The 57768-nt window shown below is 43.4% G+C and overlaps 2 protein-coding genes across 2 annotated transcripts; one reads left to right on the top strand and one right to left on the bottom strand.

Annotated features, from left to right (window-relative positions):
- Positions 1-1551: 1551 nt before the first annotated feature.
- On the top strand, positions 1552-10590 carry LOC104837745 (chromosome unknown open reading frame, human C8orf37). Its single transcript, XM_010577083.1, has 7 exons — positions 1552-1635; positions 4072-4142; positions 4657-4722; positions 5538-5633; positions 7303-7434; positions 8790-9031; positions 9121-10590. The coding sequence occupies exons 1-6, from the start codon at positions 1561-1563 to the stop codon at positions 8983-8985; spliced, it is 636 nt and encodes a 211-aa protein (XP_010575385.1). The 5' UTR covers positions 1552-1560; the 3' UTR covers positions 8986-9031; positions 9121-10590.
- A 29227-nt stretch (positions 10591-39817) lies between these two features.
- On the bottom strand, positions 39818-55779 carry PLEKHF2 (pleckstrin homology domain containing, family F (with FYVE domain) member 2). Its single transcript, XM_010577085.1, has 2 exons — positions 55709-55779; positions 39818-43146 (listed from the first exon to the last, which is right to left on the bottom strand). The coding sequence occupies exon 2, from the start codon at positions 43130-43132 to the stop codon at positions 42383-42385; it is 750 nt and encodes a 249-aa protein (XP_010575387.1). The 5' UTR covers positions 43133-43146; positions 55709-55779; the 3' UTR covers positions 39818-42382.
- Positions 55780-57768: the final 1989 nt, after the last annotated feature.

The following is a 57768-nucleotide window of genomic DNA, read 5'->3' on the forward strand; positions in this document are numbered from 1 at the left end:
GAGGAGCAGGGGGAGGGGCCGGCGGCAGCGGCAGCGGTGGCGAAGGAGGGCAGGTTAGCGGTCCCGCGTGGGTCCCGGCGCCCTCACGCACCTCCCCGCCGAGCGGACGGCGGCTGGCGTGGCGCGCAGCCCACGCCTCCCCCGGCCTGTGGGGCGGGAGGGGGTCGGCGTCCGGCGAGACCCCTCCGGAGCCGAAAATACCGAGGTTCGGGAGCCGAAACACTGGCCGGCGGTCAACGAGTATCTCCTGTAGTACTTACTTTTAAACACCAAGTCGTCTGCCAGCGAGCTGAGTTAACTTCGGACAGTCTTTGTTGGGAGTATCCCAACCTCGGATTAAATATGGCGTTAAAAGCTGCACCAAGCTGTTTGTGAGTTAGGCTCAGGGATTACTTAGCTCTATAACTGACCAAGTGATATATATAAAATATCTATAAATCCTGTGATTTAGAGTAGGAAGAACTTTAGCGATAGTATTATCAAACATTTTATTCTGTTGATACTTCAGTCATTTATGTATTCTGTTAACCATATCTTCTACACTAAGTGCTTAACTTACACTCCACACTTTCACGTATCTACCTCAAATTTCACAATTTTGAAAATGCTGGCCTGAATACTGACAGGTTTGGTTGTGACAGGGTCACTGCTGACCGTACTGCCAAGCGGTCTGCCACACCGCTGCGGGCCCTCAGGTTTCCATCCTGGCCCTCACTGGTATCTCAGACTCCCGTTGGAAGGTCTGTGGACCAGAGGGGCTTTGCCAAATATCTCCACAGGTGGGCTGCTGAGCGCTTACCCAACAGGCATTTCAGAGTCCCAGGCAAGGATCTTGAAGACCCAAATGACTAATGCAAGACCAATAAGCCTGCTGCCTTTGGCCACATCACAGGACTTCCCCATTGTTTGCATAATGGTTAGATAAGCACTTAAATTTAGTCAGTCTAGTTATAATATTTCTAAAAATCACACAGTTTTTTTCTTTCTCGGGAGTAGATTTGTTCTTGATTGGTTGATGTAGTAGTACTACAGGCCTCTTTCTCTGACAAAGAGCTAGCAAACAGCAGATGAGTGACAAGACTCCTCACTTGAGTGAAAGCAAAGTGCAGGTGATCTCTCTAAATGCATACAGTTTGGCAGGAATTCCTTCAGAACCCCTGCAGTTGTATAGCATAAGGAGAGAACTCTCCCTGACCTTTCCATATTCCTGCTGCTGAAGATTAATGTGAAAAATCAGGGCTGCCCAATTTACTGCTCAGTAAGTGCAGCATGGGTTATGTTGTCATCGTTTTATTCAGGGTTGGAAGTGGCTGGAAATAAAAGAAGCAAGCAAAAATAAGGCCTATGATGGGACACTTCAACAGGGAGTGAAAGGCGTCATCCTGCAGTTTACATCTGTCCAGTCATGATTTGGATGGCCTACCTTAGATACTACAGAAATACTAGAGGAAAAAGGCTGTAACTAATTTTATGTTTTAACTTACTTACAGTTAGAACTGCTCTGGTCATGCTACGAAATGAAAGTTGATTTGTTTGTTTTTCAGATCAGCTAAACTGTTAATGAGTGCTGAAGAAAATATAGACGACATTATTGATGAAATCTGTAATGACAGCAGCTTTACCAAAACACCTCTGGTGAGTAGGAGTCTGGAGAAATGCAGAACAGATGAGGTTCAGCGATGGAAAGAAAAGCACCATAAACTAAAACTGTTTTAAAGCAAAAAATTAACTAAAACAAGCTGTAGGATGAACTTGGAAAATAAAGCAGGAAGGAAAATGCAACAGTCCTATAGTGAGGAACAGGAGAGTTACAAAGAGGTGGTCTTACCCAAGCAGTAACAGGCGATTAAAGGAAATGCTCAAGATAGAGCATAGCATCAGATACCACAGAATTACAGAATGGTTGAGGTTGGAAGAGACCTCTGGAGGTCATCTCATCCAACCACCTGCTCAAGCAGGTCTACCTAGAGCTGGTTGCCCAGGACTGTGTCCAGACAGCTTTTGAATATCTCCAAGGATGGAGATTCTACAGCCTAAGTAATCTGTTCCAGTGTCTGACCACCCTCACAAGAAATAAAGAAGTTTTTTCATATGTTTAACCGGAATTTCTTGTATTTCAATTTGTGGCCATTGCCTCTCCTCCTGTCAGTGGGCCTCACTGAGAAGAGTCTGGCTACATCTTCTTTGTTTTTCCCTGTCATGTATTTTTACACATTGATAAGATTTTCCTAACCCTTGTCTTCTCCAGGCTAAAGAATTCCAGCTCTCTACAAATACAGCCTCTACCTGTATGTCAGATGGTCTAAGTCCGTAATCACCATTATGTCCATGTCTCTTTTGTGCTGGGCACAGAACTCCAGACATGTCTGTGAGGCCACATCGGGAGTATTGTGTCCAGTTCTGGGCTCCCCAGTACACGAGAGAGGTGGAGCTACTGGAGAGCCTCCAGCAAAGGGCTGTGGAGATGATACAGAGACTGGGGTATCTTTCATATGAGGAGAGGCTGGGAGAGCTGGGACTGTTCAGCCTGGAGAAGAGAAGGCTCCAGGGGTATCTTGTCAATGTGTGTAAATACCTGATGGGTGGAGTAAAGAAGGGGCCAGACTCTCTTCCATAGTACCTAGTGACAGGACGAGAGGCAATGGGCACAAACTGAAAGACATGAAATTCCATCTGTATACAAGAAAACACTTTTTTTACTGCGAGGGTGGTCAAACACTGGCACAGGCTGCCCAGAGAGGTTGTGGAGTCTCTGTGGAGATTTTCAAAACTGAACTAGACACAGTCCTGGGCAAGCTGCTGAAGCTGACCCTGCTTTGAGCAGGGGCGGTGGCCTAGGTGATCGCAAGAGGTCCCTTGCAATCAAAATGGTTCTGTGATTCTGTCTCACCAGTACTGAGTAGAGACCAAGGATCACCTCCCTTGACCTGCTGGCAACGTCCCTCCTAATGTAGCCCAGGATGCTGTTGGCCTTCTGTGCTGCAAGGGCACACTGCTGGCTCATGGTCAATTTATCACTGACTGAATTTCCCACGACCTTCTCTGCAAAGCTGCTTTCCAGCTGGTCAGCCCTCAGCGTGTTCTGGTGCATGAGGGTTATTCCTCCCCAGGGGCGGGAATTTGCATTTCCTCTTAGCTGAACTTCAAGAGATTCCTCTCAGCCCGTTTCTGCAGTCTGTTGAAGTCCCTCTGAATGGCAATGCAGTCATCTGGCATGCCAACCACTGCTCCCCATTTTGTATCATCTGCAAATTACTTCTGTTGTTTGACAGCAGGAGATGGTGATGAAGCTGCAAATTTGCATTGTTAAGACATTCAGAGTGACAGAAGGCCTTGAAAATAGATATTCATTTAGGTATCATCAGTGGAAAATTGTATTATTTATACTTCATAACCCCCTGTGCAGATGCTCTTATTTTCATGAGTGATGTTGGTTTTGCTTTGGTTGTCTTTGATTTCTTACAGAATGGCTAAGTCTGAACCAACAAAAAACACTTGTATACCACAATACGTATGTCTGAGTGAGAGAGAACTACATCAGTAAATTTCCATAATTTTATCATTTTATATTCCTAGGACTTCCCATTTAGGATCTAGAATTCAAGTATTCTAGAAGTCAAATAACGTGGTTTATGTGCAGCAAATAACAAACTTTTCAAAGGCACTTTATCTTTTTGAATAACGTAGGTCCTTGATGTGTTTTCAGTAAAACAAAAGCTCAAAAAACCTGAGGGAGAAGGTTACTAAATTAAACTGTTTTTAAAAGCAAAATTATTAAAAAGCAGGCGTGAAATTCTAAGTCTTGATTGTAAAGTCAAAGTGATCGTGTGGTGTTGAATTCCTTCATACAGAGCTGGGAACTCAGTATGGGAAGAGAAGCCTCGTTCCTCATTTAACTGTTACTTCAGCAGCTCTTGTCTCAGAGTGTCACAGAAAGATAAGCAATACAATTCCCAAATTCTTAGTCCCCTTCTGTGACTGAGATTTTCTGGCTCCTGCTTATTAAGTAAAACAGAATATTGTTACCTTGCTGTAATGCTGCCTTTTATTCTTTGATTGCTTTTTAAATAGAAATTGAAGTCTAACTCTGCAAGTCTCAGACCTGAAAGCAATAGTGCTGTTGTACAGGCTCATAGGAAAAGGTAAGTAAAAAATGTTTATGTTGAACACAGCTTGATTACAGCTTGTTGTCAGTCTAATAATATTGCTACTGTTCAATCTGTGTTGACATTAACTAAGAAAGAAACTGAGTACTCAGAGAAGTATTGTTTTTGAAGAAAAAGATAAACAGAAAGATGATTTTGAAGAATTACTAATGTGCTTTCATGTGTCAAAATTATTTGTTATAAATTTATTAATTGTTTAAGCTATTGAACAACAGCTTCCTTTGACTTGTGGACATATACATTTATCAAATGCTGCAATATATAGTCCCATATGTATTTGGTATAGAGAGTGGTTGTTGTAGAGTTTTTCTTTGAACACCTTGGTAATGGAATTTTTAAAATTCTGTAGTTTGTAAGCATTTGGATGCTTTGCCTATATTTAATAAATATTATTTTAGAAATACCATACTGTTAAACTAGGAGAAGCATTGTACTACTTTCTCAAAAATGTTTCGCTATAATTTAATATTTTTTAATGAAATCTATATAGATGCTGTCCAGTGTACCTGGGTGGAAGCTCTTCACCATATGGCATAGGAACGAATATTTCAAAAAGGTAGGAAATGTGAAAAAAAAATTCTACTTGTTTTATCATTATTTTTATTCACAACTGTGTTTCTGTGGCGGTACAGTGTTCTGCATTTGAACTGGACAGGACAGCCCTATATTCATCTCAACATATGTCTGCCTGAAACTGCAGTTGAAGTCGGCTGGTCCCTTCCAGTCCTTTGGTATTGACCACTAGATCTTTTGTTCATTTGAGGAGTTGAAAGATGTGTGCAAATGAGACACGAGACTCCAAAAATCAGTAACAGGTAGTTAAGAAAATTGCTGCTGTAGAGTATTGTTATTTTTCCCTGCCTCTCTTCATCTTTCTGTGTGATGCTGAGTATGTGACTTAAATCAGCGGACTGGTTTAAATCATCCCAGAGCCTGAAATGAAAATAGTCAGAGTGCTTTGCAACTGCAGCTGAACTTAGTAGGAGAGGTACTTTAAAGATTTATCCCTAGTATCCTGTAGAATGTTATTGCTTTTCCTTGTGGGATTTTTTGTAGTAATTATGCGTTTGATGCATATTTGGATGCTGGTCAGGTGCCATACCAGTGAGGAAGACTAAAGAGAATATATCAAGAGAATATCAGTTTATTTCATGTGTTCTGTGAGGTTAGGAACCTGTAAAAATAATACCTGATCACATAAGTTAAAACACATACCATGATGAATGTGCCAGAGATGTCAAAAAATTAAGATTAGAGGGTAACCTTGCTTCTAGTATTTCTGAGTGAGCGCTGTACTTTAAAACAGTTATGATCTGCATAGCCTCTCTGATTGTAATAAGCTCTTGGAGCTTTCTGTTCTTTTTTGGCCAGAACGTGTGATCAACTACGTTGTACTGCTTGCGACTTCCGTGTGTCACTTTTCAATGACTACATCTGGGATCAGTCCTGTGATTATCTTTTTTTCAGGTATGTCTGAGGTGGATTTGGTATTAGTATTGTGTTGTTGTGCTTTGGGGCTTGATATGAATGGAAAAGATGAAAAGTCCTGAGCACTCCTGTGTTACTTAAAAAGGAGCATGTGTGCAACCTGTTCAGGGATTGGGTGGGAAAGTCTGCAGGGAGAGGGATGCAACATCTCCCATAATCGTGCCTTTCCATTTCTTCCCCCGTCACTCTACCTCTGTGCTTTTTAGAAAGAATTCAAGTTTCATGGATCAAAAGGCAACTTTACTGCTGAAATGAGCAGACAATCTGTGTGATGGGTTGACCTCTGGTGTGCCATTGCGGGATGCCTACAAAATGAATGCAGATTTTTCAGCATGTACTTCTCACCGTACCTTCAGTCATACAAACTGTGATTGTTTCAAATCAGATTTTGGTTTTTTACCCAGTACTGTAGTAGGCATGCTCCTAATACAGACATCAAATTGGAATGCCTCAGGTTTTAGTAGTCTCTGTATGTGCCCGTTAACTGTTGGAGGTAGTGGAATTGTTCAGAGTATGTGCTTGGCCACTAGGGGCTGGACAGCTGGAGATGAACAGTAGTGGGTACATCATCTCCTTTTCTATTATTTTTCCTGTATTACATGTTAGGTTTTTCCTGTATTTTCCTTCCAGTTTCAAAATTTGTATTTCTCTTTGAATGCAAATCTTATTTTCCCATTACTTAAAGCAGCATTAAAAATATAGTGCTGCACTAGTCTCCTGAGATGAGTTTGGTAACTGGAAAGGTTAAATAAAAATATGATCCTTTTATTTACTCAAAGTCAAAATTATTCTGCTTCTGAGTTCTTGAAATTAATATTAAAAAAAAAAAGAAATGAAAGGCATTAGTATCAGATAGTTGTAACATTGATTAAAATCTGTAATCTTTAGCAAGATATTTAGCTATTTATTTTGACCAATCTGAAGTTTAAAAAAACAAAGTTGAAGATTAAACATTTGCCTTCCATGAACAGGTGTCTGACCTCTTTTTCTAAAAAGTCTTCCTTTGATGTTTGTTTTGGGTTTTCTTTATTTAGCTGGACTTGTTAATGTTGTTTCTGAGCAACTGAGTGGTCAGTAATTGATGGCCAGGAGGAGGTCATGAGAGCAGGGATAGTTAAAATGCTAAATCTGTTGTGCTTGATGCTTGCATAGGAATTACTTGTGGTTTGATGTACGTTCTTCCCTCTTAAGGCCATTTCATTTCAGTCACTTTAACAACCATCCTGAATAACAGTTCCTGATGAAAATTTTATCTGTTGTTGTACCCATTCTGCATAGGGGTTTTTACAGTAAGTTTGATAAGATAAATACATTTTTGGATAATTTCTTAACACGACAATTAACTCTATCTAGTTTTCTTCCCAACTCTTTCTCTGGAGCTCACACAGGGTCTCTAAACCCGACTGAGGACATTGTTTACAAAAATTTCAATCTCCAGTTGATCTGAGAATACAGCAAGTACACACTGAGACTGCTCTCAGGAAAGGATTATGTTCAAAACAGAATTTAAACACATCCCTAAATTCATTCATGACAATGGTACTCAGAAATGTTCTGAAGAGCTTTTCTGAATTGAAATGGCCTTAGGAATCTTTTTTCTTTAAAAAAAAAAATGCGTGATCCTAAACTGAACTCACTTGATTGGCAGGAATAACATGCCTGAGCTCAGTAAACTAAGAGCAAAGATGATAAAGAAGAAAGGAGCACGAGCGTATGCTTGTCAGTGCAGCTGGAGATCCATTGATGAATTAACTGACCTCCAAACAGACCAGCAGCTTCGGTGGGTTTGTGGTAAACATGCAGAATGAAGTCCTTTTGTGCGTGGTACCTACTTGTGTGGAAACAGGTCATAAACTCAATTTGTGTCCCCCACAGTTTTCTGAGAACAGATGGAAACCTGAATACTTATATCTAGAAATAGATTATAACACCCAGACTTCAACCTGAAAACTTTTTTTCAATTTATCTGTCTTGCTAGTAATGTTGGGAGTTGAATTATTAGAAGAAACAATCAGTTTGGAGGCTTTCTAGATGCTAAATGAGGTTAAAGCTTATACTCAGTAGTGTTAAGAAAGGAAGAGGAAATTGACAGATTTAGGCATGGGGCAAAGCACCTTGAGACTGTTCCTCATATCTAGCAGAGCGCCTTATTTCCCATGTTTGCAGAATCTTGGACTCAAAATGGTGGGTTGGGATGCAGCCATGACACACAAGCATATGAATTTCTGCACAGAAATTAATACTGCTGTTCTGCTTTGCTCATAGCTGTTAATGAGCAAGTGGTTGTAGATCTCTTAAAAAATTACTGCAAGATCAGCTCTCACCTCGAAGGTTTCAGCACACCCCAAAACTTTACTTTCTTTTAGCCACCAGTAGCCAAAAACTGCAGGTGCTGGAAATTTCCATCCAGTTCCTACTGCTTTCTTCAAAGCACTTTCTGCTGACTAAAGACTTTTACCACAGTGAATTTCTTGGACTTCCCTTCAGCCTTCACTGCAAGAGGCGAACAAGTTATTGTGCAATTATTAAATACGGTGCAATTTTAAAGAGATTCTGAAGAGTGTATAACTCTTTATCAATATTTTCAAGGGAAAAAAGGCTTAGGCTTTTGAGTGAGAAAATATATATCCCCACTGACATTCAAATTTGGATTTTTTTCAGTTTCACTTAGCTCTCACTTCAGCTTCACTTCAAAATACTATGTATTCAGAAAGTGTAACTGTCCTGTTTCAACACACTCCCTTCCCCCAGTAACATCATAAAACTACCTCCAGTATCATGTTACTTGGTGAATTGTCTTGATTACAGTTAATGTCACTATAGTTTATGAGCTCTTTCTTTTCATTCTGTATAAATAACACAGGAGATGGATATGGGTTTTGGGTGGGCAGAGAGGAAAGAAAGGATTACCAGTCCTGGCAATTACTAAATTGAAAAGTGTCTCAAAATGGGAAGTCTGTCAGTATTTTTGCTACGCACTATGTGATACTGTACAGATAAATGCAAAATTACTTTTGTGCAATTCTAGCTATACAAAGCCATTTCTTTTTTTGTGAAGTTTTGCTCATGGCCCTAATCTGTACATTTGTTCTTTTTCTGAGCTTTTCCAAAACAATTGCATGATCTTTCTTATAGAGGTCATCTCTTGAACCTGTTGCTTTGTCTGTACCCCTCTGAAAGAGCAGATCTCAGTAGTGACCAGAGGCACAATGTACTCTGCATCCTACTCACCTTCCCCCTCCATGAGTGTTTTTTTAGAACCTGCAGAGGACCAGCAGTGTGCCTGGGAGGCGGGGCAGTGCTTTACATACACAGTGCTTCAGTGCTCTAGAGTGCATGTTCCAGTGCCACATGCGGCCTTGCTAGTAGGTTCAGAGGTGAGTTGGCTTTGGAGAGGTACTACTTGGCATAATGGTATAGACATATTTAAGGTCATGTATTGTTTTCAATGCAATTGGTGTTTCAGGCTGAAGTTTCAACTGCTAGAGTCTAAAACTGCAGGTTCAGGAGACAGAGAGACCCAGAGACCAGCTGATTAATACTCAGTCAGCTACTGGAAGAGGTCTGCTTGTCTTTCTGTCCTTTGTGAAGAGATAGCCCCTGTGTGGACTGTAAGCAGTGTTCCTGGGTTTTCTTCAGGTGGGCCTGAGCGATTTCCAGTCCCAGAGAACATCAGTGCTAATGGTAAGAGAAGAACCCAGCAGTAGTATGTAATTTATTAACAAGCTCTAGAGAAGAAGAAACCTACTTTCCATTCTTCTTGAAGAAGAATGCATTTCAAAAAGTGCTGAGTTGCCTTAGCTTGCCTGTTCCAAGGCCATTTGAAACTGATGACCAAGTAGCCCCGCAGGATGCTCTTTTGGCCTGCATTTGCACTGGAACTTGTGCCACAATGTAGGGAAAAAGTTGGGCTTGCAACTTGTGAGCAGGAAATGGGGAAATCCTAACACCCATCTCAGTTCATGAGTCTTACATGACTTGGAAAAGGAGCGTGTCCCCTGTACCCCGTTTTAAACAAACTAATAGAAATAGTCACCCTCTCTGGAACAGTTTGCACTACCAAGTGTGTGGAGCAAATCATGCAGAAACAAAAGTTCAAGACATCCGTTCTAGTGATTTTTACGACAAAAATACAGCCTGCAGCACTTCAAAAGCGGAGGCTAGGAAGGAATTGAGACAAAAGGACTAAGAGTGTAGGAGAAGTAAAAAGGATTAGCACCAATATCTGTTGACAACATTAGTCAGCATTTCTCCGAGGTCACCTCATCCCTCAGTCTTCTGTTAGCCTGGAGAGTTGTAGAAAGAGAGTTCTTCTGGGTGGAGATTGTTGTCAGGTGATTGTATCACTAACGCCACTAAGACTGCACTCCAAGCACTGAAAATGTTAGGAGATAATCTTTATTAGTAAATGTGTGTGAAAACCTGAGCATTCCCCTGAAATCATCATGCTTATTCAAGTATAGTTACTTGTTTCTAGCCTTGGTCAGAATGGTGGGATATGACAGCTCTTTGTCCAAGTGAAGTTTTAAACAGGTGCAGAAATAGTGCTTATTGTATTGGTTTTCATTACAGAATTTAGCATATTTCTAGATCTGATAATAGTTACTATGTCATTAAATATAATTATTTTGTTGGAAAAAGGAGTGGTATTAAGTATTTGATTTCCCTTCCTTTACTTTCTTCAGTTACATGTTACAAACCACTCCAAAGTCCTCAATGAAAAGAATGTAAAGAAAGGTAAAATTAGAGCTTGAATGTTCATTTGAGGAAGGTATTGTAAGATTGCACAAGGTTTTCAAGATGTAGCCCAGACCCTAAGTGATATTTCCGTGTCAGTTATCTGAGATAGCAGGGACTATGTAAAGAATTTTGTTTAAGAATGCCATTCAGCTGTTGTCAAACGGAAGTACTGGAGAACAGTTTTGCTATGTATAAATGTGACCATTGTTTTCCTCCATTTTTTTTCTTTGGAAGTAATAATACCATTTCTGTTTGTGAAACGGGCAAGGTGAAAACTTGAGACTTTCATTTTGTTTGGGTGATATGCTTGGAAATTTTTTATTCTGCAGCAGATCCCTCAACAAAACAAAACCAATGAAGGATGACAAAATGAGAATCCACACAAAAGCATTCACTTGGAAATGTAGTCAGTGGTTTAGTGTCATACCAACTTTTCTAAATCTGTGTTCCTGCAGTACTTCTGGATAGGAATCCAATTCAGATGTATATAGTACATTCTTATAGCTTTTCTTTATCAAATTTTAATGTGCTGTTCTGACCATATCTCACTTGTTTTACCTGCAAACTATGGAGGGTGTCCAACCCAGTTGCTGAGTATAGCTCAGTAGAGTAATTATTAAGGATCTTGCCCTGCCATAAAATTTAACTTACAGCATCACACATTGCAAGCTCTGCACTGTATAAAATTGAACAAAGATATTTTTTTTCTGAGCACCCATTTCAGTTTTGTACTGAAGGTATTCTGCAAATGCTAGGCACTGGAAGCTGCCACTTGCTGAAAGACTGCTCACTTCTCTTGTTTCCTGACATGGGAGTCTTTGGGTCATGTAACCAGCACATGTGGTAGTCAAACAATAGGAGAGGGACTGTGCTGGGAGCTGCGTAGGCAAATTTTTCTTCCTGCCAGGCTCTTTTTGTACAAGACCTGACCAGTTTTGTCTGCTGTGTGACATCTGATAACCGCAGACAGGCCACCCTGTAGGGGGTGGAGTAAAGGAGCATCAGGTGCTGCTCATTTGCAAGGCCCACATATGATTCCTGGGATGTGGCATATGTGCTTCAAGGAACGCATTTTTCAAATGTTGATACTTCAATAAAATGAAAAGTTGGAACAAATCTGAATTGTGTGTTGTGTAAATGCTATTGTGTTGTTCCAAAGAGAAGCCTTATAAATGTTATGTAGGACCATGTTTTCTCTGTCAGAAGGGTTATGAAATGCCCTTAGTACAAAAACACTGTCCAGCTTATAAGAAACCATAAGTCCTGTTGTGTGTGTTTTCTCACATCGATGGGGATGCAGCAAATACCTGAAAATTAAATGAGCTTTAACATTCTTTACCAGATAACATGAGGAGAGCACATTAAATTATAGAGAGCTCGTAAAGGTGGCTGCATTTACCACATTTCTTGGATGTTTACCTAGGATAAAAGGTGGAGCCAGCTGCTGTGGAAGGGGGCATATAGCTAACTTCTTGCAGAGTAGGATGCTGGTACCTTTGTGTATCAGTCAAGGCAGGTTTTCACTAGCATCACACTGGTCACTTAAAAGAGGGAGATCAATCAAGGAATCACAGCATTTGCTGTCCCCTGGATCTCGCTGTAGAAAACCATTCTTAGTACCAGGAAGAAGTTGCTCTACATATGGGAGTTGGAACAAATGGTGTTTCTCCATCATGGAGAAATGCTGCGTGGCATACGTTAGAGTAACAGACATAAATATTTCCTATACTCCATTCTGAATTTGGACTCTAGGCGTTGGTGCTGTTCAGGCAATAATTACTTCCCAGACTTAGTGGGCAGTGTGGACTCTGTGAGAACACACAGAAAACACCCGCTGCCTCAGGAGTACTCCTGACTTACCTTATTTACTACTTGCAGTGTCACAGTGCACCGTTAGAAGGTAGTGACCATGTACGTTTAATTCATATTGACAACTTTTCTGTTGGGTTAGATGTGCTTTAAAAGTATGCAATTTGGGGTAAAATGGGATTATACAATCTAGTCTGTAGAGGGCAGAGCAACACCGCTGAGTGTTAAAGTTCAGCTTCTGCTTCACTAATACAAGCTCATACTTCTTTTTTTTCTAGAATAATGAAGATTTACATTCAACCAACCGAGGCTGCTTGCATTTGTCTCCTACTAGTGTGATTATAAGTGGGGTAGCCAGATCTGAGGCAACTCCACTTTATTTTTGTGTGACTTCATCCAAATGGTCCTGAAGTGGTCCTTGACCAGTACTAAAGCAGATGATTAACTTTTTTAGCTCTCAGCTAAAGAAGCATAAAAAAACCCCTGTGTCTCTGTGTGTGTATGTAGGTATATGTATGTATATGTTTATCCTCTAATAACATCAGTAGAAAAACTAAATTGCCTCAGGATTTACCTTTCACCCTGCCCAAATTAATTTTCCCTGAAAAGGTTGTTAAGTAATTTTGGCAAGTAGAGGTTGTGTACATTAGGATCTTCTAATGTTCAATACAAAAATTATATGGCACATCACCCAAGGTATGAAAAGATGGCAGATCTTTAAAAGGAAATAGTAAAAGGCCAAGATTTAGAAATACCAAAAAATTGTTTCTGTCTATGTAGGAAAGCAATGTAGACCAGAGATGCTGCAGAGCAAGCAGTCTGAGAAATGGCAGTGAGAACCGTCTGAAGACCTGCATCCAGCAGTTCATCGGCCATGAGCCATGGCTAAGGTTTTGGTGAAGTCTCACTCTCTGAACTCTCTTCTGGTTCTTTGGGAATCCAGTAAGTGGGAATGCGCAAAGCAGATTTATAGTGGATGGAAGTAAACATGATCTCCGATAACCGGTGAAGTTGTGTCTATTTCTATAGAAGCGATAAGGTGCTTTTAACTAGAAGCACAAACACATCTAAACCATGAAACTAGAGTTTGCTTATTTTACTGGTAAAAGAGGGAGTATCATCTAAATTTAGCCTAGTTACACCGTAGGTGAGTGATCTCTGTAACACTTCATTTTTATTTACTTACTTCCTTCTAATAGGAGAAATAGTTGAACACAAAGTTTAGTAGAGAAAATAGGAACAAGCAAGGCTGAGTAGCACAGTGTGAGAGGTTGCCTATTAGAAAAGTTTCATGAAAACATTTTTTCAGGCAAGAAATAAGCCATTGGTTTTTGTTTGCTTCTAAACTAGAGAAGACACACCTAAGTGAAAGAAACAAAAATAGCATGCTGCAGGGACAAGTTGAAATGCCCACAATTTGCCAAAAGCAAGGACAAAACTTCATGTGGCAGGTGTCCTTTCTAGGAGTCTTTTAGAATTGCAATTCCAGGGGCTGGTCCAGAAGGTGGGGGTAAATCCACCCCCCCATACACTGCCCTTCCGTCACTTCCATCTTAGGAACCTGAGCTGCATAGGGAAGCGAAGTGCAGGAGTGTCTTCAACCTCAGAGAGTACCTGCTTGCTTCCAAATGAGGATGCAGTGGAACACGTGAGCTGAGTATGGTTCATTTGGGTTTGGGTTTTTTCCTCTAAAATTTGTGAGAAGGGTTTCCTGCAGTATTTTGAAACTTGTTTCCTGGTGATAGGTTTTAGATACAAGAGCTAAGATGATAATCAGACGTTATATTTAGATATTATAGCCAGATATTATATTTAGTTATAAGAGCTAAGATATTCAGGACTGCTAAAATCATCTTAGCCAGTGGTTTATAGCTGTTATTCAAATACAAGCAAATGATCTTGAAGCTTTTCATGACAGTTTAGTGAAACTGAAACCCTCACAGCCTCAGAGCTTATGCTAAAGAATTGGGAGGCAAAGAGGAGGAAGACATTTTCATACTGGTCAAACAAACACACAGTATTCTAGCTCCAAGTACCTTAAATACATCTATTTAAAAATGTGGTTGTCTACAGAGGGGAAAAAAATGTTAACTAGCTTTTGAATGGTGGTAAGATATTTTATAAAGTATCCATAAAATTTTTCAGTCTCTTATTTAAAGGCAAGTAATATGGTCTTGCTCTAAGACAATGCAATGTATGTGATTGATAGTAATGAAATACAGTGAGCATACATCTTTCAGATGCATGCAAAGAAGTGCAAAGAAGCTTTGGGATAGTCAGCAATCTGACAGTGCTCGGAAGCCCACGTCCTGACTGCCCCGATGTAAACAGCATTCACAGGAAGGGGGAAGCAGCTACCAGAGACAGGAAGGTTGAATTTAGCATCAAACTCCTTATCTAGGGCAGAGTGGGCTGCTCAGGATGCAGATGAGAAAAAGTGTATAAATTGCTACAGCAGGCTGTGATAGCTGCCTGGCCGTAACACCCTTCCTGGGAAGACCATTCACATCGATGTAGTCAGGGTACAATCTTGCGCATGCAGATGGGTTTAGGAAGAGATTATATCCTGGGGCCAGTTATCCAAAAAACTGCTTACCATGGTGTATTACGGTCTCATTCATTCTCAGTTACTGTCACTTGCAGAAACAGATTGATCTGCATGCTAAAGTAAGAGGGTGTGTGTCTTTTAAAAATAAAAAGTTTATCATAGTAAGAATTATTATTAGTCTTACTAGCCCTAAAGAAATATAAGCCCTTCCTGAATCCTAATACACACTGCAATATCTGGTTCAATTTTTAGACTACAGGTTTTATATCAGAGCTGGCACAGCTCTGGTTCCAGCGCTTTAGGGATAAAAGCTGTTGCAGCATTGTTTTACTGCTTTGAATCAGTGAGGCATCTTGTTTACAAGTGGAAGATAAACAGCTTCAAAACATTCTTTGCAGTGTAATCGGTTGCTCATTAACATATGATGCCAAGTTTCCTTTTGATTTCTGTGTATATCTTGGGAAATCCATCCGCCCTGAGCCAACAGTGCAGCAGGGCACCATTCAATCAATACATGCTCCTCAGTGGCTGAAATGAAGAGTTAACACAAAATTGTAGCATCCTCTGCACTGATTTTTCTATGAATGATGACTCTTATTTCTCCCCTCTTCCCCAAAGTATACTGCAAAATTATTTCAGATTTTCTCAAAACTTTATTCAAGCTAAGATTGAGAGCTGGAAACACTTTAAAGCAGTCTTTTAGTTGCATCTTCCCACATATGTCTGAAACACCACTTTTCTTTTCTTTTTTTCCATGCTAGACATATATTTAGTTCAATTCCAGTGAGGAGGGCTGGAAACAATTAAACTATGAAAAAGGAGAGTGGTACAAAAGAGTCTTACCCGTGTCCTGGAGAGCAATAAAATATATCTGTCCTGGGTAATTGCAAAGAGAACATTCTGGATTTGAACTGCTAAAACAAGTTAAGCCAAGAAGATATTGGGGTCCATCTGTTCTGCAAACTGAATGTGGGTACTGCACATCACCGGTCTCCTGAGCACAGGAGGATACAGTGACGCAGCCGTCAGCAGTCTTAGCGCCCAGAGTATCCAGCCAGGTGCTTCACACCAGGGTTGCTAGTGTAAGCTAAAATCCTTAGTCACTCTGTTTTTGCAAAAGATTTTTTTTCCCCATGGTATATTGGAAATCCCTCCTAAAACCTGGAGAGCATTACTTCTTTATAAAGAATATGTTTGTAAAGTGGATAATTTCCAGATGTCAAATCGTTTCTCAGGCCTTGCAGTAACAATTCACTACTTGGGGTTCTCGGCCAGGGCTGGGCACGTGGTTACCTTGGGTATTTTCAGGATCCATGGTAAGGCAAATGGCACCTTTAAATAGGGGAAAAACAAACAGCCTAATAGGCACTTCACAGCAGAGAGCACCTCATCAGGTTTGTCCCAACACATTCTCACATCATTGTTCTATAGGGTAACAGGCCATAAAAGAACGAAGCAGCTACTTTCCTTTTCTGTCAGATGTTGCAAGTTACTCATATTTCCTGTTCTGCTATTTAAAGGACTAAGGGCAGAAAATGGGAGTTCATTAACTTGTCTGAAATGAAATATTTTCCTGTCTTTCTACAGCCACGGTCAAATGAATGACATAAACACAGGCCTGGAAGGCATCTCCGAGGAGCAGGTAGTGCCTTCTGCCCTGAGACAGGACTAGCCCTACTGGAAGCTCAGGCTGAACCCAGGTGCAAGTTGCCACCAGAAATCTGCCTCCCATCTGCAGGGGGCTGGATATAGTATATGTCAAAGAAAAAGAGACCGCGAGTTTCCATGCTGGCTGTCCAGCAAGTCCCAGGAGGGACAGGAGGAACACCCCTCTCTCCCTGCTGCCTGATGGTTTGGGCTGTATTTTAGCCAAGAACAGAAGTGCGTGGGAGAACGCGGGAGAATTTCAATAAGCTAACACCAGTGGCATTTAGGCACTTAGTGGTATTTTTGACAGTCTTCCCTTAACTGAGCACATTCACACTTGAACCACTTAAAAATAAAACAGTGCTTCCCACACTTTTTTTCATTCCTGTTGGCTGTTGTTTTCTTTACAGACTTGAAAGTATGCTTATTCATCCTTCAGAAAAAAATCTCATCTTGGTTTGGACAGCCTGGGAAAAGCTCAGGGCACGCTTGCAATGCAAACTTTGAGGAAGTAAATTTAGTTTCTCAATGAGTTTAACCAATTCAGCTGTCATGTCTGACAACCATCCTTATAAACTTCTGATGGAGAAAGAGCTTGCTGCTCTGGGATGTGCAGTCTAGTGTTGCGGGCCCTAATGTAGCTTTGAGTCCCAGGAGGTCACAGGCCACATCTAAGAGGCCCAAGAAGGGTAACTAAGAAAAGCAAGCCTGTTGTCAGCAGCCTTAAATTTGCTGTGCTGGAGACTGTACTGCTGGGGGAAAAAAAATGTAAGGGTTTGCAGATTGAAAGAAAGGTCTGAGAGCAAGGCCACAAGCTGGGCAGCAGCAGCTGTTGTGTTTTTTCAAAATACAGAGGCAAATTCTTCCTGAAATGCAAAGACGTTTGCAGGAAAATCTTTTCACTCTAATATATTCTGACTCAGCACCAGTACGTAAACTATAGACCATGAACATACTTGTGTACAAACATCCTCATGTGAGCTGCTGCCATCCGGGTAGGTGTGGGTGAGCACTGAGGAGCCTGCTCACTGGAAAAGCACACCTGAGGAGCTCCCCTTGCTCTGCTCATTATACTCTAGGAAGTTTTGATGTATGGCACCAACCCATCCTGCCAACTACTGGGCTCCCGTTTTTTTCTTTCATGCACCTTAAATGCAAGGAAAGGGGCTCCCAGCAGGCCTCCTCGGTGGTTGCTGCCAAAAGAGTAGCAACGGCTTTGAAAGGGGAAGGACATGGAGGATGCTGCCAGGGAGATGAAAGCCTTTCCACACCTCCTCCTCCCCTAAATTCCACACAGGTAGCAGGGATTTCGGGCTCTACCTTGTAAGAAGAAGGAGTTTGTCAAGCCACGAGTGCGCTGAGCCTGGGGAAGGCAGATGTCAGCAGCTGTAGGCAGGGGAAGAGGAGAGGGAGGAGGCAGGCTGCACTTTTTTAAAAGTTCAGGGAGTTCAGGCAATGAGTAGTCACATGCATCGCTTACTTTTTAAAATCTCTCCACAAACTGCTAGCCATTAAAAAAAAAATTAAAGATCACACCTCTTAATGAGGAAAGTAAAAAAAAGATAAAGAATGTAAGAATTAGAATCAGCTACAGCCACAGCCTTAAATCAGTGTAAATAAAACATGGTCATGACCCAGAGATTTTTACATCTTATAGCCTTGAGAAATTATCTTCATTTAATTCATAAATCAACATTATGCAAACAGCATCAGGGACTTAATAGTTCTGAGAGGAGTTGATGCTAAAATAAGGTATGCAGGCCCTGAAACCCCTCCCAGCAGGACAGCCTGAGGTGTGGTTGTATAATGGGGATAAGTACAGTACCTCTTTGGAGCATTAACCTGAATTAAAGGATGAAACGGCTGGGTGGCTGGGCAAGGATCAAGCGACACTCCTGGTCACTGCTGGGGCCTTGATAAGTATTAGAAAAATTGCAAGACCATCATTTAAATACGGAAACTCTCCCTAAGGAGCACAGTAGTTTTCTTGCAAGGGCTTCCTTCTCCCTGCAGGACCAGGCCAGTTCTCAGGGCAGCCACAGCTGGGGAGGAGGGGGGTTCAAGGAGGGGTTTGGCATCCCCAACCCATCATGTCTGCGCCCAGTGCTTGGAGGGCATGGCTCCAGGCTGGCCCTGCTTACCCTGCAGGCTGCAGTGGCTCTCCACAGAGCTGAGCAGTGCTTTCCAGGGACGGCAGCTGGATGAAGCATTAGGGACTGATGCAAAACCAGTTTATTGTGTCTATTATGCAGCTGCGTTGGGAGTTACGTACCTAAATCCCTCTGCATCACGGTGGGGGGATGGTCCCCGCACAATGCTGCTTGCTGTCAGTAATCCTCTCAACTCGCTGCTCAAAATACAGCATGTGGCAGTTGCTGCCGTGCCATGGAAAAAAAAACCATGGTGTGCACCAAAGTCACGTAGAGCCTGATCTTCATCTGGGGTCAGGCCATGTAAACCAGGGCAATGCCTGCTGCAGCTGGTCTGTCCCGCTGGAGGCATTCCTTCCTTTGGAGCAGAGGCAAGCCCACACACCGACGGGAGGCACGGCTTTAAATCCCGAGCCCTTCCATGGGATTATTCCAGATTTTCCTTGGGGAGCTAAAATCTGAATTTAGCCAATAGCATGTACACAAATGCCATTTGTTTGAGTTAAGTCCACTGGCTTTGCTTCGGTTTGAGATACCTCCAAGGAACAAACCTCTCCACATGCTTTGCAGCTTGAAAATGGATTTTAAGATGCTACTGCCTCTGCAGGACCTGTAACAAACTATGTCCTTGCAGAACTGCCTTGTGTCTGGCAAACAGCACAAATTTAACCCTCTCATCTCTGTGATAACATACTAGATAGGCTTACTGCAAGGGATGCCCACCGGGGTAGTATTAGCCTTCAGTAAAGGGAAGGCTGGTCCCTATGTAAACACATGATATTCTGGAGTTAAGAGAAGAACAACAGTCAAAGGTCTTGCCCACTAGATGAGGCTTTTGAGGCTCCCAAGTGTTGGCTCATTCTTTTTCCTTACTGCACTAGCAGCCCCTGGTCTGCCAGCTTTCCTCTGCTGCTGACGTTAATGCAGCTCCATGGTTTTGTTGTGGTGACTTTCATGCTTATAAATTCTTGATGGGATGAGCAGGGCTGGAGCACACATATCCCCTTAACCATCACCACTGCTAGCTTCTGGGGGCTTCTGCTCTCAAAACTAGCTCCCAGAATTGCAACAGAATAAGGCAGAGTCAAATGATGTTAAGATGTAAATGCACACTGAAAAAATCTTCCTTTGCCACTGATTAAAGGCAACATGAAGACATTTGGCTGATGTATTCCCCTAAACTGATCATGCGTCTGAGCACTAAAACATCCTATAACTAGGCAAAGCAAGCTGGCTCTAGGACAGCTTCCCACCAGGACCAGTTTAACATGTGCTGGGGAACAAGTGATTGTGCCTTCTCTTGGTTTAGAGAGTAGTGGTTACATCAAACCACCTGGGATGATTTTGCATCATCCCTTTCAGCTCTGTCTAGAGTTAGGAAGCCAGAAATAAGAACAGTCATCCAGACTTTAATACTCTCCTAAGAAAACTTGTTTAAGAGTGATATCTCAGGAGCTTATCTAAATGTGGAATTGCATTAATTCAATGGAAACTATTAAACTAATTGAAGCTTTTGGAAAACGCTGTGCATGTACTCCCGCTTGCATTTTAACCAGGTGTCTTTCATACCTGCCTCCAGCATCGCTTGCTCCAGTGGTTTTCAGTGTGTGCTTCCTCCACCTTCAGACAGGTCACAAAAAATAACTGAGAAAAGCAGTCTGGCAGCAGGTTTGAATTCCTCTGAGGTAAGCACTGGAAAGTATCTAGGCAAATGACAAATTTTAAAAGATCAAAAAAACACGGGCTTCTTTAGTTATATAAATGTACATGTAGCTAAAGCCTGGGGATGAAACCCACCGCTCCCTCAGACAACGATGCCTCGGGAGCGACCTGGCCAGCTGTACTGCAGCACGGAGCAGAGGTCTTGCAGCAGGGCGCTCGGTGGAGACTGAATAGCTGCAAAGTGGGATCCCACCCTGTCACTTTTTTTCCCCATGCTGGGTGCTTCAAAAATAAAAAATCACAGCCACTCACTGCCTCATCTCTGCTAAGCCCAGTGCTGCTCAGGTCCGCTGTGATTTCCAGTGCCTTGGTAGCCAGCTGCAAACCTGGTCCTTGCTCTTGGACAACCAACCCCCAGCACACAAAAGGCACTACGTGGCACTGCCCTTCCCGTTGTCCCCAGCCAACAGACATGCTCCTACACGTAGGACTGCAGACATGTCCCCACACCACTGTGGTTTGGCATTACAGGTTGTCCTCAACCTCGCTGGCAGGTGGCAAGTTGAACCAAGCTGGCTCTTTGGGGGACATTTTGCATGTGTGATTTCTGTCCAGTACTTCCCACAGCTAAAATACAAAACATTGAGGCTGAAGGGTTTAGAGCCTGTGTCCATGCTAAAATTCACTGATTGTTTTACAGAATTATTACTGTATGAAAGTGTACACTTCAGGTCCCCTCTAAGGCAAATTCTGTGGTAGTGACACATGGTGGGAAGGAGAAAGGCTTAGCAGGGCTTCATCCCTTTTCGTTCTTGAAACCACATTTTCAAATTGTAGAAATCATATCGTGCATCTGATCAGATCCCAGACTGGCAGAACCATTCCCAACAGAGCTGTTCTCCTTAAAGTGTTTAACATTTAGAAATAAATAGAGATACACTATTGATAACTTCTGCCCACTGAAATGTCCATTCACTTACTGTACACTCACCACTTCTTCAATTTGACAGTTTTTTTAGGAACTGGTTTTGCAGAGGCAAGAAAGTAGCATAAATAATCAAGTAGACTTTCATTGTCTTTACCTGCTTGTAAATCAGTGATGTTTAACTACCTGTTTAACAACCATCACTCCTAGATACATCAGTCATAGCTGAACCATTTGATGTGCTTAAATGTAGCCAAGGAATATGGGAAATATAGAGGGAAAAATCTATCAGGAAATAGAAATGTGGGGTGTTTGTGTATGTATATGTCCTTTTACTAAAATTGTATTTAGATATCTCATAAAACAGAGTCTGGAGCAAGGAGCTCCCCTATTCCTGCAGTTCTTTTACATTCATTTAAAGCATCGTTCATTTAAAATGCAATAGGATCACCTCTATAATAGCAACTATCGACCTGCAGATGCTTCCTCTGGTCAGTGAAAAGTGCCTGAAGCTCACAAACTTTTCTCTTGCCATCAGAGCAGGTGGGCATTAAGGCAGGTGAGAGGCTGCTTATTTGACACAGAAATAATCTATCAGCAGCTGTGCCATCACTACCACCCCAATTTCACCCACAGGCACTTGGTGGGGAGAAACAAGAGCTGCTGCAATGAGGAAAGGTGACACTGAGGAGCACAGAGCATAACTAGCAGCCAAGTAGTAGACAGGAGACTGAATATAACTGACAAAGAAGCTTGAGGAAGTAGCACATAGCAAAGAAGAGCTGAAGTATGCGTGGGAAGCGCAGGACCGATCCACCTTTCCAGAGGAAACACAGGGAGGGATGGGGGCAGATATTTGTGCAAAGGAAATCGCAGGGGACAGTGACAGATGCAGCACTGCAAAGGGTGACATAAATGCCTTCGGAGAGGACCGCCGCGCCAGCAGCACTGGCCAGAAGAGAAGCTGCTTCATGTCCATAGCGGCAGTTCAGGGGGAGTGGGTGAAACGCTGAAGCATTGACCCTCGGGTGGGGAATGGCTGTTGCACAGTACCTCCTCACCACGCTCAGGTCTCTCAGCCCTCGGCCAACACATCCCTCTCGTGCTGGGCAGGACTCTCCATTTATAGCGTCGGGCTTTGACCTTCTTACTACACTTCCTCTCATTTTTTAACTACCACAGCACAGGGCATCAGCAGTAAGGTCTGCAGGACTATCAGCCCTCACTCAGGAGGGAGAAGAGGAGACATGAGGACTTGTTTGTGTACCGCATGCTGTTTCCTCCTGCATTAGATGGATATTTCTATATCAGTGGCTATCAGAAACTGGGAAGAGGTGTTAGCAACTGATAGCATAGCTGCTTTTCTCCAGCTCCCTGAAAGAACTTAGGTACAGGAAGGGAAAATAAGCCAAGTTAGGCACCTATTTCCAAAGCCCCCCTCAGAGCCCCCTTCCCTCACCCCAGCAGCTGGAGACACACTGTGAGCAAAGAGCACTACCGCAGCGCATGTAGGATTATGGGCATCGCACAAGTCCAGAGGTGCTTCCTTCCCACATCCCAGCCATTGAGAGGACTGAGCTACCTCCCGTTGTTGCTTGTGGAGCTGCAGAAGCGCAATGCACAAGCTCCTTCTATCCCACCAAACAGGGTAAAAAAGATACTTTTAAATGTTGCAATTTTAAATTTGCAGAAATTTCTTTTCCTTGTAAACAAAGTAGGGAGGATGCATGATCATTCCTATGATCAGTGCCAGCTAAATGCCCCCCTTGTCCTTTTCTCCTCTGTGGGGCCCCAGAAGTGATGCTGTTCCTCTTGGCACTTGTGTGCACCTCTCCTGCTCTTGGTCCTGGGCTCAACAGCTGTCTCCAAACAGTGAATTTTCCATGAATCTTGTAGCCATATGGCCTGTGCAGAGGGTGTCATGGTTTAAACCCAGCCAGCAACTAAGGACCATGCAGCTGCTCACTCACGCCTCCTCCCCACCCAGTGGGATAGGGAAGAGAATCAGAAGGAAAAAGGTAAAACTCATGGGTTGAGATAAGAACAGTTTAATAGACCAGAAAGGAAGAAATTAATTACGATAACAATAACAAAATTACAGTACTAATAAAAGGATTGGAATATACAAAACAAGTGCAGAATGTTCACCACTTGCCAACCAATGCCCAGTTGGCTCCCGAGCAGTTTCCCCCCAGACGAACTCCCCCCAGTTTACTGGGCATGACATCACATGGTGTGGAATACCCCTCTGGCTGGTTTGGGTCAGCTGCCCTGGCTGTGTCCCCTCCCAACTTCTTGTGCCCCTCCAGCCTTCTTGCTGGCTGAGCATGAGAAGCTGAAAAATCCTTGACTTTAGACTAAACACTACTTAGCAACAACTGAAAAGGTCAGTGTGTTATCAACATTCTTCTCATACTCAATCCAAGACAACACTACACCAACTAGTAGAAAATAATTAACTCTATCCCAGCTGAAACCAGGACAGAGGGGTCCTCACTGAATTTGACCACAAGCAACGGGGCACTCGGAGCAGAAAGCCGCCTTAGGACACAGTGGGATGCATGGCCCATGGCATGCTCTGCCCACCACAGCTTGCTTAGGCTTTGACACTGCGGCAACTTTGGAAACAGCAACTTTACTAACATGCTGGATGAATTATGTACAGGTTTGAGCTGTTTCTGATTCCCACTAGGAATACTTAGCTTGCAGAAGAAAAGCTCAGGTACTGCAGGAATGAGAAAAGCCAAAAACCCTAAGAAGCTATGGATCTTTGTTCATGACTTGGTGCTCTACGCTACATGGAGATCCCATCCCTGCTAAAAGCAAAAATGGGATGATCAAAAATGTGAGGTGATCAAAAATGTGAGATGAGTATCCCACTAGAAGAGAAAAAAAAGCCAGAGCCTGGACCTTAAATCCCCATGTGTGGCTCTGCCAGGAATGCCATGGCACTGCCAAACACCGGGAGCAGCAGGCAATACCCTTGCCTGCATAACACTGTTTTCATTGCTGTTTTTTTTAATTTAATCAAAACCTAAGCTCTGTTGTGAAACATCACACTGCTGAAAAACACCCTCTAGTCCCACAGGGTGTTCATAACCAGGCAGGTGGGTGTAAAATGGCACCTGGCACTCTGGGGCCTGAAGCCCCCTTCTCCGGTAGACGCTGCCTGCCTGCCGGACCGAAACCACCCCCAGACGAGGTGCCACAGAACTGGGGAAAACCACCTGCTGGGCTGGATCAGGCCCCGCTTCTGGCCGGGCATGCTCATCAATGCCTCTTTCAGAGCAGCAAGTTTAGCACAAGACACCTGAGCAAAGATCCTCACATTTCCAGGCTGTTTGCATGTTCCAGGGTTTCCAGCTGTTGCTCCCTTGCCTCCACAGGTGCCCCCAGTTTGGCAGCACCCCCCTTCACACACCACAGAAGCCAGACCCACACCTTTACCCAAACTTTAGAGTGATTTTGAAGCAAGTTTAGCCTCACGGGTACTGACTGTGCCGGTCCTTGATGCTTCAGCTGCTCCGATCTGCTTAGAGATACGAGCACTGCTTTTTTTCATCAGGGAAACAGCTGTAGCAAAAGAAAAATTATCTTTCCTTTGCTTTTCTTCCTCTCCCAAGAAGACTTTCAAAACACAGAGTTTCTGTGGCTTCAGCCTCAAACCTTTCTGAGGTATCTTTTGACCACAGCTTCTGCAAATGGCTTGTGTGCACCACGGGTACTTGGCAGGGTTGCTCTTAAAGAGCTATGGAATTTATTTTTCTTGTGCTAATGTGTCTTGGAGGGGGGGTAACGCTGGGGAGGAAGGTCTGCGTGTTTGGAGAAAAGCGTAAAATCAGATATGCATTTGACACATGTCCAAATTGAGTTCAGTCCAGAGAAGCCTGTATCCGTACAGGCCAAGATGGGGGACCTTATCTTCCCCACTGGAGAAACTCATTTGGAAAGGGGCAGGAGATGCCCGTGAGGGGCAGGAGACTGGGGCCAGCTGCTGATCCCCATGGCATGAGTTTAACAACCCGTTTTTCTGTAAGCACCGTAAAAGACCAAAGACTGAGATACACACTTGCTGTGCAGCTGCACAGGTAATGCAAGCTCAGGGGGGCTCACAGGAGTGCCACCAGGCAGTGTCCACCTGAGGCTCAGCACCTGGGGACGGGACGGAACCAGGAGCTAGCACAGGCACTGTGCAGCTCCTCACCCCAAAGTGCCTGGAGGAAGGTGTCATGGGCTGGCCCCATGGCACCATGCAACCACCTGGGCAGCTCCAGCTCTCAGCCAGCCCCCATGTCACACACGCCCGGCTCGATGGCCGCAATATTTAAAATTACCACCACCTTCATGCTGAGACCACGGGATCTTCCCTGACAGCCAGCAGCGTCCCCTGCATTTGTAGGTCTGGCTGAACGTGAGCTCCATGAAGCATGCGCCATGCCAATTAGTGCTAATCACTGTTTACTCCCTGCATCCCTTCCCATCTGCCCACTTGCAGCAAGTTAAAATAAATGAATAATATTTAAATGAATAGTGCATTTGTGATTCCTAGTAATTTCCCTTAAAGTAGTTATGACAAGCGCATTAACTGGTACTAATTCATCATGCTGCTTGTAATTTGGCCCGGATTCAGACGGGAGAACCTGTTTTCATAGCAGCTAATAAATGGTGGTTTATTGCTGCCCTACCAGGTGTCCCGTAGCTGCAGCCTCCTTCCCAACACAGGAGCCATGAACGTCTGCTTCTCTTGGCACATGCTTCTCGTTAGAGAGGCGATACTTTACAAATAGGCCAGGCTGGTTATGAGTCAGCCCTAACCACCACAAACAATCTTTCTCTTTCATCAAGGGAAAACCGGGTGGAGCAAACATCTACCCATCGGTTCCACCTAACGCCACGCAGCTCAGGTGCATTAAATAGCACCTGAAGCCCAGGGATGTGTTCATAGGCCTTGCCCTAAAACTCAGTGCAGGCTTAGGAAACCAACTTATACCGTAACCTTGCTTATGCATGATGCTTACAGATGTTTCAGGTTACGAAGGTGCCCTTGCTCCTGTGGCTCCCACTGAGACCGAACCTGCGGTGGGGACTGGCCCAGCAGCACCACAGGCTCCCACCCAGTCCCAGGAGTTGATGGCAAAATGAGGAGCCAAGGGAAAAGGGCTGCAAGATGTTGGCAGGATCCCCACGTCCACACAGGCAGTTAGGCTCTGCGTTTACCCCACCTCAGCAAGGCAGGAATAAAATTAAAACCTGGCTTATGAAGGCTGCGTGGGCTCTACTGACTCATGCTGGGATGTCAGATAACGGGGCTCGCCTTGTTAGCCAGAGAAATGGCAAGGCTGGGAGAGGAAGCCAGGGCTGAGATTTCCATCCCGGTCTTGCCAGCACACCCAAATGCTGGAAGGGAAGGTGCTTGCCCAGCAACCAAGCGGGAACCACTTACAAGGATGGCAAGGGGATTTGCTCGTCAATAAGCCCCTGTAATTTGAAAGGGTTTGTCCTGGTGCAGGTGAGAACAGAGGGCACATACCCCTAAGGGATGCGGGAGAGCTTGCCAAGTCCCTTCTTATGGCTAAAGATGCTAAGCTTCTGCTAAAACCATCAGTTAATAATAGCTAATAGGAAAAGAAAGAGAATTGGGTTTGATGGTCCCGCTCAAGGTCATATCAAGACCTGATCAGTGGTGCGATACCCTAGGGTTGCTAGTAGCATCGTGGAAAGCTGCAGTGTGTTTGCCTTGGGTCTGCCTCTGTCACCGCACAGCAGCACCGTCCCTGTCCCATGAGGTGCTGGAGCATCCCTATCCTACCCCTCCGCTCACAGCATCCAACTGTGCTTCATGCTTTGATATCAAGCTGCCAGGCTAGGACAAAAGCAGTTCAGCTGGGAGCAGGAGGCATCACAAGGTCTTTGGGTTAGGTCTGGCTCTCCTTCCCCCCAGGAACGGTCTCATCGATGTCAAGTGCTTCTGGCTGTTGTAAGTGAGAAGCAAGTCCTGGTCCATCCGCTTTTGTTCACTGATGACGATGCAGTGCCCGTGCAGCAACGGTGAATCTTGTGGGTGCCCAGCCACGGGCTCAAAATTACAAAAGCCTCATGGCTGCATGACCACAGCAGCAAGCCCAATCCTCCCCGTGTGCAGTTGGGTGAGGAGCCGCCACTGCCAACGGGCAGCACCTGGGGACTGTCCCAGAGGAGCTGCTGTTCGCAGCAGTGCTGGTTCTTTGCTCTCTAGCATTTCGGAAGATGCGCCATGAAAGAAGGTGTTACTTTTTCAATCCAGGCTGGTTTTACTCACTCAATACTCCTTGCGATTTCAGGAAGATTGCAACCAGGCATAGGATTGTGGGGGCATTACAATACACATGTACCTTTGCCTCGTAAAAGGACAGTCGCTCCAGGGCCTCAAGCAGTTATTTTGCTTGGTATGTCCCTCCTCAAAACCTGGTCAAGCAGCTGTGCAGAACAGGCTGTGGACACTTAGAGGGGTGCTGCAAGTTTACTTGGTATTTATCCAGACACCAGCTTGCCCTTGATCAGTGATCAGTCACTTAACGCTGAGGCTAAGTCAGGCCTGAATGTTAGAAACTGCATTTTCATCCCCTACATGTTTTGCCACACCATCAGAAACCATGTCTTTATTTAAAAAAAAAAAAACACAAAAGCAAACCACAAACACGACTGATATGTTTTAAAGCGGGTGGGGATGGTTTATCACACGCTAATGCAGACTCAGATTCTTTCTCCAAGATGCAGCTAATTTCACATTAATTATACTTGGGCATCTCCCCCCTTTCCCAGGCACAGGTCTCATCTAAAGTCCAATTGTCTCTGTTAGCAGCACAGAGCAAGGCTAGGGTTGGCCTTATGCTGAGGGGTGAGAAGGGGCGTTTCATAGTCTGAAAGGCTACAGAAACCAAAAGCATTGTGCATTTTCTACCACATCACCCTCATTTTCTGCTGTAAACTCTGGAGAGACCTCACCCCTGCAACCTCTTCTGTAAGCCAAGTTTTTGCAGCAGATAGCTTGCTTGGCCAAATGACTAATCAGCACTTTATCCCTGCAGGTAACAGCAGGAAGGCAACCCTGTACCTCTCCGAGGGACAGGCAGTGTTTGCTCACCTCTCCGCCACCCTCCATCCTCCACAGTTGGGCTGTGCCCATTAGTAGCTCCGTGCTCCCAGCAGCCCCACCGCCCAGCTATCTCCCTCTCCCCATCCCCCCAACCAGCAAAGGGCCGGTTGTGAGCAGCAGCTCCTGGTCCAAGGATGGCCAGACACTAGCACACACCCCAAAGTCATACATGATGAAGGGCTAAAAACACCCGTCTCACCTTAGCAAGGGGGTGCCCATTGGGGTGATGGAGTAGGAGGGGTGATGTGGGGTGCAGGGATCCACATCCAAGCTGCCAGCTGCCCATGTGGTTACAAGAAGAGCTGGAAAGTGCACATTCTTATTGGTTTTCAAATAGATCCCAGAAAATCTGTTTCACTCAGGATGTTTAAGTGGTTTTTAAGCTGTCTGGAGGGAAAAGGGCTGCTCGAAATAGGGGTTTTGACTTTTGATATGAGCCATGCTGGTGCTGGGCTCCGCTCAAGGTACATGATGGGATCGGCACGGGAAGGAGACACACTCACGCTTGGGCAGACCCTCGTGCCAGGCAGCGCCCAGAGCAGTAGGCCCATAGCCAGTCCCCAAATACCAAACAGGGACCGGGGCTTGCAGAATCCAGCCCTGGCTCCTGCTGGAGCTGGGGATACCATGCCGTGCCCAAGCACCTGCAGTCAGAGCAGAGACCAGCAGTGCTGGCAGGCAGGGACAGGGCAGGGACCGTGTTGGCACCATTACTAATTTTTACATTATCACTTTCTACAAAACTACAGCTTTGTATCCTCCTGCCCAGGGAGAGACTGCCCCACCAAGAGAAACGTCCAGAGTTGTCCCAGACCAGACTGACCATATCTCAAATCCTGGTTCTTCTTTTTTTATTAACCCATTTTACCTTCTTGTTCTCTAATCTATCTTCCCTTCCTCTTTCTTATCTCACTTCCAGGTCTTTCTCTCCTTTTTTTCCCTTTGCAGCCCCTTCCCTGGCTGCCCCCTCCTCCTCTTTTGCAGCATTGCAGGGAAAACCATCACCCCTAAACATGGCTGCCGGTACTTGGCAGTGCAGATGATGGCCTCATGTGCTTCCCCTGTAGCTCTTACCTTGCAGGCTCACAGCTCTTCCCTGTCTGCATCCAAGTGGGCAGCAGTTGAAGAAACTTTCTGAACCTTGGCAGGAGCCCACACAGTGCCTCCAGCAGCAATCACACCACCAGCAGCCGCCTAAAAAGGAGATGCTGGGTTTACCCAGGCCAGCCCCAGCCCTCCACTGCCAGAGCTTCGGTAATGAAAGACACTCCAAAATTATTAAGCAAGAAGAGGGGCCTGCCCTGCTTAAAGGGTTTGTACTTTTAGGCCGTTACTCCATTAGCCACAGAGGCCAAGGGCAGGGATTGACCCCAGCAGGAGAACTGGAGGAGAGGAGAGTGGAGATGCACCCAAGGTGACAGTATCAGGCTTTGGAAAGGGTGTCAAAGCCATTAGCTACACTGTGGCTTCACCAGGAAAGATAGCAAAGCTGCCAAATAAAAGAGAAGATAAACAGCAGGAGCAGGGTAGCACCTTGCACGGAGTTGCCATCTCTCAAGAATTCAAAGATCACAAGTCAACACTTAAAGAGCAAGAATTTACATATAATACACTCGGGCTCTTTATTTCTCCTTTGGATTGGAAGCCTTTAGGGTTCTGTTTCACTCTTCCTCCCAAACCACTTGCTGCATAATGAAACCTGACATTTTGATGTACTTCATGTTCCTCCGGGGAGGTGGAGCTTTAGAAAAACACCAAATATATCAAGAGCCGGCAGCACCGCTTTCATTGCCCTCTGCAGCCAGCTGCGATGCTAATAGGCAGCAAGAGGGTTCCTCTGCTGCAGGCTGCCGGAGCAAATTAACCATCCTGACTTCTCTGCTGAAGGGAAAGCTGTGCAGTGTTACCAACCCAAAAGAAATGACAGCAAAACATGAGAGGGGCAGAATCTGGTTGGGAAGGAAATTAATGACCAGCCGCATCATTCGCTCCCCCCCGTTTTGTGGGAAGCATCACTGAAGCAGCCCTCCGCCCTTGCGCCGGGTAACATTACAGCATCGTCCTGCCCGCCTGCAGGCAGGCACCCAGCCTTGCTTTGCTTTAGGAAAACAGCACTGTGTTGCTACCCAAAAATGAATGCACATTGCTGCTGGGGGTCTCTGTATGCATGGCCTCCAACCAAACTGTTGTCTTCTCCAAGAGCTATTCTCATTCTTGGTTTTCTCACCCAGTTTGTGTTTCGACACTCAGAGGTAAGGTTTTAGCCAGGTCTTCTAAGGAAAGCAACCCTTCTCTCTTTCACTGCGCACACACGTGCCTAAACAGCTTTTGAATCTGCTCACCATATTTTAACATAATTTGATAAGGAAAAGAAAAAGTAGGAGCCTTGAAGCCTGTGGAAGTCTTGTGAAGACAGAGATAGCAAATAAAGATCTTGCTGTCACCCTCATGGCAGGACAGGCCGATAAATGAAGCCAGCTTGCAGCAGGCATCAGGGAATCCTGCAGCAGAGCGCACCCCCAGAAACCTGTCTCTCCTGGCTCATGCAGCTGCCTATTTACAGCACTTCTGTAAAACTCTTGCTATGGACAGTTACAGAATTTCAGAAACACATGCATCATTTTTCTCGTCCTATGTGGCAACAGCTTCACGTTGCAAACAGCAGCTCTGGCACTACATGTCAGCTACATGGGTACCAGCAGGGCTGAAGGGTTCAATGGAGAAAGGCCCTGGAGGATACAGTGACTCTGCACGATGATCAGCAGATGCCCTTTGTGCCACGGAAAGCATGGCATAAGTGAGATTACGGCAATGAGCAGGTTTCTCTGCATATAGCACGGTCTCCCTGTGATGTTCTCTGCATCTAGGTGCCTACTCGGTTTGAATCATGAGCCTCCTGTCTGATTTCCTTCCATGATAAGGCTTTTAATAACTAACTGCGTATACAACAAAGTAAATACTCAACCAGCTCAGAGCTAGATTGCAGATCAAGTATCTTCAAATCTTTCTTCTTTCCCTTTTAAAAACAAAAACCCACACATGCAGCCTGCAGGGGAAAAGATTGCTCGCTTAGCACTTCCCTCAGCTCATCAGATAAATAAGCAACTACCAGTTTTGTACTTTACAAAAAATAGGCGAGGCAGCTGCTCCACAGCATACTGTGGTAACAAGATGGTGAACAGCCAGATGTCTGCTGAAGCCTGGCTCCTCTCCGCACTACTTAAGCACAGCTTTAGCTGCCCACCGAGTGTTAGTGACCACTGTGACTGTCCCTCCACCTCTTACTCCGGTGGAGTAACAGAGCTGGGTCACACCAACAGCTGGACATCTGCTGTGGTAGCACCATGTACTGAACAATTTCCCCACAGGACAGGTAACAGGTAACAACTGACAGTCACTTACCCGCAACCATTTTATCAGGATGGGAGCTCACATTCATGGGTTTCAAGTAAATTGTTGATCTATGTTTACATTCATCGTACTGCTGTTTGCTGTTGGGCCCACAAGGATAAGGATTCCCTTAAAGGGCTTTGATTATTTCTGTTAAGAATTGTGTTGCAAAAGCAACTGGCAGCACCTAAAAACTAAAGTTTTCCTCCTTGCCCTCAGCTTATAGGCAAACAGCAGAAACTGGCTGCCCTTCCCTTCCCCTCCGTACCTTTCCTGCTTTCCACTGCAGCATGCTAGGGAGAGAGCAACCAATTTTCTTTCACAGGTGCTCCTCTGTGAACCACTTGGGAAGCAGCCTCCATTTTCACATCAGATGCAAGCACTCCCTTATCTGTCCTTGCTCCCCCAGGTTGGAAGAGCCGCCCTCCCTCGCAGTTGCAAGGAGATTCATGCCTTCGCCTCAGCGGAGCACCTCAAAGCAGAGGCATTGCACGGCCCCCGCCTTGGCACAAGTTGAGGACCGAAAATGGCTGTAGCCCAGCCACGGGGGAGCTCCCTGCTTCACAGCCAACGACCATAGCATCTCCCACAGCCCCTGCTACCCCACATTGTTCTTAAGACAACGTGCACTGGAAACCTATTAAGCACGGCTCGAGTTATTGACAGTGCCAACGCACAGGGGACTGTAGCCCGTGCGAGGGGAGAGGGACGTCAACGGCGTCTTTGGTGGGATGAGTGAACCTGGATACAGCCGGGGACTTAAAGATTTGCGGGAGGGTTTCCGAAGGCACTGAAGAGCTTCCTTGGAGGCTGCATCGCACGCTGCACCGTGAACCAGGCCCCACTCGACCCCAGTCACATCCCTGGGAACGGCCCGTGCTTGGCCCGGGGACACGGCCGCTGCCGAGCAGATGTCATCTGGGGGCAGGCGGGCTCTGACGCAGCAGGGATTTAGACCATTTAGAGCTTTGCAGAGCATTAGCTGCATCTTACATCCACCTGCTAAAAAAGCTCTGACAGTCGCTAGCAGCCAGCACAGCGAGGGCAAGCACAGCCTGTGAAACCCTTTCCTTCCCCCCATGGCCTCTGCAATTCCCAGCACAAGCAGTTAACACAAATTACAAGAGGAAAATCCCATCCGCAGCATTACTTGATTATTTAACCTTGGTTCAGCTACCCCCGTGCCATTACATGCAAAATGTAATTCTGCTTTGACTTCTACGTGCATAAAGACAGCCCCAGTTGCTTGGCCACTGACAGGAGTTTGCTTTAAACTGTACGCATGCTGCCTTCTCCCCACATCCCGATACCCACAAAATGCAGCTCTGAACGTCCAGATAGCACCATTGCACAGGTCATGCACCCTGTACAGTGGAGGACTAACACAAAGAGGACCCTGGTGCAACTTTCCCGGAGCCACAGCAGTGTTGAGGGTGCTCCTGGTGCACAAGCGTGGTACAGGGCGGGGGACGGACTTGCACCCGGATCCCTGGCACTGTCTTCCCTCCCCTCGAGACAGCTGAGGGTGCTGCTTCTGCTAGAAACGGGAGGTTGGGCCTGGTTGCCAGATCTCTGATCGACAAGAGGAGGAAACTGCACGCAGCGGAGAAAAGGAGCCAGGAGGAAAGGAGCACACCGACGGCTCCAAACCCTGCCCTGGGCTTCTCTCGCGTTGTCCTGAACCAGTTGTTTCTCTGTGACTCATCTCCCCTTCTCCTTCATCTGCCCTTTTTTTTCCCAAGCTTGTTAGAGAAGGCAGGTCTAGGCATTTATACGAAGCCAAGCAAAAAAGGAACCCTTATCTCAGCAGGGATGCGGGTCTGTTTCCGCAGCAGCCGGGGTGTTACCTCGCAGAGGCGTTGCAGCCCAGCCGGAGAAGCACGGCTCCCTGCTCCCCCAGCTGCATGCTGGCCTCTCTGCCCACAAGCTGGGTGATGCCTGCACCGGGACACCCTTCCTCTCCAGGGCTGGCAGAGAGCGCTTAGCACCAAGGCAGATGCCCATCCCGGTTTGCTTGGTGGTTCCTTGCTCCGAGCACCACATTCTCCCCCCAGCTTCTGGGTGGTCGGAAGCGCAGCAGCGCTGAGAGTTGTGCCGGGAGGGTTATGGTTACCACACCAGGCAGAATATTCCTCTGCCCGCGTTAAACTGCTTGGGGTGTTAAGGACAAACACATTCAGGTCAGGAAAGTCCTCTTCCCGCTACCACAAGCTGTCATGGTACCAACACCCACAGATGTGCTATTTTAGTCATATTTAGACTCACAGGTGGGGCACAACGTGCTGGGGGCCATGTGTCATCTGGGATGCAACCATCCCAAATACAGCGGGCTACACCAACACGATTGTCTCATGAACTCCAGGCTGGAGCAAATCAAATCATTGTGCTATGCTGGCAAGGCCAAATCAAACCCATGTCAGCACTTCTGTTAGAAAACAGAAAAGTACTTAGGAGGTTGGATAACAGTTCTCCCACATAGAAAGAAGCACAGTATGGGTGAGAATGCATGGCAGAGCAAAGGGATGGCAACAGGGGAAGGGAAACATCCTTGTGTGAAAAACCTGGGTACAAATAAAGAAAACACCAGCAACTTTTAGAGTCTCTTCCTCCATCTTTCCAAAACCATAAAAATTCAAGCTTTCTCTTTTTTTTTTTTTTTTTTTTTTTGGGGGGGGGGGGTGGAACACAACAACACAGGGGGGACCAACAAAACAAAACTGAAATAAAGAAACAAGTTACCAAAAGTTTATAGATGTAAAGCAGCACTTTATGATCCAACTTACATGAGGCAGAAATATGCCCTTGCAGCAAAGCAGGCTAACCGTATCCCCAGCTGCATGAGGGAAAATACTGTCAGCAGGTCAGGGAGGTGATCCTTCCCCTCTGCTCAGCACTGGTGAGGCCACAGGTGGAGTGCTGGGTCCAGTTCTGGGCTCCCCAGTACAGGAGAGACATGGACATCCTGGAGAGAGGCCAATGAAGGGCCACAAGGATGATGAAGGCACCGGAGCATCTCTCCTATGAGGAAAGGCTGAGGGAGCTGGGAATGTTCAGCCCAGAGAAGAGTAGGCTCAAGGGGGACCTCATCAATGTGTGTAAATACCTGAAGGGAAGGTGCAAAGAGGACAGAGCCAGGTCAGTGACAGTGGTGCTCAGTGACAGGACCAGAGGCAATGGGCACAAACTGAGACACAGGAGGTTCCCTCTGAATGTCAGGAAACACTTTTTGACTGTGAGGTTGACCAAGCACTGGCACAGGTTGTCCAGGGAGGTTGTGGAGTCTCCATCCCTGGAAACATTTGAAAGCTGCCTGGACGTGTTCCTGAGAAACCGGCTCTTGGTGGCCCTGCTTGAGCAGCAGGTTAGAGCAGATGACCTCCAGAGATCCTGCCAGCCTCAGCCACCCTGTGACTTCACACAGGAGGCAGACAGGCACCGTTTTCCTTCCCCTCCCAATTTACACGAGTACAGCAAGACCAAAAGAACAGCTCACAGATTTTTCTACAGCCAAGGAGTCAGGTCAGTCCTGGCCTCACGTCAATGGTCTGACAGCCCACAGGACAGAGGAGCAGAAGCGGGGACCTTGCATGACCCTGTTGGTCCCTTGCTACTGCAGGCAACCATGTCATGTACATTCTGTAGATCAACAAGCTCCCTTTTAACTCTTCTTAGGTTGCCACCACATGCTGTAATGAATAGCATCAGCCACAAAACCGTCAGGGGCAGAAGCTGGCCTCGGGCACGAGTCACCTGTACGCCAGGCACCGACGATGGCACAAGCAGGAGGACAACTACATGCACCTCTGACGCTCTTCTGACACAACCGAAACAGCCTCTTAACACAGGTACCGCCAAAGAGTGCTGGATCCAAGACAGAAACTGCAGATAAAGCTTCTTAGGCAGCAGCTTCAGTGCCAGGTATTCATTGCTGAGCCCCACCTACCCGACCAAAGCCAGGCGACACGCACAAGACGTGCTGATGCTTGCTGCGATGAGCAGATTGCAGTCTCTGTACTCGCTCGACTAACGAACGGCAAGCTTCACCTGAACCCATCTGTACCCTGGGGCGATCCTCCCCACACCCCCTCACCAGCTCTGAGCTACCCGGCCGCCTCAGGTGGGGTTTGCAGGGGCACAGCTGGGCAGCAAAAGAGCTCCCAGCATTTTTTAATAGCTGCTGTAGAGCAGCCAAGCACACTGGGCACCCTGTTCCAGGGCGGGCAGGCACAGGGCATTTCAGACGAGGCATGGTTCCTTCCCCATGTGTGGTTTTGGGACAGTGTGGCAGGAAGTTACGTGTCTCCAGATCTACAGCAAAGGAGCCTCTGATGTCTGCAGACGCTAAGGATCACACATGGCACTTTTCAGTATTAATTTGTACATGCTGACAGCAACAGCAGTAACTGTTTTTCCTTCCCAAATTGTTCCTGTCCCTTGGAACAACGGGTGACAGGAACCCTGGTAGCATTGTACTCATCCACTGCTCAAGACGTGCTGTCGTCACCTGTAAGCCTGAAGCCACCAGCTTCCACTACACAGCACATGGGGGCTGCCTTGTTTTAGGCATGAGCACAACTGCACTGTGCTCGTTTGAATCTTGTCAAGTATTTCCTGCAACAAGTAAAATGTGTTTATTTACAAAAAGAAGAGTTTTTCTTGGACTTACCATATTTAGCTTCCATTAAGGGAGGTAACAAACCCTTTTCATTACGTGCACTACAAACAGTAGGAAGCAAGCACCCCAACAGAGGGTAACTATCCTCTGCTTCCAGGGATCTCATATGAGAGGAGCTATATCCATCACTAAAAGCCAGAAGAGAAACATATTCAAAATGGGCTTTTTCAAGTGTTCCTCCTCTCATAGGCTACTGTTTCAGTGCTCTTGTTTAAAAACCAGCTTGGTCCTTCCAACCTTTAAGACTCCTCTATTCAAAATGCCAGGTTATATATAATAAAGGTCAGGTCAGATGCACACAATGAGTAATACTGTTACAGACCTATTACAGACTGTCTTTCTTTTTCTTATTTTCTTCTTCTTTTTTTTTTTTTAATAGTAACTTCAGCTTCAGAAGAAAAGCCACAGAGCAGGCTACAGGCCCTCTAAGGCCCAGTCTCACTGAAGCTGGTTGCCTTTCCTTCTGCACCTGGCAGTAAGCTCCACACCACTTTGCATGCTCTCAATAGACTGAGAGACCAGGTCTTTCCTTCCAATGTTAATTTACTAGTGTGTTCGTTTTCTCAGTGTAGCAATCAGTTCTGTTGTCTTCCTTATTCCTGGCACACATGTATACATCCCACAACCCATGGTAACACCACGACAGTGCTCACATCATCCTTGTCAGACAGGAGAGGCAGCCTCAGCCCTTAGTTATTCATCTTATCCTCCAGGGTAATACCCTGATAAAGCAAGTATGAAGCAAGCCAGGTGGGGAAGGAAGGAAATTACCTATATATTTATATAGAGAGAAGCAGGTGTCCTGGCTCATTTTGGAGCTGTCATTCTGGAGACAGCAGAAACCTGGACTGGGGCAAACAGGTACCAGAAGGAACCAACTGCTATTTCAAGCAGACCAAGCAGGTCCCCTTCCTTTGCTGCTAGACAGCGTTCTCAGAGACTGCTGATGTTATGCAAACCCATTACAAGCTCACAGGTTAGAAGTGCTCAACAGCAGCACCAGGTTCTATAAAAAGCAGCCAGCAAAACCCTAACTCTTACTACAACAATTAAATTTGCATACAGGCAACAGCTTTTGGAGAGAAAACTCTAAATAGTAAGTCTAGCCAGAAGCTAAAATGAATTGCTAGCAAGCCACTCACACCCGTAATAGAGCTGACCACATCTACTTTTCATCTGCAAAAAAGACTACCTAGGAAAGGTCAACAGATGCTCTTGAAGATCTTGAAATCTTGAAGATTTAAGCCCTTGAATACATTAGCGTTATGCCTCAGAACATCTGAATAAAATGAGCTCTTGCTCTCTTGCCTGAACACTACTTAGGCTGGGGGTATCATCTTGTGTAAAAGGATTTCTAAAGAAGGTTTCTTTTAGATATGTTCTTACCATTTAACTGTGTAAATGGTAACTCTGTGTAACTGAGAATGACCCTGAACAGGGAGGGTGGAATAAGGTCTATTTGCATCCCCTTAGGTTCTGCTGTGGCTGTTATTTGGTAGTTTTTTATGCTTGCAGAACTTAACCCGAGACAAAGTTTCTTAAAATACTAGATACAAGTAACTGCAAGTTTCATAAATGTAAAACTTCATCCCAATGGAAAGATTATTCCACTTAGGCAGGCTAAACAAAGTTAGATGCACCAAGTGACCCTGAAATATCTCATGCTCCTTCACAGATTATTTCACTGTCAATTCAATCAATTTACATTGTTAGTTTTTATCCTAAGTATGTCCAAGTGCAGCTGAAGCATTCTGATTTTTACCCTGAGCACAGGTTGTGCTTCACAGACAACTAGGAAGTAATTTAGAAAGCAATGAATTTCTACTCTGAAGACTGAGGTTCAGATTTCTTATTCCTGATTGAGCTTAAGAATATTTTCAGATACTTGCAGTACAGTAGAGCTGTCTATCACTGTAGAGCAGACCCATCGCTGCTGTGCTGCACTCCCCAGCAGCTCCAAACTCGATCACAGCAAGGGAACAGAGCAGAGATTCTTCGCAGCGGAGACTGCCGGCTACCCGATGAGTCACGGGAGCCAGCGCTGGCAAGGGATCGGCTGCAGGCACAAACAAGCAGCTCAGATTTCATCAAATGAAAGGCAGTAAACAGCCAAGACACTTTCTAATATTTACTACAATAATTTGCTACTGGGGGTGAGGGGTGGGGGAGCAGAATCGGTACTCTGACTCTTTTCCAGCTGTATCTGCTAACAGAACTAGGCATTCTTCTACCAGTTCAGGGAAATTACAGGAAAATACAAAAATCACAATAATACGATCCATAATCTGCTTCCACTTAAACATTAACTAGCAACTATGATAACCACTGTTTCATTCGCATTAAGAGATTAGCTAAAGCGTATCCCCCAGGGGGAAATCCCCACATAAATACAAGGTTTCTGCATGTCATTTTCATAATCTGCCTGTTAGCGAAGAGACCTTAAAAACCCCACTGCAAACTCAATGCTAATTAATCCACTCGCCCACTTTGTTAAACTTTAAAGTGAGTAACAGCGCTTCACCCTCACAGATTACTTCTTAGGTACAGGAAGTTCAGCTGCATCAAACCTGAAAGGAAAACAGTCTATATTATCTTAAAATAACAATGGCAGTTTAGGTGCAGAGGCTAAAATTAGTAGGCTTCAATTAAAACCTTCAGAAGAGACTTTTCCCTTTCCTGTAATATTTCCAGCAAACGAACTATGAAGTACTGGCAAAGAGTGTGCAAAATGTGAACTCAGCTAAAGCAAATAAGTACTTATTTCTCCAATATAGCATCTTCTACAAAGCAGAAGCTGACTGCAGAGCCTTGCAAGAGACACTGCAGGCACTGCTGCTGCTTTCATTTCATTGGATTTGGAAAGCTTATCAAAAAAGAGCAGGTTAAGTCTACCACAAACAAAAAAAGTACATAAAATACATAGAGACTGACCATATTTAATCACTATTTTAAGATCTTAAGAGTGTAGAAGCACTGGGAAAGTACTAAGTTACTCTCCAGTTTGCTACCATGAGAAGTCTCATCCCCAGTGGTGGTTTGACGGGGCCGGGAGCAGAGACCTGCAGCACTGGGGCTGGGCCGCCCAGCACCCCACCGCACATGAAGGGTCCTCCAGCCTCTTCCAGTGGCTTAACTGCCACTGGTCCAACAAAATCTGAACTTTGCAACACTCTTGGTCATCCTTGTTTTAAACGGTTACCCAAATGCATAAGTGGCTTCTTAATCCGTAACTCCATTTATTTCCAATTTAGTCTTAGATCTCCTCCTGTCTGCTTATACTCCCAGTTTATTAATCCCTCCTGACAGTGAATAAACTTGCTGCTAAAATACTTGTCAAGATAAAAAGAGCTGTCCTATTTTCTGTCACCCTTGAAGGCCCGCAGTTAAATAAAATTAAACACATAGGCTTGAAGCTACACCATATATTTGTAAATAAAATAATTTGACAGAACAAGATTACAAAGTACAAAATGAGCCCTTTCACGAATTTTTTAAGTACAAGAGAAGTTGATGCTAAGTCCATTTTGTAAAGTTTTAAACAAATACCACTGAGGGATAGGAGTATTACCATGAAACACTTTTTTTTTTTTTAATGCTTTCTCAAAAAGCTTGGACCATATACATCAATTTCAGATGAAAAATCCCACACACACACACATTGGTTTGGTTACAGCTTCAGGGATCAGTGCAGCACAGTGCAAGTTTCATTCACAGATAAAAAGACATTTGAAGTAGGTACAAGAACATTCTGCAAAATATAGGATATGATCTAACTCTTGGCAACCCTCTTTCCACCCCCTAAAAAGTGCTGAAAAGTAAGCACAACATATAGAAACCCGGGGAAAAGTACACAAGGGGATGGACTCTTTAACAAGACAAGTTAATATTTGACAGCTTAAGAAAGAAGAAAATTGCATCAGGAAGAAAATGATCGTTAGTCATTAGAAGGTATGTACAAGGGAGGTTTGTACTTTGATTCTGTAGAAAAACTGAATCTGACAAGTCTCCATTCCTGAAATACAGAGTAAGAGAGGTACAAAAAGTAAGCACTGAAAGTGCCTTCTCAGAATAGCCTGTTTTCCCCTGCTGCAGGTCACTATTCCCTCATCTTTCAAGGAATAAGTACATGTAACTACTTATTTCAGCTAGTCTTTGAGTATATACAATCATTTATTGCTTATCTGGCAATTTTACAGAATCCTCCTGGTCCCTAGTCTCCATCAGAAAGCATTTTCCCCTTTTTATGTTTATTTCAAAGTAGATCAAATACTCTTCAGTGCTTTTAGAAAAACCCTTATTTTTAGAAATTGCCCAAGCTAAAAATATTAACGCAATTTTCACCTGAAGCAATGTATTGCAGACTATTAATGGAGAGTGCATCTTTAGCTACCAGAAATCTCACGGAGGGCTACAGCTTTGAAGTGCTCTGCTAATTTTTATAAAAAAGTTACAACTGACATTTACAGCATACAGAATGGGAGACTAGTGCAATATGCAGCATTGATTGTTTATTCAATAAATATTTAACCCAATTATGGCCAACCAAGGCAAACAGTGCAGAAAGTGTCACTTAGAGATACAAAAGTTCAGCATTTTTTTGTTTCAAGTCAGTTGCTACTATATTGACACAACTATTTCAAAGAGATTTTTCTGCTTCAAAATTGATGCTATCATTATAAAAATATAGAAACATAGTATTTGGGCGTTTAACATGTCTTTGCAAGTCTAAATTTTATGTTTATATGGGAACATGACATTTCTGTATTTAAGAGTTTATTAAAAATGAATACTATGGTAGAGACATTTTCTGCACTGATGATTTCATTATAGTTCTTAAATATATCTTTCTTGGTCCTGGGTATACATTTAGAATGAAATAACTTGCATCTCACATTTATCCTGAGGTCAGCTGTGTAAAAAGGAAAGCCAATTTTATAAGTATACTTGCAGGCTTTTTGTTCAAAACATAAGGTTCTTTTTAAACAAGCCAATAAAACTCCTGGGGGGGGAGGGGGGCGGGGAACAAACACCAACCCGCTCACCAACGTTTTAGGAAAGAATTTAGTGTAATTTTGGGGAATTATTTCCAAATATATATAGGCTATCACTCCAAATGCTGTATCACCCAACCAAAATTTCAGTATGCATTTGCCAAATTTGAAACTTAGAAACTGTTCTGAAAAGAATACGTATAAATCCCCATGAAGAGTCACCCTAAGCTTCTCATCTCAAGATCCTGACCCGCAATGCAAGTCCTGCAAGGAGAACCCCGCTGAAGCCTGGGAATCTGCAGAGTCTTCAGGTCTGCCTGCACAGGTGAGGACGTGTGATTCAGGTCTCCATCACCCACCGCAGGATGCGGTTATGACCTTGTCAAAGCTCCACTTTGAACACAGCAGTTATTTTCAATAGCACCAACAATCTCTCAGATACCAGCATCAGGCAAATACAGATGACACAGAATAGGTTTGTTTCTTCCTGAATCAGCACAATTGGTACAAGGCACTGCTTGGCATAGGAAGTCATAAATAAGAGCAAAACAAGACAATTTCCAAGTTTTGTGACATTTAAGTTTGTAAGTTATGTCACTTTTCAACTTACTATATACCATGGTTAGAAAAACAACATGGTCTAAGGGATTAACCAAAACATCACTGTTCTCTGCATGCTTAGAGTTTTCTTCCCCATATTCGAAAAAAACCCATATAACATATCATTATGAAGCATTAGGAAGTATGAGTTGTTAAATTAAGAAAGTACATTTTACTCTCCAACCTTCCACAAAAAGTCTAACCTAGACACAACTCAAGTACAAGAAGTTGGAAAATATTCTGATAACATTTGCAACAGTCTATATCCCTGCAGAGGAGTGGAAAAACTATTGTCTAGAGAATTCATAGATTGAGGCACATCGCAATTGAAGATATTCAGGCATATTTTATGGCTAGAACAGGATTTTTCTGAGGAACCTCACTACAGACTTCCCCATAAGCAGCTCCATATGGTTTGAAACACAAATTGCAACACACGGAAAAAACATTTGGTCCTTAATCACTACTGTCTTCATCATCATCATCATCAGATACATCATTTAAAGATGATTTAGGTGACTGGCTGTAGGAGTCTGACCTAGTGGACTGACAAGCAGACATCTCCCCAGTAGAAAGAAGATCATAGCAGAAGTCGCAAATTCGCACAGGCTTGGAAGACTGGCTCGGGAGAAGAAACCTCTTTTCAGAGCAAGGCCCGCACACAACAAAGCCACACTTGCGACAGTGGTGACGACGGTTGACGGGTGTAAATTTTGCTTTCTGACAGCGCATGCACACAGTGGCTTCCGAGTCTGGTACCCAGACAGCTGCATGTTCATTGCTAGGAGTCTTCCCACTTTTGGAAAGCAGATCAGAAACACACTTATTTATGTGGTTCATCCACTCAGACTTCTCTGTAGCAGTGGCAGCATAAACTGCAAAAGACTTTGTTGGTGTCTTGATAAGCCACCCGTTCCGTAAGTCTCCCTCATCCTGGATGGAATCAATAGTGACGTTTTCCAGCGGGATTATATGCTGTTTATTGTATTTCTTCTTCTGGATGACAATGTTACCGTAAACAAGAATGTCATTGAACAGGAAGAACTGCCTCGCTTTGGGCTTCTTCCTACACAGTTTTGTTAGTACTCCCTCTCCGATCAGAACACGACCAGGAATAGTCAGAGGTTGACCAGCTGCTCCAAAGCAGTTTTCCACTATACTTATTCTTCTAGTATTTGCCTCGCTGTTTGCCAAGCGATCGACCATCTTTCACAAGTATCCTAAAATTAGAAAAAAAAAAGTTTGTTGTTAGAACAGGACTGATTCAACAGCAGCCTTCCCCAAGGATGGTACCAACCCCGCGTTTCTTAAAATACCTAACAGAACCCGCTGTCTCAGAGGCACAGACTTGGGCTAGATTTAAATAAGTATTAACACCTAAGAATTTTTAGCAACCAATTAGTCTTTTTTTCAAAAGCAAAAATGTTCCATCCAGCTGACAGCTATCTTAATCACATAGACAGCACCTACAGCACTGCTCTTGAGAGCCTCTGGCAACAGACTAGGAGGCTTCCTCTCTAGTAAGGTTACTGCATCCTGGTTTAATGTTCATATTTCTCCGTATATCCTTCTGCATCTAGTCTCCGGATGGTAAAAGAAAGTATCATCCATCATTCCAAATTCTAATACTGACAGAAACATCAACTTAACTGAGCAGCTTGGAGACTCGTGTTTGTGTTAACACGACAAACAAAAATGATATAATTGATGTTCACATAGGAAACCATAACACCCAAGCTCAGTATTGCTCTTTTCTCAGTATGCAAACCTTAAATGATACGCCAAACCCATGAATCTACCTATTAGAAACATTTGGTACAGGCCACAGCTTGTACCCACCACCACCTGCTTTCATGGCAAACTCTTGAGCCAGGAGCAGGGAGTGAGTCATGGCTGGTGACCCATCACCTGCTTGCTGCTGCCTTCTTTTTGCAGGGGCCCCACAGACCCTCTCTCCTTGCCTGCTCAAACCACATCTGCATCCATCATGATCAGGCGATGTACACAGGCAGACCAGCACAGAGGACAAGCCACACAGCTTGCAACTGCTCCTGAGAAAGACTGAGTGTCCTGCACCAGCTGAAAGTTTGGGCAAGAAGGCTTCATATTTCAGGAAGTGCTGATGAGCTAAAGAGTACATACATTCCAATTTCAGATCAAAACCACCCCTCGTCCTTCCCCAAGTAGCAAATAAGATTTTTCTCTTGTAAGGGTAAGATTCCTAAGGCATCCAACAGGGAACTGAAAATAAGAAGTAACTATAGCGATTCATACCTCGGCAAACCACTCTTTAGCCTATCTTTTACCCTAGAGCTTCCTGAGCAGAAGTCAGGCAAAGGAAACTCCTGCCAGTCTGATCCAGATCTGCTCCCCCAAAGCTCCTCCCGAATACAGCCATGAATCTGAACCATATGCTTGACGGAGCAGAGACAGTTGGCAGAGCGGAGTACTAAGGACAGACCTGTCCCTCAGCACGCAGAAGACGGCTCTCCTGTGCCTTCCTTTCCAACTACCACAGGGCTGATGCTCATGACACCCTTTGGTGCAACCACTGCTTTGAACAGGCCTGAAGGAGAGCAGAGCAGCAAATACTCCAGTGCCTGCTACCCGCGCTTCCCAACATGATCCCAGTTTGGGAAGTCCTCTATGTTCACCTATGTTTTCTTTTAGATCTACGCTGCCTGCCATCAATACAGCATCAGCCTATAACCGAGATGAAACTGGGCTGAAACAAGGCTCAGACTCGATGCTGCTCAGACTCTCTTGCTCTGCCATAACCTGATCCAGTCAATCTTCTTCCTGTGAATCAAAGCTCAGCTACTTCCTTACAAAATAGGGATGAAACTTCTTGACAGGAATTTGGTGGCAGAGAAACTTCTCATCAGGCCTCATCTAAATAAGTATGTTACCTGTGATTATACAAATCCACATGCCCAATGTTAAGTGTGATTAAAAAATAGCTGCTTTGAGAGTTTAATTACTTCCACACTAAAATAGTTTGACAATTGGTGTTGCTCAGATATAACTAAACTGACCTTTTTTTTAAGTTCTGCAGATGCCATCCTCTTATACCAAAGTCTGACACTGAAGACAGAAGAATCTATTAAAGATATTACTCAGCACTAGTTCTGAATTTTCTTTACGTGCCTTGCAGCATTAGTTACAATATGTGAGTACTTTGTTAACCAGTTCTACGGTTAGTGGAATTACAAAGCCACCAAATCTGAAATTATTTTGATCTGCAGGAGGTCAAGACAATACACAAACTGCCTTATAAAAAGTGTTCAAGAGATTTAATTGTGCTGCATCAAGGCACACTAGCAAGTACATCTATGCTATTTCCACCAGGTATCAGTCAAAGAAAAAAAGGCCAGCCTTCTCCATTACCCTGTCCAGTGGCTCCCCATTTGATTAGTTAGAAAGTATTTTCTTAACAGTAAGCTTAAGTCATCTTTGTGGAAAAACAGAAATTTCTTTTTGTTCTTCAATCAGAATAATCATCACTACCTTCTTTATTAAGCTTTCTGAGGACTGAAATGCTTGTCACTTATCTCTAGAGAGAAGACTGGGAGTCCAAGTGGAAGGAAAAAAAACAACCAACAAAACCCCCCCTGTTATTTCCATCTCCTTCACCAGCCCTACTTTCTGAACCGTTACTCTTGTCATGGTTCTCGAAGCTTTGTCCATCATTCCCTTTAATCATGCCCACAAGTGGACACTACTAAATCCCTAAATCCTTCTGCAACACTAAACTTAGCTGATATGGTTCTGCTTTGTTTCCTTCTGTGATGATACCAATTTATGCCATCTGCCCCCCTCCCTGCTCCCTTGTGCCATTACAAAAGCTACACAGTGAATTAGATCAGGGCTGATCAAGTTGAGAACAAACAGGAGAGTTTTAGGGCTCAGGTTGGCAGGATAGCTGCAGTGGAGGGAGACAATGCAGGGATGGCAAGGGAGGTGCTTAGTGCCCTGCCAAGAAAGTACATTGGCTTAAACTGATCAATAAACAGAAGCATTGTTTTTTTTTTTCTCCCAGAGAACAGCAGAAAACTCAAATTACATCAGTACAATTCTTTTTTTTTAATGCTATGACTATACAGACATATGCAAAATATACCTTTCAGTAGACACCTTAGCTTTTTCAAGCATTCCAAGCACCAATACTAACTTAGGCACATGGGGACAAAATACCCACCCTTTACATGTTTTATTCAGCATTAAGAACTAGCCACTTTTTTTTTTTCTTTAAATATACACATTGCAGCTACCTACTACCACTGGCACTTGGGAGTGAGTTTTTCAGGTAAGTGATTGGCTTCACTTCTACTATAGCCTTGTCTAACTCAGAAGTACCACTCCACAGAAATGTTGTTGGCTTGTCCCAGCTATTATCTCTCTATCTACCAAGGAGAAAGTACTAAGGAGGGAATGCAAAAGATAAACTAGGAATGTTTTTATGTGTATTTGTTGTAGTCCTAGGCTCAGAAATCAAATTCAGGTGCCTGACTGCCAAAGCCCAGGATTTGGAATGAGGGTTAATTAACTGCCAAATAACCACTCCCATTTAACAACATACTAGCAATAAACAGCCTTTGCAAGTGCCAAAGCGGAACCAACAACCACTTTGGACTTAGAAAGCAAGGAGTCAGTCACAGGGTCAGTCTAAAGTTATTTAGTAATCCCATGTTCCCTGTGAAGTGGGGAGGGAAATCAGTCAGCAAAGTGCAAAGGGGACAGACCAGAAGAATACACTTTTCTACAGGCACAAATCAATGTGCACTACTTCTAAACTTACATTTTTATATGAATTACCTGCAAATTACAGCAAATTAAATGCTTCTGCTAGTCCACAAGGGGGACCCTCCCCCCCCCCAAAAAAAAACAACCACCCAAAACAACCCCACAATCATACTGATGAGTTTCAGTGAAGCAAGCTTTTGGTGTGAAGTTAGAGCAACCTGTAGGAAGCACTCACTGCTCCACAACTCCCAACTCAGCACTCCCTGCACTCCCTGCCAATAAACAGCAAACTCGGTTCAAGGTCATCACGAAAGCTTTCAAAATACAAGTCACTGGGAGAAGAAAACAGGGGGAGAAAAGGCTAAAGGTTTTAATTAACTATTCTCTAGGACGACCTAAGAAAACAACTCTAACCGGGATTGTTTAATCATCATCATGGCTTGAAACCAAGACACATGACTCCAGAACTTGTGCTGAAGACTGTACTTTCAGCTTGTTGTGAAAAATAATCACTTACTGGACTTAAAGCAAGAATCTGGGGCAAGTTAAGGACTATTAAGAAAGAAAAGATAATCACATCTTTTCTAGATATAAACTTTTGTCTAGAACACTCAACAAATTCTCACCTACCAGCCTCAGTTAAGGTAGTAAAAGTCACAGACTGCTGATGGGTTATTCCACCTTTCCAGGGCATGAATTGTATCCTCCCACACTAATAGATTAGACTTTTTAAAATAAGCACTCTGACATTTTTCTCATATGTTTTTAAGAGAACTAAAAATTAAAAATCCATCTGAAATCCTACACATGATAACACTCATTCACCTTCACTAGCCTCTTCTGAGAAAGGAAGTTAAGTTCAGATATGGATAAAGAGAAACTACCTGGAAACTATCAGGATTACATATAATAATTAAATGTGGGAAAAACAGATCAGGAATACAAAAGAGAAGCCATCCCTAAGTCACAAGAGCTAAAGTTAGGAGAAGAGGTGCACCCCTTCTTCTCACAACCACACAGACCAAGCAGATGTTAAATTAAAATATTGTCTGGACACAAAGGAACTTTTAACCCTAAGATGTCACAGTCCAAAAGCTATGCAATGTCATCAATTACCAGTCTTTTAAAATTACAACAATCTTTTCTTAAAGCTTATTCAGATATATTATAAAGATAACAGATCATACCCTGGAACTTGGTGGCAATATCCTCCTCTCTACCAGCTAAAACTTTCTTCTGAAGTTTCTACTGTTGGCCACTATAAGAAGCAGATACTGCATTACCATCCTCAAGATGCAGGATCTCAAGACCTGATCAAACAAAGCAATGTGAGTGATGGCAAATTGCTGAAAACATGCCCCAGATCTTCCCCAAAGCAAGTGAGGAATAAAGCAGCACCATGGGCTTCAAAATGACAGGCTAGACAGCTCCACTTAAGGGGAGAGTGAGAGCATCTTATATGTAGTCTCGGTTTATGGAGTCTATGAAATCAGAAACCTCAAACCTATTGTTCAGACTTTTATCACGTTTGACTCCAGTTTCACACTTTTTGCAAATAAACTCCCGAAAGTCCCCACACCCTTATGCAAGGAGGACTCCATTTGTCTATAAGGACCATCAGACTACAATCACGTCAGATTCATTTTCTGCATCCAGACTGCAGTGTAGTACTAGCTGCTGGTCAAAACATCACAAAAATAAATACATCACCTTGTAAGAAAAAGCTACACTATGAGCAGGGTTTAGCAGCCTTTCTGAATAAATAAATCTCAACTCTCAAAATGCTGCAGTACCTTCAGTTTGTCCTCCTTCTCACACAGATGCCCCTAGTAAGCCAATTTCATGATGAAGATGCTGGGCAAAGGCTTTCATCTCTGAAGCGTAATATGCTATTTAAAGGTGACAAAATACTTCATGACACAGAAAGCCCCAACTCTTCTACCATATGCGGAACTGTCTTTGACACTCAGTTAATTTTACTTTTACTCACAAGAAGCTTTACAGAAATAAAAATTCTGTTATCAAGATATCAAGATCTTCTTGCTCCCTTATTTTACTCCAGTTTTACGTTTGTATCCTGTTGATGAGAACAGTTATCTTCAAAGTAAGCAAACTCAGATGTTACTGAAACCTTTGAAGAACTAACAAGTTACCCACTTACCTAAACACAACCCATGTTGAGGAAGTCACATATCTACTACAGTTATTAACATTCCAGACTACTACAGCAGGAAAATAATTCTGTTAGGGTTGCTGTGCATTGACAAGTCACTTACCACATAAATGTTTCTTTCTGCCACTGTATCCTGGTGACCAAACTGATGATCTCCTATTTTAAATAAGACTTGTAGAAGCATTGAGTCCTGGGAGAATGTTTATTTTCTGTGCTAGCTCTGCTCTTGATAGAGGCCAGACTAAACTGCACAGAAGAATAGCTGTAGTTGAAGACAGACAGAAGGAGTCAACTAAAAAGAAAGCAACCCTGACTGATATAGCTACACCTAATTCAACACTGCAGGAAAAGTCGTCTACTACTACATTAGCACTGTAGCAGCTGGCATGATCACCACAGAGTAGAACCACAGATAACACAAAGGTGCTGGAGGAGAAAAATGAGATGAAAAAAGCTATTATGGCATAGTGATGCAGACTGCATACAGCTCAGCACAGAAACAGTTCCTCACCCCAGTTCAGTGCATATTACCATCACAACCAGCACTCCCTTTAGACTGCAGGACAGGCACAAAAGGTATGCAGGAGAGGGACACAACCTGAATTCCCAACTTTCTTTGGCAATACAGCAGAACCAGCAGTGCTCCATTACCTTCTCGCCTGCGCAAGAACAAGTCTTGTCTAGTACACAGTCCCTGCTAACAAGCATTAATTAATAAGCATCTAATTTTTAGCATTATTTTTCTTCAACAATCCTTCAAGTGAGGAAAATGCTACTGGCCTTGCCATAATTGCCAGTTAATCTATCATCACCTTTACAATTAGCAATTAGATTGTTAACAATTACATTTAACACATTGCATTAATACAAACCAGGCAGTCTAGATTTCTCAGAGCCACGGTATCAGGATGCGGGCAGCACATCCATTACTATGTACATTCACAGTTAAGGTGACAGCTTTAAAGAAAAAAAGAAAAAAGTGTATTTAAGCTGCTGGAAAAAGTACAAGAGCTCAAAACTAACCACAGAGGCCCATCCAGTCCTAAAGCAGCAGCAGATCCTGGATGTTTCCAAGCCAGATTCAGTAACACAAGTCTGATGAAAAAATGTCACCAACCACAGTATCTCATCACACCATTAGAATGGATGAAATGAGATCTAGATATTGTTGCAGTGAAGCAAATATAGAGGATAGAAAAGTCTCAGTTTCTGAGGAATACAAAAGGAATAGAATAAAGAAAGAAAAGGTAGAAACAGCAGATCGAAATGAAAGTACATTATATCTTTCCACCCAATAAACTTCTAAATAATTATCCAGTTGTCATACAGAGCCCTTGTTCTCACACCTACATTTGCACATACAGACATCATCAGCAGCTGTGTGTCCACCACATACACTCAGACCCATTTTCCTTCCTACCTAAGGGTAACATGTATGTTTCATAAAAGTTTCTGTTTAGAGTCACTTAATAAAAGGCAAAAGTTAAAGGTTTTATCATGCCTGACTCCACAACTCAAAGGGTCTGAATAAAATAGAGATTTCAAATAGAACTGAATCTTGGTTTATTATACTTTATCACCAAAGTTAAACATACAGAAGATCAGTAAAACTTTTACAAGACAGAAACAAGTAAACTGTAAACCTAAGACAGACAAGGACTATCTGCAGACCGGGTATCTAAAGTGCATCAAATGACTGACTGGTTTGTAAGAGGACTCATCTTTTGGATTTACAGAGGAAAATATCACACTCTCCTTAAAAAGAGTTCATCAGAATCAGTCATTTAGCACATAGTTATGTATTATTTCTTTTTAGTAATAGGTCTCAAATAACACCAGACTCATTCAGCTTTCCTCTTGCACTTTGCCTATGCAAGAAAGACAGGCTAATATGACTTACAGTTGAATAAACACAAACAATAGAACCCTCACACATCCCTCTAATTTAAAGCTCTATCTGAAATGGTAATATCACTACTTTTTGTGGACAAACTTCCAGCTATGAAGGCATCTCAGTACTGTACTCTAATCTCTATTAATGTTAGATGTATTGCTCTTAAAAGCAACACTTGACTTTTTGCATCACTGCCAAGTAAAACACAGTGTAAATTTCTGAAGTGCAACCTGTTTAAGGAAACTTATCAATGTCTAATGCTTTGAAAATAGTTTTAGTATGGAAAATTGCTGAACTAAACACATGCACAGCAGATATTCTAAGTTTCTGATACAGGTGAGAAGAGAAATTAACATAAATTTCAAATCTTACTTTGGCCTCACTGGTTCCACCTCCTACACAGCCTCCTTCAATACATACAGAGAAGGATGATACCATCGCTTGTCCTGAATGTTTCACTGTCATCTTTGTTAGCAAAATTAAGCTTTCTATGCACTTAGATCTGATTAGCTGTAATCAGAATTCAAGCATTCATGCACAAGTCAGCACTACCTGTCAAGGTAATAACAAGAGCTGGATTAAAGATGATACAAAAATACAAGCAAGAGGTATTTAATTAAAATTTATTTCTATCATTCAGTATGTAGAATAAAATGTTGAGGAAAATGAAGTTTTAAGTATCCATTAACCCATTTATGAATTCATTAATATTTCATTCTATATCTTACAGTTACTCAAATATATCTGCACAGTAAACTGGGGGGGGGGGTAATATTAATTATGTATTTCCATTATTCGCCAGTTGCTTTTTTATGAAACAGTGAAGAGACCAAAGTGACCATAAAGTTAACTGAAATTAAAAGAAATTTCATCCCCAAAAATATTATGCTGAGAGGAGATACGAGTATGACAAACGCTTTCTAAAAGTCTTTATCACTGCTAAAAGCTGACATGACAGTAACAACTAAATGCCTGTACTGTGCTGGAGCTAGCTGTCCTGGATGGTGTTTAAGACATAAGACAACAGCTGTCACTTGAAGAGAAATACGGCCTTCTAACAAGCAGTTCTCTAACAATTCTCTTCACAGAAGTATTCCCAAAACTGTTGTATTTAACAAACTGTCTTGCTATCGCTACTGTAACCAGCTGGTAAGGATGCAGAGGATAACCCTGATGATATCTGAAAGATACAAGTATCAAGAACGACAAAAAGCTACATCACAAGACTGCAAAGAAATAAGAAGGACCAAGAGATTAAAGAAACTGTATCAATGTAGAGATGAGAGCAGGAAAGGAGGCAATAAGATCCCTCTGAACTTCTTCAACACAGTCTTTATCCAGAATCACTTTTGACTAATCTGGTTAATGGCTGCAGCATTCAGAAAGGTACCAGTAGTGGGACAGAAACTTTGACTTGATTTACAGACCCCCCCAAAAACTACCTTTTCCTTAAGGCAATGTATGCTGTTGCCTCTCTGCACCATTTTTCACACCCTTATTAATTATTGGCATTTAATAAAGTCAAAAAAGAAGCAAGATAAAATAACCAGAAAAGGATGGTGGCAATACTAAGGCTGCTTTGGATTACTCTAAGCAAGCAAAGATGCTTGTGACATTTTCATCCAAACGCTATAGAGAAAACACAGTGTAAGCATCAATCAATACTACACTGGCAGGAAAGCAGAATAGACGATACTGTGGACATCTCCCAAGTCTCATTTCTATAATTTTCAGTATAATGTTTTTTACATTAATGTGATTTTTTAAATTATTTTTTTCTTCCCCACTGTGAAGACATGGCTTCCTGCATTGTGCAAGCCTGTGGAGCAATGGCTGCAGTGTGGAGAAATGCATATGAGCTAACTCACTCTCTTACTGGTATATCCAGTACGAATCAGCAGTCTTAACCTTTCATTTGTCTCAACCTGTTGGGTAATGTTCTGGCATCAGCCACAGACTCACAGAAACCACGCTGGAAATATGTTAACAGCAACCACGTTACTTCATACTGTGCAACCTGTGAATACTCTGCCTGCCAATATTTTAGAAATCTTTAGATTATTTCTCAGTCCAGCATTCGGTCATGTCCAAATACATCATGAAAGCAAATCCATGCATTTGTCTAGTCAGATGTCATCATAAACCTATAATTACTGTAATAATCCAGACAGATCTGTTTGGGGTTTTTTTTTTTAAGCTTCTGCAAATGACTGTCACAAGTCTAGTCCCACTAAAACTCTTCTTGAAGGTACAACGTAGAAATGCCTATTTTAACTGCCTAACATCTTACAGTTTAGTAATTCTTTCAATACCTTACAGTTAATTTTAGTATACTCTAATTTCCAACTTACAAGGAAGGATTGCCATTTCACTTTAATTGACCAGTAGTGTAAGAATTGCTCACAGAATGTAAATGATTCTAAGTGAAGAACAACAGCAAAACAAACTTTATTATCAGACCTGCATGGCAAATGCATTACTCTTCAAATTTGCAATTGCCATTATCCAACTGAGCTAGGAACGCCTAGAAAAGCCATTTCCATTTTGGGGACAGAGATCATTTCTAGGTAGATCTTTCAAGATGCATGACCTTATATTCCCCAATACACTCAGAAGCTAGCTTGGGTACAGGAACCTATTTTTAGCAAAACACTATCTGTTTTGCCAAGCAGCATATGTATTAGCACAGCAAGAGCAGAGCAATGCTGTTTTGTTACCCAGGCTACTCCGCTGAACAGTTAGAACACTGCCTGAGCTGCTGTATGCAGGCAAAACCACCCAAGTTCTGCACATTAGCTTCTCACGAGGTTTGGTATTTAACACAATAAACCTCAGCTGGAGAGAGAACACCAATTTAACCTGCTTGTAAACAGAAAGACTAGCTCCCACGTCCCAAATGAGTTGTAATGCTAAATAATCATAGAGGAAATCTGAGGAAAATAAAGGCATGCGGAAGCGGGCTGCCCCACCAGACGAGTTCAGCCAGTTTGCAGCCCGCCCTGCACGAAGGGCAAGAGGAACCACCTTGGCCATAATGCCACGTGCCATAATGCCAGCACCCCTGCTCCAAGCAAGAAACATGTGGCACCCATTAAAGAGGCACAGAAATCCAGCATTGCTGAGTTCCAAAGCTGTTCCCACTGCCTTCTCCCACTTGGCAGTAACAGAAAATATGAAAGATGGAAACCCAAGCAGTACTAAACAGTTCATACCACAGGGAAGTGTTCAGGAGAGCCTCAATCCACTCCTAGACCAACTGGAAGTGGTTGTATTTCCCTTCTGTCCCCAACTTCACTGGAAAAAGTCCCTGAATGCCTCTTAGGGAAGACAAGACCTCACTGCAGAAGCCCAGGTGCAACATCCGTTTTAAGAGATCCAGCTTTTTAATGAAATCAGCTGCTTATTACCACTGTCAGGGTTCTATTTATAATAAACCATGGTAGCTGATATTGTTTTTGTCTCCTGGCATGGTACAGACAGAGCTGCTGCTGGGAAGAAATATGCAATTCTCCATCCCCCACCTGGTAGTCAAGCATTGCAGTAGAGAGCAACTTCCTAAATTCATTTCATCTCTGTGTCCTTACCCATCTTTCAACGAGCTGAGAGCTCCCCAAGCACTGACACAGGCTTACATGGCTCTGAACAGCACTTGTGAAACACAGTACTGCCAGCCGAACTGCTGCTATTTCGATGAGAAAATTCTTAATGCCTTTCAAGATGTGAAAGGGGACGTAGTCAGCACATGTATGTGGATACCAGGTAATAGCTAGAATAAAAGGAATTTTTTTTTTTAAAAAAAAAGAAAAGAAAAAAGAAGCACCCGCCACAGCCACACAACCTTGCAAGCTTGAGTTCTGCAAACAGAGGTGAACAGGCAGGCCTGACCCACCATGAACAGTGTTTCCAATTTGACATCAAACTCATCTGTCAAAGCACAGAAAGCAAGATCCAGGCAGCTATGGGCATATCAAATACTTGCAGCTGTCAGCGTACTGAAATGGGTATAAGTAAAAAGGCTGAGTTTTTGTATGGTTATATATATATATATATATAAAAAAGATATAAAACCAAACTATATATTTATAAACTATATAACACACAGGTGCCCTTTTAAATTAATCAACAAACAATTAACTGAAAAAAGCCCGATATTGAGATCAAATCTTTGCTGTCATGGGAAAATACCCTAGTGTTTCAACTTTCCATTTGCATGTATTTAGGAGCACTAGCAATGGTTAGCTTAGCCTCTGGTGCTAGAGAACTGCATCTTTCATCTTAACCAAAGCACTGGGAACACACACCAGAATAGTTTCAAAACCAGCTTCCACATATCTTGAGCCCAAAAAAGTTCAAGTTCCTTCTGAAGTTCTCTGCAGATTTGAGTAGCTAAAAGCCATCAGAAGAACAGCAGGCAACAGATCAACACCTTAGAAATGTACCAGAAGAGTCAAGGGCAAAGGACAGGAGCCTGGGATCCTGCTCTGGCTCGACAAGCTCCAGCAAACACAAACCCCCTGTGCTGGGCCAGTGCCTAAAGGATCACTCGTCCAGGCTGTGATACCAAACACTGGAATACGTTTTTTGTGTTTACAATTTAATGTTTCCCTGCTCCAATTGTTTAGCTGTCTGAAGAGTCTCTCTCAGCAAATGTTATTTTCTAGTTTGGCAGCAGTGACTTACCCCTCCCTTCCAGGCTGCCTGGACAGGCGCCGGGTGTGCCCTTCCCATCTGATACGCTGCCTGTGAAGGAACGGCCTAAACGACGACAGCCCTCTTCGGCACTCATCTGGGTATCTGGGCTAGCAAATAACTTGACATATACAAATACTACCACGCTTAACGTTAAATGGACATTGGGTCAGGGACATGAAAAATCAATGAAAAGGATCTGACTAATTTCAGAGCAAGCCAGATCCTGCCTTTAAGTGTTGCCAACCCAGCACAATGAAGAGAATCCACAGCATCAACATACCTTTTCAATCTTGAAATAGACTTATTTAAATTCTTTCAGGGAGGGCACACAGCATCATTAGCATAGAAAAAAACAGATCCAGATACAGCTGTTCCAGAAGAAGGGTTGCCAAATCCATCTTGCAACCAGTTCTCCAAAACCAGATTGTTGTGTGGTTCATTGTTGTTACAGATTTAGAGCACACACAGAGGCAACTTGCTAACAGCCAGCTAGACTGTCTCTCAGTCCATGTGAAAAAGAGGATTTGGTCTTCAGTGACTGAAATAAATAGTATTTGCCAGCATGCTTCTTGCAGCATCTTTAACTTACAAGTGGAGAACATTTACAGAAGGATTTCCGATGTGTATCTCTTATACGCAAGTATACACTAAAAATAGCACCTCCTAGATTTCAGAGCACCTGCATGGTTTAGCTCTTGAGAGCTACCAGAAGAGCTACATGTTCAAATGAGCTTCCTCCAGTTAACAGAATTTTATTTTCCCTTTCTTCATGAATGCACACCTACGACACACCTGACTGTTGACTGGCTTATGTCTTTTTACTATGCACAGGTACTTAAAACTGCCAGTGTTTAAAAAAAAAAAGTTTTCTGTTTTAAGTTTTCTTTAGTTTACTTTTATTACCATTATGAGAGAAGTTACTGAATTTTACTAACAGTCTAACAAGGACTAGACTATAGGTAATTGATTATAGCATGACCAAGCTATAGAGTTATCGAGTAGTCAAAGCCAGGCAAGAGCCATTAACTTCCTACAAATAACTGCAACACAAAAGGACTTTTGCTTTTAGCTAGCCGTGTTTTGAAATGGAGCAAAGTTTTCCCATGCAGTCTCACAATTTACAAGCACAGCAGCACCACCACATCATCACCATTTCATTTTTATTATATCAATATTATTTTCATATGCATGTCCTTTAAATTCAGATATCCTATTATAGGAAAAGAAGCTGCACAATAGAGAGGTTTCTTTTACCAGCTCAGTAATTCCAAGCATTTCCACAAAACTAAACAAGACACAAGACACATAAAACAACACTCAACCTCCTTCTTTGACAAGGTGCAATCACCTCAACTTTCTGCTGCTCTTGACCTAAAGTTACTTAAATCTCCACTTTAGGGAGCAACCCTAATACTATATTATACTGTAGAAATACTTTCAGTAGGTCAGGCAGCTGGCCACTACCTAACAGGGTCAGACAAAGCACCGCTGCAGCACATTTTCAATATTACAGTAGGAAAACCAGAATATTTAGACATACTTAGTTCCTTAAAATGCTTAACTCCTTTTAAAAAAAAAAAAAAAAAGCCAAACAAATTCTACCACTAGTTCACCACCAAGAACAGACTAAGGGCACAGCTGGCTGCAGGGAATCTTTTTCCTACCATTTGAACCTCCTGAAAGAAGTTGCTCAAATTGGTACCAAAAAAATGGCTCAAGCCCCATGCACACAGCAGGACTGTCATCAGGCTGCAAACCACCAGCCCAGCAGAAGCCAGGGGCTTGGAATCAAACCACATGTGATTTTCGGTAAGCTGGACAACACTGAAGTGCTGCAATCATGGACCTGTCACTGTCGCTCCCCAGCAATATTTAAAATGTATTTATCTAGCAATACTTAAAATACATAAGCCAAGCACTGAATTGCTCTTTCTTGAGCAAGGGACATAAGCCCTTTTTTATATAAAATGCTGCTACCTGGTGACATATGGGTGGACAGTGGCGGTCTAGAAAACCATCATCTGACAGCTATCAACAAAAGCTGAAAGGAAAGCTTTAACAATGATACTGTAAATAGAATTTGTCAGTCTTCAATGTAACCAGCTTTTTCAGCCATAACCTGTGTGTTAAAAGGGCAGTTCACTTGCCTCCATGCTGCCAACCTAGATCACAATTGGGGGGGGGTGTGGGGGTGTGAAATCACTGTCACACACAGCTTTCAGAACAGAAGTACACTGAAAATCAGTCTCAGAAGTTTCACATTACCAAATACTGACAGCTAAGGCAGGAGAAATTTAAAGCAGAAGCGGGGGGGGGGGGGGGGGGGAGGATGGTTCACAA

Source organism: Haliaeetus leucocephalus, unplaced genomic scaffold, assembly GCF_000737465.1.
Source record: "Haliaeetus leucocephalus isolate CR32 unplaced genomic scaffold, Haliaeetus_leucocephalus-4.0 Scaffold555, whole genome shotgun sequence".
NCBI classification, from domain to species: domain Eukaryota; kingdom Metazoa; phylum Chordata; class Aves; order Accipitriformes; family Accipitridae; genus Haliaeetus; species Haliaeetus leucocephalus.

Coding starts and splice junctions, on each gene's coding strand:
- LOC104837745 (XM_010577083.1), top strand. CDS start 1,561: ATGAGTGCTGAAGAAAATATAGACGACATTATTGATGAAATCTGTAAT. Junction 1,636..4,071: donor GCTTTACCAAAACACCTCTG/GTGAGTAGGAGT, acceptor CTTTTTAAATAG/AAATTGAAGTCTAACTCTGC. Junction 4,723..5,537: donor GGAACGAATATTTCAAAAAG/GTAGGAAATGTG, acceptor TTTTTTGGCCAG/AACGTGTGATCAACTACGTT.
- PLEKHF2 (XM_010577085.1), bottom strand. CDS start 43,132: ATGGTCGATCGCTTGGCAAACAGCGAGGCAAATACTAGAAGAATAAGT.